This window comes from Gossypium raimondii, chromosome 6 (assembly GCF_025698545.1).
Source record: "Gossypium raimondii isolate GPD5lz chromosome 6, ASM2569854v1, whole genome shotgun sequence".
Classification (NCBI taxonomy): Eukaryota; Viridiplantae; Streptophyta; class Magnoliopsida; order Malvales; family Malvaceae; genus Gossypium; species Gossypium raimondii.
In genome coordinates this window covers 28,509,533-28,577,513 of record NC_068570.1, presented here as the reverse complement: position 1 = coordinate 28,577,513, position 67,981 = coordinate 28,509,533, and the positions used below count along the sequence as shown (strand labels likewise).

Genomic DNA, 67,981 nt, shown 5'->3' with positions numbered 1-67,981 from the left:
CTCATAACATATCATGTTTTTTATATATCACCATTTCAATGAGTTTCATGCATACATATCTTAATTTATATTGAACATTTACCATTTCATTTTCATAACACATAAGACATAAACATAGCATTAACCATAAATTAGCAAAAATCACAACATGATAAACTAACTTTCATGAATGTAGCATATAAGCATTCATAATTTTCATGAACATGGCTATACATACTTTAATCATCAACAATTTATACCTTTCCATACTTTCATGACATTGCTAATCGAAACACTTACCATTCCTTCCCTTTGTATGCCCGTTGAACCACTTAGAATAATATCGGATGCACGGAAATCTCACACATTGTGGGCTAACATATGGAAGAAACCATATTTCCTTTTCTTTTACATAGATGCTCTCTCTCGAGCCATAAATGGGTCTACTCACACAAGTTGTCGGTCGGAACGTACCTACACGGTGCTACTCACACAAGCTATCAAGTATCAGCAATACATGCCGAAACTCAGCACGGTAGGATGTTCAGGATCAACACCCAAAACATGGTAACTTTAATGACATGTCATTTGTATCCTATATATTTCTAAGGTTCAAATGGGGCTCGATAGTCGTCGTACGTCGTTGAATTTTTGTCGTTTCTTTACTTGATAAATTGTATAATTAACATATATATATTAACTCATTTTTAATACAATCATATAATAACATTCAATTTAATCAAAATTATACATAGTATAGTTCATACGAACTTACCTCACTACATTGCAGAAATGTTAAAGTACATGGGTATTTTTTATTTATTTACAAAATTGCCCCTAAAGTTTTATTTTTATTCAATTTAGTCATTGAGCCTAAAACATGCAATTTAACAATTTTTTCCCAAAATCGAGCCTAGCCAAATGCTTATGGCATCCAATACAACCCATTTATGCAAAAATTTCACAAAAATACTTGTATTTTTATTATTTTAACAATTTAGTCCTTAATCGATAAATTCATCAAAGATCACTTAACAAAATACTTTTAAATAACAACTAATATTTCAAGTTCACCATTTAACATAAAAAGTCACTAGATTCATCAATAAAAACATTCAAAATCTTTAATAGTTTCAAAATCAAAGGTACGGGATAGCTGGACCTAGTTGCAACGATCTCAAAAACATAAAAATCAGTAAAAACGGGTGCAAATTGGACTTACATGCTCAAAATGAAACATGGTCGAACCTCACTTCTCCATATCCATGGCTTTCGGTTGAAACAAATAAAACTTAAGGTTGAAGATGGCCACTTTTTGTATTATTATTACCATATTAACCATTTTACTTTATTAATAATAATAAATTAACTTATAAAACATATAAAATTAAAAGATTTTAAAGCTTAAAACCATCCCACCATCTTAGGTATGGGTAAATTACCCACTAAGGCCGTCCAACTATAATTCTTTAATCAATTTACACCTTTAAACTAATAGCGATTAAATTTTTTAACTTTTACGATTTAGCCCTTTTTACTTAATTAACTATCGAAACATTAAAATTTCTTAACGAAAATTTAATACCACCTTAATAACACTCCGTGAATATTTATAAAAATAATTACGGCTTAATTTATAGAAACGAGGTCCCGATACCTTATTTTCTAAAACCACTTGACCTTAAGGTCTTACCACTCGAACTTAATAAATCGCTTAAATAACATAAATGATCAAATCAAAAACCTTTTCAAAGTCACATTTGACTTGTAAATATTAAATAATAATATTTATGAACTTACTCATCAGGTTTAGTGGCCCCGAAACCACTTTTTTCGACACCACTAAAAAACGGGTTGTTACATGTAAGTTCATAAATCTTATATTCCTTATTAGAGTCACCACATCATAGTTTAATAGTTCTATTTCACGGTTTGGTTACTTAGCATAGAAGTTTTTAGAAAGCATATTATGCATGCATGAGTTAGTTTAGGAACTCACCTGATGATCTCAAAGGCAGTTTAAACTTCTGATCTATCCTTTCATTGTGAAATCAATAGTTTGGGCTCCAGATCCATCATTCAACCAGATGTTACAACCTTATCTGCCTTGTAGTGAAGAAAATCACTAGAAATATCTAGGATTCTAAATCTGCTCAGAGAAATGTTTATATCTCTCTTTAGCCTTAAATCCTTTTTGTTTTTTAGAGGAAAAAGGGAAAGAAGATAACATTTTTCTTAACCCAATCGGAGTGTCCTTTTAAACCCAAGTCTTTATAGGAACTTGGCAAACATCACATCAAGACTGAGTGGCCTTATCAAAATCTGTCACCTTTAAGGACTTACTCAGTTACTCCTTTAGCATTTAACCCTCTTAGTTCACATTCGGTTAATTTCGAACCGACTTTCCTCACAAGTTAGCTGGCATGGGACCATAATGACTATAAGGTGTTGTAACACCCCTAACCCGTGTCCTAGGCCGTGTGGCCCCAAAATGAACATTAAAACACAAGTTTACCATTTCAACCTTGCTTGGGACCTAAGCAAACCATTTACCAACCAAAACATAGATTCAAAGTGACTTTAATTAAGCCTAAAACATGCCAAAACAACCTATTATGTGCCAAACCAATGTACCCTCATTGGTACCACAAGTATATACAATTTAATGTCAAAACATAACATCAATTTAACCTATCAATTCAATGAAGCTATTTTCTATTAATACCATATCAAACATACCATATCTTACCATATAATAACCTATTCATTACTTACTCTTTTAGCCATTCCAACAATTATCATTTAGCCATGTTAACACATATTAATAAGGCACCAAAAGTACCAAAAAGGAGATCAACCAAAACAATTTATACAACTAAGTTCATAATTAACTATTTACAAATCCAAAACATTAGTAACATCATTCAAACCTACTACATTCCATATAATTTGAAATAAACATTCCAAAAACTACTGAATTTAGCTGGATAGTGTGACTTGAGAGCTGATCCAATTGTCTAACCTTTCGAGTATCTAAAAGAACAAAGTTTAACACGAATAAGCTCAATAAAGCTTAGTAAGTTCGACGTATTAAGATGATAAATCTTACTGAAGTAAATACAACAAATCAAACATTAACAATTCAACCACAAAGGTTCCCTATCATTAACAATCTCATCCAACGAATGACATTCTATCAATTCAATTCTCAATTGTATAGTAAATCTATCAAAATCATTAAACAAATTACCTTACCGAGATTTTCAACTCAAAGAACATTTTACGGATAGAAGTACATTGTCAGTCCACCCAAAACATACCAAAAAATCACACGAGCCAATCCTCCAGCACACCAATGCTCAGAAGAGCTAATCCAACCAACACACTAGTGCTCATAAGAGCTAGTCCAACCAACACACCAAACAGATAGTATAACACGAGAGTTACAACAAATGCTGAACCTTAGTTTACTCAGGTAACATGAATGTACGTCACTCCACAACCATCTACATTCCAATCCCCCTCAACACACCAAATCATGACAGTACTCTATCTTGCGTTCAAGCAAATCCGAACATCAATTTCAAATACATTACTCAAATAATCATTCAATATCAACAAATATATTTACCTATTATGTCATGATATACAATTTAACAATTCATATAGATATTAAATTTTTGAACTGTACGAACTTACCTGGATTGAATTGTAGTAGTTGCAGAAGTTCAGGGACTAATCCGTGATTTTTTCTTTTCCACGAGTATCTACGGGATCTTGATCTGAAATGTAAAATTCTTAATTTATTAGCATATATTTCATTTCCAAAATATTTTACAATTAATGCCCTTTTATTTTCTCCAAAATAACACAATTTCACTAAACTTTTACCATTTTTGCAATTTAGTCCTTTAACTCGAATATCATCAGATTAACCAATTTTCTCAAGTCAATATTTTATCCAAATATACTAGGCCCTCAAATAGCCCCTAATAAATATCAAATTCACTACCCTACCCTAATATTTTGACATTTTCATAATTTAATCCTAAAATCAAAATCTAACAAAAATCACTTTACAAATTCATCAAATAGCATAATCAATGCTCAAAATATATGGTATTCATAAAAAATTCAATATTCATAAATGAAAACTTCTAAACTTTTTAACAGAATCAAAACAGAGGTATAGGCCAGTTGGACCTAATTGCAACGATCTCAAAAACATAAAAATTACAAGAAATCACTTAGAAATCACTTACATGCATGAAGATAAAAGAACCAAAATGTGAAGCTCTCCCCCAAATGTTGAATTCGGCCAATATGAAGAAAATGATTAGGAATTGTTTTCTTTTTCAATTTGTTTTTAACTAATTTCAAGTTATTTACCATTTTTCCATTAATTACTTAATATTTTTATCTTTTTCCTTATCAATGTCGTCCCACCTCATTAATTAAGGCGTAATTACCTTATATCTCCTTCTTCAATTAATAAATAAGGCATTTAATCACCTAAATGCATTAATTAACAACTTTTGCATCTTTTTCAATTTAGTCTTTTTCCCTTAATAAACTAACTAAACGTTAATATTTTTGCACCAAATTTTAATACGACTTTAGTGACTCTATAAATATTTTAAAAATAATATTTACTAGTCGACATGGCAAAAATTTGTGGTCCTGAAACCACTATTCTGTCACAACTTAAAATCAGGTTGTTATAGGTGTACTACGCCATTGACATGAACTCACATCCTAAAGGTCATTTTACATAACCATAGATCTCATTTCACCACTCATAGTAATCGGACTTGAAACCTTACTTTATTCTCATATTGAAGTTATTTTCTATTTATTTTCATGTCGGAGTCTGTTCGTTCTATACGTCGAAAAGGGCTCTTGGGTGAACACTACTTCGCCAATAGTACTTTTTTATTCTATGCACCATATATATATTCTTACCAGTACTCCTTGATTCGTCATACTTGTCCTTCTTCAGAGTTAGCCATAAACATTGTTCTTTCAGAGTATCCTATATGTTGTACATACTAGAGTTCACCATGGGTTCATTTCCTTTCATTCAGAACTTGCCAGTCCAGGGCATCATTGGCGCACTCAAAAGGTCCTTACACTTAATCGAGTCATAATGTTGAGCACTTGAAACTTACCCTTAAGCTTTACTTTTATGAACAATACTTAAATAGTTAGGACTTCACCGAGAGAGATGTTACAAACCCAATCACAAAATCCATAGTAATTCTTGCTCATTTTTATTTTCGATATTACTATTGGTTGTAATAACCCCGATGAAACTTAATGCTTGGCTTTTACTTGTTGGCAAGTTAGGAATTCGTAGACATAAGCAATTGTATCTCTTTTCATTCTTTTCCACTAGTAGAACGGCTTCAAATCATGATACATCTAATTACTTCCTGGATGTACAATAAAAGAACCACTGCAAGCTTCATAAAGAATGCCTTGCTTCAACTCTTCTTTGTTAGGTACACATAATTTGACACAATTTCATCCTTTAGTCACTATATCTCCATAATTATCTTATTCAACTAATTATTATTTTATCCTTTATCTATTCTATAATACCATGTATGAATTATAATTTTATTTTGGTAAAATTTCATCTCTAGTCCTTCATTATTTTCCATGAATTCTTTTCTAACTTTCAATTTTCCTACCTTGCCCCAACACTTTTATTCTTCTACAATTAAGTTAATGTCCTAAACTAAGTTTTCTCATCTAAAGAGCATTTCTTGATTCCTTATCACCTCTAAATAGTTTTTCTAAATTAACACTAAAAAATTCTAACCCGACATAGCACTGTCCCCAGTTCCAAGGAATAATGCGGATGTTACAATTATTAAACCTTTAAAACTTGTGCATGCTAATGTATGTATCCCTCATGTATCAATTATGAAGAAACCTTATCTCCAACTCTCATGCTCATGTCGATCCACATATTGTTGTCCATTTCGGCAGTTCTCGATTATAAGATCTGGCAAAAGTATTGGGGATGGAAATGTGGTATTTCTCATTCTATATGTCAACGACATTCTACTCATTGGAAATGATATAGGGACATTGTCATCGGTTAAACTATGGTTAACTCAATAGTTTAGCATAAATGACTTGGGATAAGGTAGTTTTGTTCTAGCTAATTGAATCTTAAGGGATCGAAAGAACAAAGTGGTAACTTTATCACAAGCTTTATGCATAGACAAGATATTGGAATGTTAATTCAAAAAGGGGAACTCAACCCTCTATATCGATCTTTCATCTTTCTTTAAAGGATTGTCCTAAGATAACAAAAGAAAAAGAATGCATGATAAAGGTTCCTATAACACCCTATACCTGACTCGATCGTCGGGTTTGGGTACTGAATGTTACAATTATCCTGGGTTACTTAATTTCATTCTTCTAATTTATTTAATTATTCGCCAAGCTTAATGCTAAGTTCACATACAAATTTAACCCAATTAATTAACTAAAAAAATATTTCTATAAATACTTATCATATGAAATCTCTAATTATACGAATGATTAACTAGTAGAAAAATTTTCTTTACAACATGCCCATCTACACTCATCTACGAATGACACGAAAATGAATGTGATTTCTCACTATGGAAATGATCGAGAATTAACTTTAATTTTTGAATTATTATTTAAGTAAATAATTGAAGTTTAAAATGGAATTAAATTAATTAGTCATTATGAATCCATTGGATTAGAAAATCAAATATATTTTCTTATAGATTCTTTTACAATAAAGTTGTCATGACTTTAACGAAATTCCAATTTGGTTGATAAAATTATTTAATTGACAAAATTAGTTTAATTTAATAAATAATATTTATTTTGGAAAATAGAAGAACATGTAATGAGTTGAATTAAATTATAAAGCATTGGGTTAAAAGCCAGGAAGCACATATAATTGGACCCAATACAAGAGAGATCCAAAACCCCTGATAATACATACGAGGGGTGACAACCCTAGTTTATTTAGCGACGGTTTGTCGCCCCGCTCTCCTAGTTGAACTAGGGGATTAGTTTTTCCATCAAATAAATATTATTTGTATTATACTAATTCAAGCAGGATTCTTCTATCTCCTCTATAAGTAGATGACACTGATAGGGCTAAACATATACAAAAGTTATACGCAACTTTGGAATATTGTTACTTTGTAAAAAATATTGAGAATTTATTTTTTAAGTATAAATTCTATTTTTGGGGAATAACAATTCTACCAATTTCTATAAAAAGAGATTTACTTTCCTATTGAAAGTAAGAAAATTGTTTTTGGTTCTGTATTTAATTTGTGATTATTCGAGCCCACACTTAAAATGATTCGTGGTATGAGAATAGCGGAGGCCATTTAGTTGAAAGCCGAGAACGTCAATGATCTATCTTGCACAAAACACATGTACTTTTTGGAAAAAAATGTTATAAATATCACAAACTAACTCGATTTTCAAACCTTTAATTTTTTACTGTGACAAAAATCATTTATTAGATTAGATTTTTTCCACACTAATATGTCGTCTATCAAGTCCAATTAGACATATGCTTTGTCTTGAGCATTGGAGTGGATGGCCAAAACATAGAGACATAGATATGACTGACTAAACTGACAGTACATTGAACATGACCCAAGTTGAGTACATTCTAGTTTTGTTTATGGATTTATTCATTTGTGATGTTCATAGTGTGACATAACTTAATCCTAAGTAGATGATAGACTATATGTGTATAACTCGTATTCTTTGATGTAAGTACAAGCCTAAGCTCAAATAGATAACTAACTGAAAGCTAGTAAGTTGGTATTTGACTTCTGCAGTATGTAGCATCATTCACGATAGTGAAATTCATAATTCAACTAAAGGATAAATGATATTCTCTCATTTGTATTACATGAAAAATGAAAAGTTTTATCTTTGTGATAAATGACTTGATTACTATTTAATAATAATTGACTTTTCAAAAAGAAAAATATAATAGTTACCGTGAGATCAAATAGGATAATATTGAGAGAGCGAATTTATCCCACAAAGATTAAAAGTATCTTATAATAGTAACAAACTTATGACAAGGCCACTTCGAAGAGCACTTATTAAGTGGCTTTCGTAATGGTATATAATTAGGAAGAGCTCTATTAGGATACTTTAGTGAAATGACTTAATGACGAAATAAGCTTATAATTAATAGGTGAAAAGTCAAAACCTAAATATAAATTATTTGAGCCCTAATTATATATGTCCAATTGATCCCTCCGCTAGCTCGTTGAAACTAGAAATGAATTTCATATATAATCAAATGGATAGAAATGAATGAAAATAATAAAGTAAGAGAAAAGGGTTGTATTCACAAATAAATGTCTTTTCTTGTTAGGTATAGAAATGACTTGACAATTAATTTAAAGTTTTTCAAATTATTTTTAATTAATTATAACTAAATAATTGAAGTTCAAAATAGAATTAAATTAATTAGTCACTTTGTGAATCCGTTGAATAATAAAATTAAATATATTTCATCGTAGATTCTTTTACAAATAAAGTTGTTATAACTTTAACAAATTTAGAATTGGGTTGAAAGAATTATTTAACTGAAAATTTAATTTAGTTAATTTAATTAATTAATATTTATTTTTAAAATAGAAAATAAATATTCAGTTAGATTAAAATACAAAGTGTTGGGTTAAAAATTTAAGAAGAGCATACAATTGAATACAATATATGAGACTAATTCTCCTCGTAAAAAATGAGAAGGGTGACTACCCTAGTAATATTTACTAGGGTGTACTACCCACCCTCTAGTTAGAGTAGGAATATTTTTTATTTAAATAACATTATTTTACCAAGCTTGTTCAACCAGAATCCTTGTATCTCGCCCTATAAATAGATGTCACCGATTGACCTAAAAACATAAGTTTCATACACTGCTATTCTATCAAAAAATAGTGAAACTTTAATATCTAAGAATAAATTATATTCTAAGAATTATTTTATTTATTAGTTTCTAGTGAGAAAAATTACTTTCTATTAAAAATAGTTACATCGTTTCTTTTTCCGTGTTTGGTTTGTGTTGCTCGAGCCCACATTCAACGTTGTTCAGGGTACGAGGATAGCGGAGAATGTCGTTTTGAAAATCAAAATCGACTCGAATCCGTCTTGGTGCACAAAGCATGTGTACTTTTCGATAAATATTTATTGCTATAAATACCAAAAAGTGATTTGATTTTGAAAATTTTTGAACTTTCACTATAGCTGTTAAAATTAAAAATAAATCAATTTAATTTAATTTAATTAGTTCATTTGTTTCGTATAATCTAAAAATTGTTAAATTATCATAAAGGATAGAATAAAAAAGTTGAATAAAAATGATGATAAAATTCTCATAATAATAATATTACCATGGAGACCTAAAAGGTGATATCTTGGCATGATTAAGATTATTGATTCAAGGTAATCTTCCAAATCCAAATAAGAAAATGTAATGTAATTACAAAAATTTACATCACCACCGAAAATGTAAAATTTTCGAAAAATGTAAAATTTTGTAAGAATACTAAGGTAAGGTTTGTTTATTGGGGTTTGATTCTTTCTCCTATTAGAAGTCTCAATTTTTCAAATCGGTGAGTATGTCAATTGAAACAAGTATTTTAATATAAGAGAGAGATGACAATGAAGCGAAGTGAGATGAGTATAGATGTTTCTAAATTCACTACCGCTCCACAATTAGCAGTTCTACTCCACCTTTTTCAAATCAATAAGAATGTCAATTGAGATAAGTGTCGTGATGTAAGAGATAGGGATGACAAAGAAGCGAAGCAGGGCGAGAACAAATATTGCTCAATTCACTACCGCTCCACAATTAGCACACTCTGCTCCACCACCTATCCGCTCTACTATGAATGTATAATCTTGAAAAGTTCTATCATTTCCTTGAATGTTGGATGCATTCATTTTCGCCCTACCCTGCTCCGCTTCAATTTTATTATTGCTACTTATCTTTATATTTTTAATTTTTTTTTAAAATTAAGTATATATTTAAACATAATTCTTCAAAAAATATTTAAACATATAATATATGATTTTGTTCCTATATTACGCTCTTATATTTTTATCTTTTTTAATGGTTTATATATATATAAGGATAAAATAGTATTTTTATATAGTGGAGCGGGTCGGAACAAACAATTACCATAACTGCTTCCTTCTCACTTTTCAAAAGATAAAAATCACCTCGCCCATCATCCACTTTTCAAATAAAAAATATCCACTCCATCTAAAGTAAAATGGTTTGAAATTCATCAAGTGATTTGAGTTTTACCATCCCTAGTAAGAGAGGAAGGGAAGAAAAAAAATTTACAGTGAAGGCCGACAGAGTTTTTAAATACTCGATTAAACAAGGTTAGGCAAAAGGGAAACAAGGCAAAGAAGGTCACTAAGCTTGACAAGGTGTACAGCAATTAAGGCTAAAACAATGAACCCCAGGAAAGAACCCTAAAACTAATATCATGCTGAAAATTGAAAACTGCTATGTTTAATTGGCAAAGAAAAGTGCTGGAAATTGAAAATAAGAATTCTACACTTTAATCTGAATATTACTGTTGAATATATACCCTTACCATCCAAAACATAAATTACTACATCAGATCACATACTATACCTTAATAAATTAGAAAAAAAAATCAACATAGGCTTAATTCTAAGGATGCAATCCATCAGAGTCTCTTATCTAGGAATTTCCAAGAATAGCTAACTAGTTACACAGTTTTCCCACAACTAGACCCAGACCAGGGCAATGGATTTCAACTATTAAAATTCTTATGAAATAACTTGCAAACAGAAAAAAAACAGTATGAACCAGAGAGGCAAAATTTTCAGGACTTCCAAAACAATCAAAGTTTAGACTAACCGTTGTTAAATTGCCAGTAATTTTACAAGAAAAATTCCACTGTTTATTGGTTTCAGATCTCACATGAACATTCTCCTGCAATGCTCTGCTCATGCTCAGCTGGGAATTTGTAATAAGCTTTAACTTTCATATTTAGAGATGCTTGGGAAAAGAAACTAAATTACAAGACACATACATGTCATTCCAACTGAAAGCTCTCGTTTTGAACAACTTTTTTGTTGACATCTTAATTTGCAAGTCAATGTTGCTTCGATCAAAACCCTCCCTTATGCAGTTGCTTGAAATTTTCATCCAGTTGAGACAATCATGAAAAGCTGTAACTAAGAATCATAAAAAGATTCTCTGGATAGTCCGAGCAGAAGCACGGGAAATCAGCCTTCTAGCCAGATCAGCTGGTAAGCGAAGAAGTTGCTGTTGCAATTCAGGCGGCAGCTGCCACATGCATTTAGAGTAATAGCTAAATAGGGTGCAGATTTCCATGCATACAAAAGATGCTCAAGCATATGAATGTAGTTCTACAGTTCAAGGCAGTGTGGATCTACTTAAAGAATCTTTATCATTATAATAAAGCTAATTCTATTAAAATTGTAAGCACCAATCTGGACGAGGTATTGGAAGAATAAACTAAATCACAACAGCAGAAAATAGAAATACATGATATCAAACAGCTTGTAAAAGTTAAAAGCAGGAGAGAAACGGCCAGGAACCAAAGCCAAGGAAAACCCCAGCTGCACAAAAATTTGGGCTGAAAGCATACAGCTGAATGGAACAGAGGCAAATGGTTTCAAGCAAACGTTGAGGTTATAAAAAAGAAAAAATGAATTAATTGGTGTAAGGATCCTATAAAACATGTCTCCTCTTAATGATTACCTCGGGAATAATAGAAAGCATGGCCAGAATTTCTGAAACTAATGCAGGTTGATACGAAAGCAGTGATGATTCCTCCAGGTATGCGCTTTGATTATTGTTGGGGTTGCCAACTCCATTAACTTCCTAAAGCATAAGAATTTGAAGTCAGTCTATCCTCCAAGACAGTAATAAATTTAAAGTACAAGCCTCACTAGATTATAGGCAGCATAAGAAATGCAATGACCATTTCACGTTTTATGAGATATCAAATGCGTTCTTCACAATGTTAGCTGATCAACATTCCAGGTAGTATATAGGATCAGATTGCTTGATAATAGTACATCTATAAATTGTATGAACCTAATTAGATTTATGAACAAAGCTCTAAAATTATTACAGAAGTACAGATCTACTTACATTCCTGACAGATCAAAGTTTCACTTCTAGATATTCAATTTCATAACCAATTATAACAGAATATTATTTATGAAAGTCATCTATTTTTAATAAGCTTAACTCAATATAACAAGCCTCGGTAGAACAATGACTGATGTTTGACACATTTGAGTAATCCTTTTCTAGTCTATGAGGTGGTCCAAGTTAGGAGAAAATTCAGTTCTACAACTATGGCTATTGCAGAAAGTAGAACTAGGGTTTAAGATTCTATGAGCTTTGATTTAACACTGATCTCCTAGCAGTAGTTACATAGAGGTGAAAACTTTTGCTGTTGTGGAGGATTTACATGTCAACAGAAAGAGAGGAACGCCAACATTAAGAAAGTATTGAAACTATACAAGAATATTATACATCATTGCACTGAGCTTAATTATAGGGTTTTGAATAGTGTACAAAAGTGGAATATGATTTACCATCCAAGATTATATTTACTTATCTGAGTGCGGCATTTTTAATGTGGTCAACCTTGCAAACATATTCATTTGTTAGAAGTGTTTTAAATATAATCTGAGAGTTCCATCAAAATTCCATGTTCACAGTAATATTTAATTGTCTACCCGTATAGGTCCATCACCTTCTAACGATTTAGAAAATCCACAAGGCCTCAACATCTTCGTCTAAACAAGTGGACTTGTATCAAAGATAAGTAAACTTGCCTTTTTCCCCTTCATTTGTTAACTGTTCAGTACATTCTAAATGATATGCCAAATACTTAAACTCTCACCTCAAAGGATTTTTTATTGCTTTCAAGACCTGCCAACAAAAACATGAGGCGGTGAAATGTTCTCAAGTTGATTATGTCTTCCTTGGACATAAAAGAGACTGAGGATCCAGTAAAGGGTATTCTTGTTGTAGCCACAGACGTCAACGAATCAAGTGTTGCTAATCCAAGTGCATCCAAACCCTGTACCAATTTTCAGAAAGCAATTTGATACCAAATACAAGCACTATTAGTTGATGTAGAAAATTCCAAATTCTTAGGCAAGATTCTTAGGGATTTTTAGTCCAATAAATCTGGATTTGATAGTAATATCTGATCTAGAATCATGTAGTTGTGATAGGTCCTTGATCTATGGAGATTTCTTGAGATTTATGTAGATTCTTAAGGTTTGAATTTCCCCATGTAAATCTAGTTCTGAATAGAGTGAAAATGATTTCATACATTATTTTTCTGTTCTTTAACCATTTTGTTCATGGTATCAAAGCCAATTTGTAAGAGATCCTAACAGTTAAAACAGCCATGGCTAGAGAGTGGGTTTCAACATCTTCAGATGTCAATACCAATGGTACTTTGGAAAATGTTTTGAATAGTTTAGAAGGAACTACTGAGACATCACAATATCTACTGTGTAAATTGTTTCAATGCACACAATTATCAAGCGTGTCTTCCACTTGTTCCATAGCACAAAATGGTAATTATCTTCAAACCATAGCATTAATGGTAAGTTTAGTATAAGTATTATTTTTTACGCATGTTTTAGTATATGAGTTAGTAATAAACTAATTCAATTGATAATATTTGGCCACTTTCATGACTTATTTTTCGCTTATTTTGAAGAGATCTTATTTTTGCAAGAGTTTTTACTCATATTTCTAATTTCAAGTTTAAAATTGTACTAATTATTCTTTGCTTTATGTCTAACTATTGTAATACATATGTAATAAATAAGTTTTTCCTCATATTATTACACTAGTAGCGAAACGAGGCATCAATGTGTCTGTTAACTTTAGTCACTCAAATGATCACATGACAGAATGTTCTAAATTATTTTCTTCTTATAGTCCATGTGCAGGAAATCAATGTGTCTATTAACTTTAGTCACCCAACTGCTGGAAAAGGACTTGTAGCCGTCTCAAAATCTCTTATACTTAAAAACGTACTTCATGTTCCAAATCTCTCCTACAATTTGTTATCTATTAGTAAGCTAACTCATTATCTAGGTAATTGTGCTGTATACTTTCCTAATCACTGTGAATTTCAGAAAATGGATTCGGGGAAGACGATTGGCAATGCTAGGGAAAGTGATGGGCTCTATTTATTTTGAAGATGGAAGTTCTACATGTCGACAAGCTTAAGTAACCAGTTCATGGTCAGTTTTCAGTAATGATATGATTTATGGCATTATAGGTTAGGCCACCGTAACTTTCAAATTTTGAAGTACATGGGTTTATTTATCAACCAGTTTATGGTCCATTTTCAATTTTCATATCTATTGATGATCAGACACGTTTCTATTGGGCTTATTTATTAAAAAAAAAATTAGGGAAAAAAGTATATAACATGGTTCGGACTCAAATTCAAGAAAAAATGCAAAATTTTCAAAGCGACAATGGGAGAGAGTACTTTAACCTACTTCGGGAGCCTGCTAGTTGGAAAAAGGAATCATTTATTAAAGCTCTTGTACTGATACACCACAACATAGTAAAGTGGCAAAGAGGAAAATAAGCATCTCTTAGAAGTGCTTGGGTCTTTAAATGTTATAACTAAAGAGCCTATATACTTATGAGAGGAAGGCATTCTTACTGCTACTTACCTAATAAATAGAATGCCATCAAGAGTTAGACCAACGAGCTTTAAAATGTATTTTCTTGGTTAGGCACCAACAAAAATGGGTATTGATGCTTTGGTCCTCAAACAATTTTCTTTTCAATAACCATGGATGCCACATTCTTTTAGTCCTTGTTGACTATTGATAGCCTTAATAGGCTGTGTTTTAGGGATTTATTTTGCTGGTTATTAGAGATCTTACTTATTGTATAGATTTTTATTTCCTCATTTAGACCTACATAATTTATATATATACCTTTGTATTCTTGAGATGAAATACAAGTAATCATTCACAAGACCCTCAAAACTACTCATTTCCATCACTTTTTTCATGGTATCAGAGCTAGAAATCCAAATTTGAGAACCTATTTTTTCATTTTTTCTTTCTTTTTTTTAGAACACTAGAAACCCAAATGTGATACTTTCCACCCTAGTCTTCTCTTCTCTCATCGCAACCTTAAGAAGCTTTAGGACCTCACTGCCGACAAAACCCCAAGTTCTGGTGACCCACCTCCCTGTACGCGTCTCGCACTACCCTACTCCTCTATGATTGTCAAGCCAACCTATCTAAAACCACAAATTCATCCGAATAGACTTCCATCGGGACATTTTCTTTAGATGAAATTCAACATCTAAAGTGTCTTTTGCCCCAACTTAGCTCTTCCGCTAATGCAACATCTAATTTTGTGAAATTAGGTAATGCCTTTTAATGCCCACATCCATATTAAGTCATGGATTATTAATTTTGGAGTGAGTAGACACGACAGGATCTTCTAAAAATCTTTTTAACCACTCTCCATGTCAAACAAAAGATAGTATCCGGAGGGAAGAATCTATTCAGGGAGAGATTATTGGACATCTAGATAGGCCAAATTTGAGGACTTATGGAGGAATAAGGTAGAAGCTATCATGCACCCTACTAAATCCAAGCATCTACCTATCAGTGAGTCATCTATAATCCCTAATTCCACTAATGATTTAGAGTTACCTATAGCTCAAAGAAAAGGTGTTAGGTCTTGAACCAAACATCTTATATCTAACTTTATTTCATTGTCTCCTTCCTATAAAGCATTAGCCTTGTCCTGTATGTTTATTCCACAAGATTAGCGAAAAGCTTTCAACGATCTAAGCTGAAAAGATGCCATGACTGAAGAGAGGAAGGCTCTAGAAAACAATGAGACTTGAGAACTAGTTACCCCTCCGTAGAGAAAGAAACTGGTTGGATGCAAATGGGTGTTCACAATAAAATATAAGGCAGATGGTTCAGTTGAGAGGTTCGAAGCCATATTGGTAGCTAAGGGTTTCACTCGGACATATGGAGTAAACTATCAAATAAACATTTGCCCATGTTGCCAAGATAGCGTTTTGTTTGAAGACAATGCTTTACGCCTCATGGCATAGCACTTTTGTGCATAGCGAGGGCTTTAGTGTTTGGTGCGATGTTTAGATTCTACTTTTAGTTCAATAAGTGTATGATGTTTGGTTGGAATCCTAAGGATCCGAGTCCTATTTTGCTAGAGTGTACCAAGTGTTATAAATTACCAAAAATTGAAATTTATAATTACAATGTTAGCTAAAAAGAACACGAACGAAATGACATTTTTAATAAGTAGAAGTGATAGAATAATTAAAGAAGATCCTAAGAGAGACTATTGATCCCAATAGTAAATGAATTAATGAAACAAGAATTTAATTAAAGTCTCGTGTAATTAACAAGTGAAATAAACTTAAATGATATATTCATAAGTCCCATAATAAGAAAAGCTTTTCAATGTTATATTAAATGAATTGTGCGAGGTTTGAAGGACTTAGATAACTTAGTTTTGCTCTCCTTGTATTAAAAGAGTTTGAAATGACATGTATATAGACCAAGTGGATTTCATGTTATATTTGTCAACTTCCTGATGTGTATAAATGTTTTTAACACTTATAGGATAAGTTGTGGTGTTAATTTGATTTGATCATGTTTTTAAGATGAAGTTAAGTTCAAATGAGTATTTTTATTGTTTTGAAATGAATTAAAACAATTTGGTGTGATTTAATGGTGTTTTGGTATAATTTAAAATGTTTTTGAGCTACTTTGCTACAATCACGACATCATCCCTCGCAATGTCACGACATTGATCATACAGACGTTGCAACATCGTCCCTCGCAATGTTGTGACATTGATCATACATAGAGTGGCGCCGCGACGCCAAGTAATACAATGTCGCGGCATTATGCGATGTCACAAATCATACACCACATTGTCTCCCACTACACTATTTTGGCCCGTTTGGACTTTTGGTGGCTTGTTTTAGGTCTTGGACACCTCTGATCACTCCCAAACTTTTTGTTAATGGTTTTAAAATATTTCTAAAACCCTCAAATGATCCTAATCGTTATTTTATGATTTAATAAAATGTTTTAAGGTTTGAAATTTTAAGGGATTCAAAATTTCCATTATGTTTGTATTCCGGTAACACCTCTCATTTGTACCGTACGCCAGGACGAGTGAAAGCTGTTACACTAATAATAGGGGAAAAGAGAAAGAATAGTCAACCACCAAAAAGATAATCTTCTACCCAAATATAACTCCAATGAAAGAACTCAAACCAGCACTAGTGGACCCAATAATAGCAAGAGGCAGGAAATAACCCAAGGAAGTTAACGATGATGATCGAAAAAACCACCTCCAAGGGGTGTGCTTCACACATCAACGTGTGGATGAAGGCATAAATGCTTCTAGCGACGTGTGAGACTCATGCAAAGAGATGCTATCAGACTTCAGGGTTTTGCTGAAAATGATGCTGTGGATCTCCTATGAATGACGATGAGAAGTAAAAATGGGGCTAAGGGGGTACATACCAAGTTTATAATTCTAGGGTTTAAGAGAATCTAAGAATTTCAAAATTGGTCCTTTAAATATGGAATTATAACTCTAATACCATGAAGAAATTAAAGTATTTTCAAAGGAAATTTCAAAATCAGAAAGTAATTTAGAGATAAAACTGATTTTCTCTTATGAATTCAGATGAAAGAATACATAGGTATTTATACAAGCAATATAGGCATCTAAGGAAATTAGTAAGTTGTGCATAATCCAAGAAAACCCTAATAATCTGTAATTTAATCCCTAATAATCAGTAATTCCTAAGATCATGCCACTTAGTCAAGCATAGGCTGTTAGAAATTATTGCCTAAGCTGTCAACACTGACAGCAGTAAGATGTCAACACATGTTTTTCAAGAAAAACAAGCAAAGAATTGTGGAGGCATTTACTGATGCAAATTGGGCAGTTTCAGTTGAAGATAGGAAGTCCACATCAAGTTATTGTGGGGGATTGGGTTACTTACAGCTCGTTTGGTTGGGATGAATAGCATCTCAACTCCAGGTCTATACTTAAGGGAATAGTTATTCAGTCATTTGGTTCACTGAATTACCTATTCGGTTGAATATGCATTACAGTCTGATTACGAATGCTCCCGTAATAGCTATTCTTTAACTATACCAAAGATGGCAATTCTGCACAACAATGAATAGATGCAAATTTTCTTTTCCAATTTTTCCCTACATTATTTCAAGCTAAAACAAGAGAAAACCTAATTGAGCTTTTAATTGGTATTCTTCAACCTCATCTGCAAATGGATTACCAGATATAAAACAAAAAAAAAAAAAAGGAAAGAGACTTTATGGGTTTCTTTTTAAAGTTAGAAATAAGAGGTTTTTGGTTAAAAATAAAGGGCGTTGAGCTTGAAATTTTGAAATAGAAGACAGCGATAAATAAAAAAATTTGACGGGGCAGGTAGAGAGGTGGACCACGAAAATTCATTGAAAGTCAACCATTTTTTCTATAGATCTAGGCTTATTGGTAAGCTTTCAGAAAAAAAATCAAGCCAAAATTCAGAAAGCTGATGTTATAAGAAATCTGTCATGAACTTCCGATGACTGTCGACAGTGATGTAAATGGATTTGATAATAGCTTCAACTAAATAAGAGAATTAACTGCTCTTGAAAGTGTTTTTTCTCTAAACTCGTCCATGAGTTAGGGTTTCTTGAAGTTGTTGGGTCTTCCATTTGTGATCTCAGTCTACATTTTTGTATTGCTATTTGAGGGGTTTGTCCCTTTTTCCTGTTCTGATTTTGTTTTCAGCGCCAATTTGGTGTGATCTCAGTCTCAGGGTAAAATTGTTATTTGTGATCTATTCTATATCTATTCCTCTCCGCCAAACGTATGAATACTATTACAATACTCATTCCATTCCATTCCATCCAACCAAACCACTGTTATGCCTATTCAATTCCAGTGAACCAAACGTGCCGTTAGAGAAGCAAGAAGCAAGAAGCAACCAGTTGTAGCTTGCAGTAGCACAGAGCTGAATTTACAGCCCTTGCATAAGGAACTAGTGAGCTGATTTGGTTAAAAAGTTAATGGAAGAACTTAAAGTTCCTGATATGGGATCTATGAAGCTATGTTATGACAATAAGGCAGCCAAAGTATTGCACATAATCCAGTTCATCATGACCGAACAAAGTATGTTGACATAGATCAACATTTTATCAAAGAAAAATAGAGGATGGGTAATTTCCTTGATCTTTGTGCCGGGCAACCAACAGACAACAGATGTCCTTAAGGGGCTACCTAAGCCAAGTTTTGAAGTGCTACCAGACAAGTCAGGAATGATGAGCATCTTTCACCAGCTTGAGGGGGAGTATTGATAGTTCATCAATTTATTAATTGCTAGATTTCTAGGATTTAGCAAAGGGATATTATTTTATTTCTATTTTTCTTAATTACTCAGTATCATTTCCCAGTTTCTTGCTACCTAAGTTTTAGTAATTTACAAATTCTAAATAGCCTAGATTAGAATCCTCAATGAAAAATAACAATGAATTTCTTTCTATTCTTATTTACAAAAATTCCTTCTATTCTCTATTTTCATTTGCATAAATTCCTTCTATTTCTGTTTTTAGTTTTAGAACAGATATATCAACAGAACTTTCAACAGAATTTCCTAAAAATTAGGCAGATCACCTTTAACATAACCTTTAACATAATAGACATCTAATTTTTTACTACTACTATTAGTAATTTTTGGGTGCATGTAAGAGATCTATGCCCCAAACCATACCTTAGCGAACTCTTCAATAAGTATTTCCCTCACAAAGCTGCCCTGCCAAAAAAGAAAGGAAAAATATCAACTTCAATTGGGCCATTAAAAGTATACATATAATATAGAGATGCAATTTTCCGGATACCTTTTCTGTTAATGTAAAATAAAGGATTTCCTTAAAAACCACCCTGGAATTTGCTTCTTCTCTTTGTATCTTAACCAAGGCCTTCTCAGTTCGAGCACGAAGGGACTGCCATATGAATCATTTTAGGACTTGAATAAACTGAGGAAGGTGCGGGGATATTCATAGAAGGAAAAGAAATAGGAAAGGGAAAGATTAGAAATTATTATAGAAGAAAATGTCCATGAGTATAAGCTGCACGAAATGACCTAATTGTTTGAAAGAAGCTCCTAATCAATACACATCTGATCTAAATTTTTAGACTGGTGAGAAGAAATAGTTTGAAGATGACCTAATTGTTTGAAGGATGCAGATACAAACAAATATACTACTAACTTTTTGACTGGTGAGCAGAAATAGTTCCTTCAATACTTGGGACTGTTTAAAACTCAGAACTCCAGTGGCGGTTGTTTTGCAGGAATAAGACAAAAAGGCAAAACTGGACCAAAGATAATAGGAAATTTATCAAGTGTTTTGTTTCTCACATATACAACAGGATGCCATATGTTGTAATCTGTGTGGTAAAAGGAGAGAGAAGAAACAAAGGGGGGGTATGGTGAGTAAGCAAAAAGATTGGAAAATCTCACCTCAGTCAATAGGGATTCAAGACGATCAATTCTGAAAGCACCATCCTAACAGATTACAAACCTAATTAGAATGTTGGTAAGCTATGTCCATGATGTAAAGTACAACATAGTAAACAATAACATTTCAATAAAGAAGAACCAGTATACATGTACCTTATAAAGAAGAGCCTGCAAAGAAGACTTCAGTTGAGGTGAACTGTCAGTCAATACTTTTTTTGCAATCCATGGATATGTACTACCCAAAACTTTGTAATTTGGGTCAGAACTTATTGCAATTCCCTCCAATACAGCTAGACTAGAGAAGGATAAGTAAACCAATTAATAGGCATAAACATGGCTACATATAAGATTCTAAATTTCTGAACAAACAGCATGAAGTTGTATGGAAGACGCATCAAATCTCTAAGGAAAACCATTACCTACGAATAACCAGAGAAAAATATGAAGGTATTTGAAATTTGAACTTGTACCTGCCAAAAATTGAAAATGAAATCATGAATATTGGGAACATCTCTGAGAACAATTTAAGTGCCACCTCTAGAAGATCATATAACACAATACTAGTCAATAAACTTGTTGAGATGACTAATCTGCTCACCCACAACAATAGTTCCTTCTTACTCCTACCAAATAAAGCTATTTTTCTTTTCCCAATAGAAAAAAGCCATTCTTTCCGCTCGATCATCCAAAGATTCCATCTCCACCAAAAAGCAGTTTGTCAATGTAAATAATTGGGTTAATGCATATTTTGCACCTGAAATGGACCATTGGTCTAGGTTTGTAAAGTTTTGTTTGACGAAGACTTTTATTTAGCAACCATTACCTAATCAAAGCGTGTCATGTTGAATTCACATCACCCTAAATTAATCCACATCATCCTATTGTCTTATGAGAAAGATTGTATGAAATTGTGATTCCATGTCATCTATATCCCTTTCCAATTGGGAAATGACAAATCAGATTTTTCCTCCTGATTTTCAATTTTTTTTTCTCCTGACAAAATTCAAATCCAACTAAAAATGCTAAAAATCAGGAGGAAAAATCTGATTTGTCATTCTCATATTGGAAAAGAATATATATGACGTGAGATCACAGTTTCATACAATCGCTTCTCACTTTCTTATTAATAATGTCAAAACATTGCCAACTTTAGTTTAAAAGTTTCAAAAATAAAAATAAAAACTATAAATATTAAAAAAATCAATTTTATAAAAGCATATAAATACAATAAAAATTCAAAAAGAATATATAATTTTGCAAATCTCAAAAAATATAAATAAATTATTAAAAATAAAACCTCAAATATATAAATTATGAAAAAGTAATGAAATTAAAGAAATTATAGATAAATTATAAATTAATATAGATCATATAAAAATTATATAAGTTTCTGTCAGCTACAAATTCTCACTTTCTTTTATAAACCAAAAACTTGGCAAATACAACTGAATGGATTTGAAGATGAAATACAATTTGCACTGCGTCTTCAAACTTTCACTCCATTTTTCCCTTTGAACTTCTTGTTGTCTCAAACTGACGTTGTCGAAGTTTCATCCCCCACCACCAATTCTTGTAAGGAATCTTTTTATGTTATGCTTACAACTCCGGAACAAAGCTAAAACCCACGAATTTGACTCACCAGCCATACAGATTCAAGTCATTTTTAACGGTGCTGAATAAGGCAAGGAAAGCTTAAATTGCGGGGTCTAGGGCACAGCTTTTGTTTGGGCAAGGATTAAGAGGGCTGGAATGGATCAAAGGGAACGAAAAGAAGCTTCCATCAAAAATTGAGATAGAGATGAAAGGAGATTACGTCTTTTTGGGAGGGTTTTAAAGGATGAGAAAGTAAAAAAATTAAAGTGTTTTATTTATTAAATGTATTTAATTTACTGAAAACTGAAAGAAATTAAAAATTATTCATATGTATATTACACGTCTGCAAAGAGATATATAACAAAAAGCTAACATGGTTTAAATTTTTTTAATCAACATGTTTCCTAAGTGGTTGAAGATGCTAAATTAGCAAACAATTAATAGTGCTAACTTCTAGGGGCAAAGCGTGTAATGGTAGAACTACCAACTTAGTCCAGAAAACCTTTATGCACCAACCTAGACCAAGTGGCAAAGTTTAGGCATCAATAAGGGCAAGCAAGCGATTAAATCAATTGATTTGATCATGTTTTGTTAAACATAACCGAATTAACCAAAGACCCTCCTACTATAATCAAACTGACCAACCTTCACAGTCTTAACCGATTTAACCAAACTGACTTAACATCTCCAAAAGCATGGTTTAACAGATTCAACAAAATCATGATCTCGTTTGGTTAGCAACAAAGCAATGATAATCATACCCTCTCCATAAGACATTACAAGGGTAAGATCACTCTTCTTATAATATATATTGACAACATTGTAATGACAGTAAATGAAAAAGAAGAGATGACTCAGCTAAAAGGGTGGTTGGCTCAGGAATTTGAAATAAAAGAGGGAGGGAGGCTACAATATTTCCTAGGGACTGAAGTTGCCAAATAAAGAAAAAATGAATCTTCATCTCACAGAGAAAACATATCCTAGATTTCTAGAAAAAAACTGGTATGATGGGTTGCAAGCCTGCAGAATGACCTATGGAGAGTAATCATAAGTTGCAAACAAGGATTGGAGAGTCAATGGAGAAGAAGATATATCAAAGATTGGTTGGAAGACTGATTTATCTCTTACACACTAGACCAGACAAAGTACATGCAATCAATATAATAAGCTAGTTCATGCATGATTCATATTCAGACAGACAAGTACATGATTCATGTTCCAGCAAAAGGTCTTCTTTTCTCTAAACATGGTCATCTCCAAATAGAAGCATACACAGTTGCAGATTGGGTTGGAACTCTAAATGATAGGAGGTCTACATCTGGGTATTGCACATTTGTGGGATGCAACCTAGTCACTTGGAGAAGCAAGAAGCAAACTGCAGATGCTCAACCAAGTGCTAAGGCAGAATACAAAGCTACAGTTCAAGGAGTTTGTGAGCTCTTGTAGTTACGAAAAGTGTTGGAGGATTTGAACTCTCCACGAAAAGAAAAATTATCCTTATACAGAGAAAACAAAGTTGCTGTAAGCATAGCTCAAAATCCAGTTTAACATTATCTAACAAAACACATAGAGATCAATCATCACGTTATCAAAGAAAAATTGACTACAAGTGCGTGTCTTAAACTTAATTCATGTGACATCTGACGAGAAGTTAGCTAACGTGTTTAAAGAAGGATTGAGCAACAAGACCTATCACAATTTAGTTTGTGAGTTGGGCATGTGTGATGTCTATGCACCAACTTGAGGGGAGTGTCGACAGGTGATCAAATCAAGCTGACCAAATCAAGATTAAGTTATATTACTGATATTTAGGGATTGATTACTCATTTATAGCTATAATATTTCCTTAGATAGGCCTACATATGTTGTATAAATACCCATGTATTTTCTCATTCTCAATAAACACAAATTCTTCATTTCTTTCTTCTGATTTCGTTTCTGATTTTCAACAACTAATTATCTGCTGATGCAGGTAGTAATAAGGAAAATCTATTGGAGAGATAACTGGTTCAATGTTTTGTTTTTTTCATGCAAGTCTATGCTTTCCAAAAGACAGGGCACGTGCCAGACAGACAAGTGGAACTTTCCTTGAGCCTTCAAATCTTTATTACACAACAAATACCAGCACAGTTTTTAGTGGCTAGAATTCTTTAAGAAAGTTTAATGATACGACACCTCCCTTAAAAACTTACCCTAGGAGGAAAAATATAAATTACCACATGAGCATCACATGAATATGGAAGAAGTCAGCTATTATAGGGTCTCACAAAAATCAAGGGGAATCTTCAACAACTTGCAAAGTCTACATGACTTCCTCATATCAATGGAAATCTGCAACTACTTGCAGATTCAAACTTCCTAATATCAAGGGGAATCTGCAACTACTTGCAGATTCTGCACAGCCACTTTCTTTTGATATGTTATTCTGTTGAGTTTGAGGAAATGTCTTAAGGCTTTACTAGTATAAATAAGCTGTTTAACCGGTTCAATTTCAGCACAAGTCATTTTGTTCATTGTATTGGAGATTTGTCCACTCCACACAAACAATGTTTGGGCGTTTAAGATTTTTGCACTCATGTTTGCAAATAAAATACTTTTCCTTTTATTCTTTTTCTGCAGCTCCTATCACTTAACAAGCTGTATTATACCTACAGATGTGCTTTCAATTCTTATACTGGCAAAAGTAAATGCTTCCTGAATTAATGAATCAAAATTTCATCTCAACTGTACATCAGTTTTAACTCAGAACTAACCATCTTAAATTTTCCTGGTAGCATGGCATTGTTCACAAGTTAGCTCTCTTCACCATTGGAGCATCTCTTTTGTGGGTTCCCTCACTTTCCTGTCTATTTAATTTTACGTACTTCAAGAAATGTCCCTAGTTTCTATTTTCAGTGCTTTCAATATATTATTATTTGTTTCAAGTAATCAATCTTTGTTCATACGTGACTTGCACATGCTAGAGAGAAGATCTACACACTTATAAACATACAAATTACCAACATAACAAGGACAAACATTGGAGAATAGCACATGAACATAATTTCAATGCATATGATAAAAATCAAACAGAACTCCTTACATGGTAGTTCCCAAATTTCCTAAAAGGTCTCCAAAGCTTATATTTCGGACTCCTTTGGCAACTGCATCCTGGAAGACACCTAAAGACAGATGATCAAGGAGAGGCGATAATTACTAATTAGTTCAGAGAGGCAATCAATTTCTAAAAGTACAGATCTTTGGAGCGCAGTCTCATCTAGAAATAGAAAGGAAACCTGTTAAAGCTTTTGTAACAGCCTCCTTTTCCGCAGTTGGTGGAAGAAGCCTGTAATTTAACCAAAACAAATAAGATTCCCGGTAAGTACTGTTAGTTAATAATTAATCCAGGCTTCGACATGTTGAATCAATATAATAATTTTCTTTTCAGATATAATTGGAAAACGTGAAAATTGCAGTACCCGAGAGTGACAAAATCCTTAGACAGTGCATCAAAATCACGGTTTACAAGATGGAGACAAGCTTCAATAAATCCTTCTCTGAACTCTTGTTTAAATTCACCCATCATACCAAAATCTGGTCATTAAAGATATTAAAGGTTAATTCTGGACCTTTAGCAATTATTGATAGATGATAATGGTTCAGGTGTTATTTATATGGGGTAGAAGAGTATAGCTAATAGGCAAATCCCCCATCCCCACACGCAAAGAGAGAGAGAGAAGTAGAAAAGAAGAAAACTAATATATTGGATATTTAAATGTAGCAAGGTGATTGCTAACATCAATTAAAAAATCATTCCCATATTATTAGCAAATTTGTTAAAATATATGAAATAAACAAATTTTAAATAACTAATTTAATGGACAGCCATCCCAACAAACTATCAACCTTCAAAAGTTACCCATCTCTATTTCTACATAGAGAGTGAAAAGCATTTATAAAACGACAACATGGTCAATATATAATGAAATCATCTTTAAAATTAGGAAAATTTTAAAAGATAACAAAAAAAAATGTTAATCTATATGTCAAGCAAAAATAATAAAAACTAAAAACAGAAGCCTTAAACCGACTATAATTAACCAAAAATTTATCCATATTCAAGATGAATACCAATATATGCCAGTTTCCCATCAAATGTACGAAAAAGGTTTCCTGGGTGAGGATCAGCATGATAGAACCCATTCTCTAAAAGTTGATTGAATGAGCAGTAAACTCCTACCTAAGAAGCATCACGGAAAAGATATTCAAAAGTCATTAAGCCACAACACAAACAACAGAATTATTGACATTAATTGCTAAATAATAAAACAATAGCAAATAGCTTTAAAAATGACCTCAACTAGGTATAGGTCCTTTACTTCAGACAACTTTTGCCCCTAAAATAAAAATAAAAGACAATCAGCACAACATCAAGTAAATACACAAGAAGTATTATCGCACTTTTAAGAGATATAATGATCACTTTTTAATGAGGTAGAGCATGTTATTCTATGAATCCAGAAAAAAGTATGCCTGAAGTATGATGTAGTTACTCATAGGTGGACAAAGAAAAGAATGGGAGTCAGACACAATGAAACTTGTCTTATTCAAGGAACACTAATTTTGCCATTCCAAATAGAAAGAATAAGAGACAAGGAGGGAGATTTAGGCTCATTTCAATAAAGTATAAGCAGAATGAATATGCATTTATTAATTGATTGATGTGGAAGAAATATCTCAAACAAGATGCAAGGCTTAATAGAATCCTGCTCTAGATTCTCCATAAAAGGTGACCAAAAACAATATAGAACACTTAAAATGGGTGGCATGTCCATGTCCTTTTTCATGTTGAGGAGGAAGAAATAGGCAAAAAAGTTGTTTACTAACATTGCAAATAACTTTTGTTTATCATATACCAAACATAAGATACTACTATTCATGCAACAAAAGAATAATTCAAAGCCTTCTTTTCATTTTTCAGTAATAAATTTGTGATTCTCACTTCTTTAGTTTAAAAACAGACTATACAGACAATACCTCCACCCATTCCATAACAAGGACTCTGCGAGTTGTGTGCTCCATGTTTATGTTTGGAACAAAAACATCTTTTAAACCACCATATAGACGTCTGCTTAAGAAAAACACAATAGTGGTTAGCAGCTTAGAGCATTAAGTTACCTTTAAAAAAATAAAAAAGGAAAAATTAGTTAAATAAAGTAACGACGAAGAAATAGATTGAAGATTAACATTCTTGACGAGATAAAAGACATACAGTAAGAACTCCCAATTGAAAGATACAGTGAAACCAAATGACAAGTCATGAAAAATATATAATAATGAGTCTTTTAAAACTAACGTATCGGTATTGTTTGTTTAAGGACATTATGAACATCACCCACTGCCTATCAGCTTCAAAAGAACCACAAGTACATGAAGCTCACTACAGTAGATGACAGGTGTGCCTAGTGGAAAGAAAGTACTTACATAACGAAGCATACCCATATGAAAAAGAAACACCTGAGTCGACCAAAATGATCGTTTTCCAATAAAAGTTTACCAAGGTGAGAGCAGTAAGAAGTCACTAGATTGCATGCTTAAGTATTGAAGACATTGTTGAACAAGCAAACATGAACAAATGTTGCAGATTGCTGAGAAAGGGAGGGAGGGAGAGAGAGATGACATCAAAGAAGAAAAAAAATGGCAAGTGAAGAATTGAGTGGAAGAAAATTTTTCTTCTCCTTTTTCTTTCTATTTTCTATATATCCAGCAGTGTGTTACACCATAATACTTGTAAGAAAAGATTATACAAAAGACTAGAAACTAAAACCTAAACTTAAGGGGTTTATCTCCTAAATTAAAGGGATCCTAATCTCAAGTGATATTAATTACCTACGGTTAAAGATTATAAAAGATCTCTTCTAATCTCTACCCTTCCCCTCAAGTTGGAGCATAGATATCTGTCATGCTTAACTTGCTAATTAAAGACTCAAAAGAAGGCTTCGATAATCCTTTGGTAAGGATACCCACAACTTCTTGTGAAGTTGGAATAAAAAGGTAAGCAAATCATCCCAGCTTCAATCTTTTCTTGGATAAAGTGTTAGTCAATCTCAACATGCTTTGTTCTGTCATGTTGAACTGGAATATGGGCAATACTAATCACAGCCTTGTTATCACAATAGAACTTTATAGGCATGGCTGTAGATTTCTTCAATTCTTCCAATATCTTCTTTAGCCACATTATTTCACAAATCCCACGAGCCATAGATCAATAAATAGCTTCAACACTACTACGAGCTACGAAATTTTGTTTTTTGCTTCTCCAAGTCACTAAAATTCCCCAAAAAAATGTACAGTAGCCTGAGGTGGACCTTCTATCTGAAATCAAACCTACCCAGTCTGCGTCTGTGTAAAATTTGATGCCTCACTGCTCATTTTTCCCAAAAAATAACCCTTTTCCAAGAGAACTTTTTAGATATCTCAATATACGATAAACTACCTCAAGGCGCTCTTCATGTGGTGAGTGCATTAATTGAATCACTAAACTTACAGTGAATGCAATGTCTGGCCAAGTATGAGATACGTAAATGAGTTTTCCTACTAATTATTGATATTCCAAACTTTAGATTACCATCGATTGGTGTTATGCTAGTTTGCATTGACTCATTCTAGTTTCTTTAAGCATGTCATCCACATATTTTTTCTATGAAACCGTCAAACCTCTTTTTGAATGAGCTATCTTCATACCCAAAAAAATATCTCAAGTTTCCTAAGTCCTTAATCTTAAATTCAGATGCTAATTTTTTGCTTCAACAGTTTCAATTATGCTTCATCATCTCGTGTGAGGATGATATCATCAACATATACAATCAGAACAGCAATCTTCCCCTCACTCGAGTGCTTTATAAACATAGTATGATCAGCTTGCCCTTGAGAATACCCCTATTTTTTAATGAGCAGGGTAAATCTCTTGAACCATGCTCTAAGTGACTATTTTAAACCATACAAAGACCTCCTTAATTTGCACACCTTTGCTCAAAATTCTTTTTCAAACCCTGACGATGAATCCATATAAACTTCCTCATTTAGAACCCCATTAAGGAATGCATTTTTCACGTCTAGTTGCTGAAGAGGCCAGTTAAGATTCACTGCAATTGAAAGAACTCTGACAGTATTCAACTTGGCTACTGGTGCAAAAGTCTCTTGGTAGTCAATCCCAAAGGTTTGTGTCAAACCTTTAGCGACCAACCTCACTTTGTATCTTTCAATCGACCCATCTAATTTGAACTTGATTATGAATACCCATTTGCATCCAACCATCTTCTTCCCCTTTGATAACTCTACAATTTTCCATGTGTTATAATTTACACGAGCTTTCATCTCTTCTCGAATAGCCTCTTTCCATTCCAGAACCTTTGGAGCATCTTGTATATCCCGTATGTTTGAGTGTACCCTTTAGCCACCAGTCAGACTTCGTATCTATCTAAAGATCCATCCAGTTTGAATTTGGTTATGAACACCCATTTACAGCCCACAGTTTTTTCCCCTACAGGTAATTCCACTATTTCCCATGTACCTGTTTTTTCAAGAGCGCGCATCTCCTCTAAAATAACCTCCTTCCACTCAGGAACTTGTAGAGCATCTTTTACATTTTTGGGTATTTTCACAGTATTGAGACACGAAACAAAGGTTGAGAATGTCAAAGACAAAGCTTTATAGGACACAAAGTTAGACATGTGATATTTGACAACATTTCTAACACCTTTTTTTTTAGCAATTGGAATATCTAAATCAGAAAATTCATTGGTTGGATTATGAGCTTTACCTGGACTTTTGACAAGAACTTGCGGGTCGGATTCTTGGTGATGAATCTGGTGGATTCCACTCTCTTAATTTCGATTTCTTCTTGAATAAATAATTAACTCCCTTGTTTGTTCTTTATTCTCATGATCAGACTCTACACCTTCATACTCCTTTTCATTAACAACATTAACATCATTAATTTCTGTGTTAATCATAAATTCACCTTCCCCATTATTAGAATCCCTATGTTGTATATTCCTAGTATTTTCTTAATCAATTATAGAATCTTCCTTATTATAATTCCCTCCCTGAAGATTAGAATCAAAGTAAGATTGTGTTTTAACAAATGTGACATCCATGGTAACAATAATCTTTCTATCAATTGGATCGTAACATTTGTAACCCTTTTAACTAGAAGCATAGCCACCAAAGACGCATTTTTTTGCTCTAGGATCTAGTTTACCTTAGTTGTGAAGATGAACAAAAACACTACACCCAAAAACTCAGAGGGATAAATCTGTGATCAATTTAGAGTTAGGAAAGTTATCTTTAAAGAAATTGAAAGGAGTTCTATAGTTTAGAGTTTTACTAGGCATTCTATTAATAAGATATGTAATTGTTAACAAGGCTTCGCCCCAAAGATAATGTGGTACCTGACTAGTGAACATCAAAGCTCTAATTAATTTCAAAATATGTCGGTTTTTTTTTCTGCAACCCCATTTTGTTGTGGTGTATTTGTATAAAAGCTTTGGTGGACTATACCATGTTTGGTTAAGAAAATATCTAATTGGTCACTAAAAAATTCCCCACTATTGTCACTCCGAAGTACTTTTATTCTCACACCAAATTGTGTTTTCACCATAGTATAAAAAAACTGAAACACATTTTTAACTTCAGACTTATCTTTTAATAAAAACACTCAACAAATGCGAGTATGATCATCAATTAATGTGACAAACCAACATTTTCCTGAAAAAGTTGAGACTCTTGAAAGTCCTCAAACATCACTATGAATTAACGAAGAAGGTTTGGAAGCTTTATATTTTTGAGGTGGGAAGAATGACCGATGATGTTTAGCCAATTCATAGTGATATGAAGGACTTTTATTTTTAAATAGATCAGGTAACAAATATCTTAAATAGTAAAAATTAGGATGTCCAAGCCTATAATGCCAAATCATAACCTTATCAAAACTAGAAGCAGAATTTAAACAGAAAGTAGTTGTTGGTTGACTTAGATGATCGTCGTCAAGAAAGTAAATTCCACCAGATTCTGTAGCATTGCCAATCATCCTCCCTAAGACTATGTCTTGAAATTTACACATAGAGGAGTCAAATATAACATGACAATTCGAGGACTAGGATAATTTACTGACCGATATGAGATTACAAACTAGATTTGACACATGTAAAACATCATGTAAAACCAAGGAAGGCAAAACTTTAACACTGTCTTTCCCGGCTACTGCTGAGAACGACCCATCTGCTACTTTGATTTTTTTGTTTCCTGCACAAGGTGTGTAAGTTGAAAAAAGAAAATGACTACTAGTCATGTGATCACTAGCTCCGGAATCAACGATCCACGTGTTTGTTTTAGAAAGCTTGGCACTGAAAAAAAAAAGAAAAAAAATTCGTACCTAATTGGGCAAAGGAGGAAGAAGGATTATTGGATAAGTTAGGAAGATAAGAATTCATCCGAAATTGTGGTGATTGAAAAAGCTTGTATAGATGCTCTAGTTGTTTCTTAGTGAATGGAGACCCTTCTAGAGAACTTTGGCCCTCATAATTTTCATTAGTTGTTTTAACGGTAAAACTTTCTTCCTCTGTTTGATTGCTAGATCTCTTATCTCCAATGAAGGCTGTTTTAACCATGATGCTACTAGAGATAACCTAGCTCAGATGCCATGAAAGTTTTCAAGAGAGCATTTAATAAAACTGTCCTATCTTTTATTAACTAAACAACTGAATTTAAATAGAGAAAAGAGTCATAACCTAATTGGAAAATAATTCTATTATTCTAATCAACTACTAAAACATAAGGAAAATAATTCCCTTATTCTAATAAACTACTAAAAGATAAAATAAAATATTACTAGAATATCTCAAATGATTTATTTTAAGATTTATCTACCTAACAATATATCCCAAAATATATGAGTTTCACATATTTCAACACATATAAAATGAAGGGGAGAGTTTAATGGTTCCTATTCCGGGAACTATTGAGAATGAACCATCAGCAATATGGATCTTTGCGGTTCCTGCATAAGGTGTGTAAGTTGAAAAAAATTGGGAGCAACTTGTCATGTGATCAGTTGCACCAAAATTGATGATCCAAGAGCAATCAGGCTTATATTCGCTGAGGAAAACCGAAGCAACGTTACCTAATTGAGCAAAAGAGCCGGAGGAAGTTGGTTGGTTTGGAGATTCACAACTTGAAATTGCGGAGATTGGAGAAGTCTATACAGGTGTTCTAACCGCTCCTTCATAAAGGGAGGTGTCTCCTTAGTAGATTGTTGCTCCTGTTCTGCACCTGCTGCTCGGAAGGCTCGGCAGTCAATGCCTAGAGTAGATCCGTCTTCAGCATTTTCCAGCAGGTTTCACATGTATGCCATGGTTGTTTACAATGGTCACACAATGGCCTTTTTTTCCTATCATTTCAAAGTCATTTCTCATTGTAGCCAATGCAGAATTTTCAATGGCAGATTTGCGATCAGGGTCAGGTTTTAACATGACTTTTCTCCTAAATTCTTCTCTTCTAATTTCAGAGAAGGCTTCTCTAATAGAAGGAAACAGCTTTTTTCCAATGATTCTAGCTCACTTCATCAAAATCTCGATTTAACCCAGCTAAGAAAAGATAGACTCTATCATTTTCTTCTTTCATGAATCTTACACTATCTGAAGAACAATGTTATTCACCATTATAATAATGGTCTAACTCTTGCCATAGTGACACCATTTCATTGAAATATTCTGTAACTTCTCTGTCTCATCTAGCCCTCCATAACTTGGTTTTTAATTCATATATTTGAGAAAAATTGTCAACATCTGAATAGGTTTTTCTCACAGCTTCCCATACATCTTTTGTAGTAGGAAGAAAAAGATAAGGTTTACCAATTGAAGGTTCCGTAGAGTTCAATAAGCCAGCAATGATCATACAATTCTCGAACCGCCATATGCCTAGCCGTTTGTCATCTTCTTCTGGTTTCTTCATATCCCCTGTCAGACACCCAAGCTTCCCCCTTCCATCAATGGCCAACTTCACAAATTGAGCCCACTCCAAGTAGTTTTTCTTCCGTTTAGCTTATGAAGGGTCAGCTGCAATGAATCATGAAACGAATCTCTGCCAAGACTCACGGTGCTCTCTGTTGTTGCTGTTGGTCTGCTACTTCCAAAAATGACTGATTCAACCATAAACAGTGGGGAATTTTATTCCAGCTCTAATGCCATGAAGAATTGAGTGGAAGAAAAAATATATTTTTTTATTTTCTATATATCCAGCAGTATGTTGCACCATAGTACTTGTAGGAAAAGATTATACAAAAGAATAGAAACTAAATATTAAACTTAAGGGGGTTTGTCTCCTAAATTAAAGGGATCCTAATCTCAAGGGATATTGATTACCTAAGGTCAAAGATTACATAAGATTTCTTCTAATCTCTACAAAAAGCATCAGATCAAGGAATTAAGCTCCAGAAATAAAGGTAAATGATGTATCATTGATCATGCATATGAACCATCTTTTTTTAGATTTGGATCGTCCAGCTGGAATAAAGTAATGATTTATGTAGATCATGTACCACGAGGAGGGAGGCAGGGAGGGAGGGAGAGATGGCATCAAAGAAGAAAAAAATTGGAAAGCATCATATCAAGGAATTAAGCTCCAGAAATAAAGCTAAATGCTGTATCATTGATCATGCATATGAACCACCATCTTACAGATTTGGATCATCCAGCTGAAATAAAGATTTATGTACCACGAGGACAGAGGGCATAAGCAAAAACATGCATTTTTTATCAATAGGCAAGGTTTTGGGCTAAAGATTTTTCCCTGTCCTGTTAAGTTCTTGCAGTCCTTGTAGTCAATTAAGTTTTAGTCCCCAAATAAATATAGGAAAAGGGAAGAGAGGGCAGTTGACTAAACAAAAATGACTTCTGATCTGCATTTACTGATGTAAAGGTTAATAAAGCGGATGAACCATAACCATGTGACTAATGTAATTATATAATATATATAATTATATAGATCATTACAGCCAACAAAGTTCAATGGATATAATATGACCCGCCCAACTAAGAATGCAGAAAACTACCATAATGAGAGCTCAATCGTCATACATTTAGCCAGTGAAAATTTCCAGGTCATGAGATGAGGCACACCTGTTACAACGCTCTTACCTAAACTTGAGTCCATTATCAGCCTCTTTCCTATAGTCCATCTCCTGCATACAATGTGATTCACCTGTATTCAATATGAAGTTCTAAGAATCTTCTGGAAGAAGCAAAATAACATTTCAGATAGTTTGGGATAAAGACTTAGACAAATTTTATAACAATTTAAAATTTGTCTACCACAAAAGATATTTTACTATACGTTCTATAGATAAAAGGGCAATCTATTATAATGAACATGATAAAGGAAGATAAAAGAATGCTCACGAAGAAAAAGTGGTAAGAAAGATTTTGAGTTAGCTACTTAAGATCAATTTTGAGAAGATTTCATGGGTTGAGATACAAACATTCCACTGTACAGTTATAAAGAGGAGAATTTATCATCACAATTAACTGTTTTCACCAAAGACTCCCATTTCATGCACTCGCATAATATGTTTATATCAGGTTCTACTATCATTAAGTCTCTGAAGAATGACAATAAGTAAGACATATTTTCACAATCCAAGATGCACTGATTAAAGAACTGTAGAACTCTTTTAGCTTCTCTTTATCAATTCATCCAAGTTAAAACCAATTCAAAATAGATGGAAAGGCACACCACATGCATAAGCCCACAATATACCCTCAAATTAAAATTGTCGGATGATAAGACAACTTAACAACCCTCCTCAAATGAACAACTAACAGAAATGGACACACACACACACACACACAAAAAGAAAAAAAAAAAAGATTGATGAACAATTTTGGCGCCAATAAGATAACATGTCAGGGCCTCCAACCTAAAACAAATGGTAACAGTGTAAAAGGAGAAAAGACCTAATTTGAATCCAAAAACCTGATGTAAGATAAATCAATTTTTTCTAGTATATTTCTCATAGCTTTTTGATAAGTTAAAAGGAAAAATTCAAGTTCATCAACAAGGAAAATCATGTTATAACATGGAATATTCAAAGATGAAAATTAGACAAATTAAACATCTATTCATCCACTTACTTGTAAACTGAGAAACTCAAATAATTCTAGAGTGATCAAGTCCTTGATAATTTTTCCTAAAATCTACTATTCTTTGTATGTGTTCCTCTCGGATGGATTAATAAATTGAGAGCAAATTCAAAAAGCATAGTTGAAAATCACTTGATCTTACCCTTTGAAACAGCTTTGATTTCAATCATTTGAGCAAGCTCAGGCCTTAAAGCATTAACACCTAGGCTAAACTTAAATATCTAATGGTCTATAATGTTTTAACAGGTCCCTATTCAAAGCAAGATGCCCTTGCATTAGAAGACATCAATAGACATCGTTTGCAACTACATAAAAGAAGTTTAGAAGCTGTTTCCGCATTTTAATAGATAGAGTTAAAGCACGTAAGGGGAGAAGGAAATGAGTACATACCCGAAAAAGACTCGAAGCCCACTCATCAATGACTGCCTAAATATGGGGCATATTTCTTGGTTAATACCAGTCAATGAATAATAAGCAGAAATATATAGTTAAACTAGATGGGCTGGATCCAGAAACATATTTGCAGGGAAATAAACTCTACTCAATTGAAGAGCAATGCAAACCCAAAATTACCTGGAGATCAGTATTAAATTTACCAGCTTTCTTAACCACCCCAGCTAGAAAGCGCAGGATTAATATGTCCAAGGAAATTGCAGCTTGAACACCAGGCCTCTGAACTTTGACAGCAACAACCTGTCCACTACGGCGAAGCCTAGCTTGATATACCTACTTGAGAGAGAGTACTGAATGTTGGGTTTAGTTTTCTAAGAAAATTCCAAAAACACTCAGAAAGAAAGCACTCATGGATAGGTAAGCTGAGAATATAAGTAGATACAACCTGTCCAAGGGATGCAGCAGCAACTGGCTCCGGCGAAATCTCAGAGAAAAGCTCATCTATTCGTAAACCAAGTTCTTTTTCTATAGTATCAAGTGCAACTTCAGTAGAAAATGGAGTTATTCGATCTTGCAACAATGAGAGTTCATCTAAATATGATGGTGGTATCAGATCCTACATAAAAGCATCTTGAAAGGTTCTTATATTGGAAATGAATACAGCACATTATGTATCATATGATGCAAAGCAGTATGAGCATTAAGAAAGCCCTATATGAAGCATGCAGTTGACTTCAGGATGTTGCTGGAAAGGCTTAAAACAGATCGTAAGTGATTACTGACCCATCAACATCAAATCCTACACGTAGAGCTACAGGAATGTGCGATCTAATTTTCAAGCACAATGTCTAAGCCAGATACCAGCAATACTGATTCTGAAACTTGATGTTTCTGTAGAATGATCTTTGTTTGGAATGGCCAAGGCCACAAACTTTAGGAATGCCTTATCCATTACCCTATCCTAGACATACCTAAAATGATAGTGACACAAATAAAAAGAAGATCAAGGAAAACCAGAGTTAGAGAGTACAGAAAGGCAGTAAAACATATTGCAACAAGAAAATAAGTCAATAAATCAGCCTCCATGTTAAAATACCAACCCATCAATTTACATTACATGTACTGCTAGTTGTTTTATAGGAGGCCAAACTTAAAGCTAAACTGCTGTTCGAGGAAAGTAAATGTGAACTTAATAGGTAAAACTACATTTGAAGAACCAAGGGTGCAGTTAATGACATATCCATCATCATGCTAAGTGATATTTAAAATGATTGAGGAGATGAAAAATACAGTTCCAAATAACCATTCATCAAAATTTTCTTTTTGTGATTTGCTTTCCAGTGACTTGTTCTCAGCAAATAACTTCTGGGATGAATTTAATCAAGTTTGAAAGATTGCAGAGACTATCTTCAAGAACAATGATATGTGGTTAGGATCCAATCAACTATCTTTCATATATATATATATATACTTACATGGAAACTTCTTGTTCGAAATCTATATTAGCACATTAAACTAAGCCTTTAACATAGTGCACAGAAGATTCCTTCGAAACGCGGATCCTGAACTAACCAAATAGAACTATTAGCTGTTCCTAAATTCTGAGACCATGCAACTTTGCCCCTAAAGGAACCAAACAGGAATGTAGAAATTTCATTAACCAAGGTAGTTTCAATAGAAATAAAAATCTAGTTTCAGCTGTCATTTTCTGTCTCCACTTTGTTTAAAAAAAGTGTATCTCCAACCCATAAAAAAGGAAGGAAAAAGAACTCGGACAGTACAAGAGATTAGTTCCTGTAATATTCATATGAACTTCAAAAGCCAAAAGGATGAATTTATCAATAATAAAAAAATGCAGCTTTTCATTATAGTAGAAAAGCCCTTTCCTATAATTTGAGTGCATATAACAAGAAGACCCATTGCAAAAACCAAGTTTAACAAACCAAAGCAGACAGAGGACCCAACATGCATCACAAGTTTAAAGGAAAATTAGAAAGCACGTAAATTTGTGAAGCACATGAAACTTATCCTAGATGCTACGAGAACTTACAGGTCGTGATGAAACAGCTTGAGCAATTTTAATGTATGCCTACAAAGAAGAAAGAAAGAAAACTAAATTTCTTTAAAAATGAAATCAAATCAAAGGTGATTCCAAGTTATTAGCAATCTAAATCCAAGCACAATAGTATATAATTGTTTGTGTGTTAGTAAAAAGAGGCTAAACATTAAGAGACAGTATAGCTTCTGGCCAAAAGAAAAGTCTATATGGCAGAAAACTCCATAGAAGAAATTCTCTTTAACAATTTTTTTCAGACAACTTTTCAAAGATACATTTAAGACAGACCCAGAAAGAATTTGAATTTGAGTAACAGTGCATCTTAATGGAAAAATGGGAAGTATAGCTGATCTGCAGAAAAATGAAATGACAGCATAAACCGCTCTAGTGGCTAAAACATGAATGATAAAGTAAACATCACATTAATATCTATATCATGATTTTCTAGAATTTTCAGGTGACATTTAAAGTGAACAAGCTTTTACTTCCTGCTGCCCCTGCCCCCTTTTTCCCTTTATCTCTATGATGATCGAATCATTTGTTCAGCTGCACTTTGCATTCTCTAAAACATTGTGAACCTTTTTCCACTATTTTCCACAAATATTTTAAACATTGACTGAATTTTCTGTACCATTTAACTTTTTTAAGTACCGATGAACTGGAATTTTGAGAAAAACAAAGCTACAAAAAAGCGCAATGTTCAGTAGAAAAAAATCATAACTTAACAGTAAAATTTAAATAGGGGACAGGTGAAAATGTAAAGATATCAGCCAAATGATGGTCGGTTTGATTATAAAGGGAATCAGTTAATAGATGAACTAACAGAAATTTAAATCTCCCCGAGCTTAACATGCAAGACAAACGCTTTATAACTGAATCTTATGCACAATACTGAAATAATATACCGGCCCAAGTTCCACCAGAATTTTTCGAAGCTCGGCAGCTCTAACCTGCAAATCAGCAACAGGAAAAATCAAAATTTCAAGAAAACTTCAAAATATGTAAGGCTTCCTTCGGCTGAAATTAAAATTTTGGAATAATAAAAAATTGAATTTTTAACTTTTGGGAGTAACAACACATAATTCTAATGGCGTAAAAATTTAGAAAACGGAGTCAAATAAATTCGACGTCAGCATCAATTTTCTCAGAAAGTGAGTCTACTTTAAACGTAAGGAGTAATTAAAGTTAAACCTTGAACATTTGATCGGATCGTTCCATAAGATTATCAATATATCGAACTCCGAACCATTTTCCAAAAGTAGTACCGACTTGAATAAGCCGACGCAACAAAATCAGGGGTTTTCTTCTATAAATAGCGGCGATTCGTGAAGGGCTGTAATCGAGTAAGGACTCAGCCTCAAAGGCACTGAGCTGGAAAAGGTAACCTGACTTCTTCGTGAAAGAATCAACTTCAAGTCCCGCAGCGGCGCGTATGATGGGGCGTGGTTTTGAACGGAAGCTAAGTTTTGGAGTGGCGGGAAAGGAGTGGATTGGAGAGGAAGGAAGAAGTAGTGGAACCATTTACTCCTTTTTCGGTGTAACTGTTTCTGTTTAAACTTTTTTTCGGTTCTTTTTCATGAAAATATGAAAGAGTTAGAGAAATAGAAATGGTATGCGATGGACAAAATAGGAAAAATAAAATGTGACAGAATAATAAATGCTGAAGTTATAAAATTATGTGAAAAAAGAAAGAGGAGCAAGCGTACAGGCACCGTCCTTTTTTTTGGTCCTTTAATATTTTATCCATTTCCAAGTGATGCGTACCTGCCTCCTGCCAGAAAATAAAAAATTTAATTTTTTCCATATCTTAACATCGGGTAGGATCTAATTAGTGTACTTTATTCCTAAATCACACCATATACATATAGAAAGTACAAATTTAGAATATAAATAAATATTTAAAATTAGTATATAATAATAAAATATACGAGTTGAAACTAATTAATAATAAGGTAAACTATTATAATAGCCACTTTTGTTTATTTTATGTTACATTTTAGTTATTTATGTTTAAAATATTATATTTTAGTCACTTACGTTATTGCATTATAACATTTTAGTCACTGAACTATTAATTCCAATTAATAGTATAACGATAAACTGACGTGGCATGTTAAACCATCAGTTCAAACAAAATTTTTAGGTTAATTTATACAATCGGTCCCATATTTTTTGGTTTTGAGTAATTTTTTTTATTATATTCTTTTAACTTTTTTTTTCCATTCCCTTCTGCTTTTCCCTCTATTTCCCTTCATTACCTATTTCTTTTAACATAGTTTTTCTATGTTTTTCATTTATTAAAACTAGAATCTATACTTTTATTTTTTTTGAACAATTTAATTTTTTTCGAGTGAGGTGAGATTGTGGACTAGTTTTAACAAATGAAAAACATAGAAAAACTACGTTAAAAGAAATGAGGAAGGGAGGAAAACAGAGGGAGAAGTAGAAGAGAATGAAAAAAAAAGGAAAGTTAAAAGAACATGAAAAAAATTAAATTGCTCAAAATGAAAAATATATATGAACCAATTGTAGAATTTAACCTAAAATTTTTATTTGAAATGATAATTTAACGTGTCACATTAGCTTACTGTTACACCGTTAACGGCTCAGTGACTAAAATGTTACAATGTGATAACGTAAGTGACTAAAACGTAACATTTCAAACAAAAGTAACTAAAATGTAACATGAGGCAAACAAAAGTAACTATTTTGGTAGTTTACCCTTAATAATAAATATGTGCGATGTTAAAATGAAAATAAATTAGATTAAAATTGTTCATTATGGTGTTGTCATCAATCTTGAGTGTCGAGTTAATTTGTTACACCAACTCAATGAAATACATTAACATAGATACACAATTGATATACGTAATAAAGTGTGCATGATAAAAATTAAAATTAAAATATCAAAATAAAGTTTTAGCTAAGTGGTAAATTAAATATTTTACTAATGCAATTGGTTCAATTCAAATCTCATCATATTCACACTTTTATTGGTTTTTAAAATAAAAGACTAAATTACACTTGAATAATATAACTTATTTTAACTATGAAAGAGTATTTTGTAATTTCTCTAATCGAGTGATGACTCAATTTGTTTGAGTGGCGAATTTAAAGTTTTTCAATGTAATTGGTATGGATTTAAATCCCACTATATGTATTTTTTAAATTAAAAGATTAAACTGCACTCGAATAATATAACTTACTTTAAATATGGAATGTCATTTTGTAATTTTTTAATCAAGTTAATGCTCGGTTGACTCGTAACACCAACTCAAGAAGATATTTTATTAATAGTATAAATATATATTAAATTTAAACAAACTAATGTGATTTTATTATTAAATAGTTATCTAATTTTTTTCAAATATCTACCTCATATGAATTACATTTATTAAATTAGACAAGTAGTTGAACATTGATATAGTTAAAACAAATAAATAAAAATAACAATTAAATAAGAAAAGAATTGTCAATTGAAAAGAGAAGAATTCTCAACCCCATATATTATATCTTATAGTATTAACCGGAGATTTATAGGCTTTTATGGGTATTAGAAGGAAAAAAAAAAACAGCTGAATCTTGGGATTTCCTTCAATAACTAGGGCAGGATTAAAGTTTATTGTGGATGATTTTAGGTGATTTTAATGAGATACTTCCTTTCAGGAAAAAAAAAAAAAGAGGTCGTATTCGAGATGATCTATAGATAGAGGACTTTCGAGCAACATTGGATTTATGTAATCTGATAAATATGGTTTATCAAGGAAGATGGTTCACTTAATAGCGGGGGAATTTTGTTGATAACAATATCAGGGAGAGGCTTAATCGAGGTGTTGCCAATTCCGCCTAGTGTGAGGTATTTTCTAGTTTCGTGCAGTCTTCACTAAAATGGTTACAACTTGAGCTATCGAACTCGAAATCAAGTGATTCAATGTATGCTTCAAAGCTAAAAGATAGATATTCAAATTCTATGAAGACATCTCAACCGAGAAATAACTGGATCCCATCCAAAAAGTCAACTCAAGTCGATTGATTTTACAAACTTGAAATTGGAAACTTCAATGAATGGTATTTAATAAATTTCACCCCATTCGTGTTTGTATCATTCCCCATTTCCTCAAAAAAATTCATCCTTGAATCTTGTCTTTGGTTGAATAAGAAATACTTTTTATCATATGTGGAATGGGTTAATTGAGCTCCTTTCAAAGGATCAACAAAATCCTCTAAAGAAATAAGTCCACTAATTATTCCTCATTCTTGCATGAGTATTTTCTTGCTTTTCACTTTCTCTTCCTACTTGAGAACTCTCCAATTTCACCTCATATGTATTCTCTATAACTCCCCAAAAGTTAAATTTTTGGTCTGTTAAATTTTTTCAAAGTAAATGATTTGGTTCAGTGGTTAAGTGCTTTGGATGTGTGTTGAGGTCATGTGTTCAAATATTACTTTTGAAATTTTTTTCCATTTTTGTTCATATCCCTATCTCTGTTCATTTGACTTAAATATTATCTTCACTCAACTTGTGACAGAATGAGCTTGCTGGTTTAGTGGTAAGGTGTCAGCTTACCCTTTAGACTTATGTTTGAAACCCCACGTGTGTCGATGAGGAATTTATTTTTACTATTTCTACTTGAGCCACCCAAGTGGTAGAGTTTGAGTGGATCTTGAAGTCTTTGGGAATCTGATAGGAGTGGGTAGTTGTGTTAGTGGGGGGAAGTCGTAAGTTGTTTAAAAAATATATAAGATAATAATAAATGTATTTTTGAAAAAAAAGTCCATAAAAATTCTCTCCCCACAGTCACGTCTGACGTATTTCCCCTTACCTATCCCTATCATTTGTTTTTCTTCTTCTTTCTTTTCTTCTTCTTATTTTGTTCTTTCTTATCTGCTTTCATTTTCATTTTGGTATCCATTCATTTGCACAGTCAATTATCGTGTTTCTTTTTGGTAAATTGATGTGGTTATGGTGTTATGAGTGTTTTGGTTTGATTTAGGGTGAAATATTATGTTTCAGGTTAGTTGTTTAAGTGTGTATTGATTGCTGGTTTTCTAATAGAAAAGGAGCGTGTGATATTCGACGAACCTCCAACGAATTAAGTGCATGGGCTACTGTTTTCTTGAGGGTAATAATTCAATTCGAAGTTTAGGGTTGATTTTAATAATTAAAACTTTGTTATTGGTAATTTTGATTTGTGTATCAGGTGTGAGAAATCATTTTAATTAATGGTTTGATTGACGTTTTTAGGTTTTGGAAGTCTCATGGGTGGATTTGCATAAAAAATAGTTAAGGTGTGTAATGAAAACCTAGAAAATCACGATCGACTGAAAGCTAAAAAAAACTAGATTGTCAATGCCACATGGCCGTGTGCGACACACAGCTGTAAGAGCCACACAGTCTAGGTCAATTTGGCCATGTGGGCCACACGGGTGTATGTGAGACCGTGTGCCAAGCCATGTAGGCTACATAGGCTAGCCAAGTAGGCCGTATGGACCCAAATTCTGAAATTTTTCCCTCGGGCCATGTTCATCGTACGAATCAAATGTAGCCCTTCCATAAGGTTCCTATGGTACAAATTGGTCTATTAATCATAATTTTTGATGCACTGTTAGTGTTAAATATGATTTAGGAACGCATGAGTAGTATGTTATATGTGATAGCATAATCTATTATATGCTAATATTATTTGAATTTGTCATATTTGATGGCTCAACCACATATATCAGTTTAATGCGAGTTACCGTATTTTGACCTGGCAGCTAGTCTGCATATATTCTGTAAAGTGACATACGATTGCTTAGCAGTGTGTAGGGTTGGGTGGGTATTTAATACCCTAATTTTTGTGCACAGTTGGTTAGAGATGGTGTGTAGCGAATGGGGGTAGAATTTGTATCTGTATCTATTATGCATCTGTTTGTGTATCTGCTATGCATCGATGTCTGTATTAGTTCTATAATTTGTTTAAGCATGAGTATCTGATTTATTATATGTAATGAGTTCCACACTAAACTCGTGTACTCACTCTCTATTTGTTTCATTCTCAGGTAATCCTCAGGCATAGGACGGGTCGGTGTAACGGGAGCTCAATTTTATGTATTTATTTTGCATTTCCTTATATTTTGTCCTGCTTAATCTATTTCCGTTCTCTTAGACTGTTTTGGACTCTTGGGACTGCTTTTAAAGTCGATTTGATTTTTATTACTCATTTAGAATTGTTAAAACGTTTTAGATGATACCAAATATTTCTGCAAATATAGTATTTCAAAATTGAATCGTGTTTTCCTAAACTTTAATTTTGTTACCCTCTTTTCTTTGAAATTTCCACGATATTTTTTCTAGAGAAAAAAAACTACACTTCTTCTCTTTCTCTTTCTTCCTTATGGGGTAGTTCCCCCTCTCTCAACACACATATTTGCTCTCTCTTTTTCTAGTGAATTTATTTGGTACACATATAGCTGGCTAAGAGTGACGAGGACTAAGTGTTACATCAACATCTTCCTAAAATTGCTATGGCATTTTTGTTGGCAATTTGTCCAACCTTTAGCCATGGCAATATTTCACTTCCTTCATTCCCTTCCTCCTTTTTTTCATTCTCTTTATCCTTCCTGCACCTATTTCATACAATAACCAATTCCTTTCTTCCCAACAAAAAAAGTAACATATAATGACATCCAAGGCACAATCCAAGGTTTATTATGCAATATTCTAATAATAACCTAGAAATGTAAATATATCCACTTAAGTAAAGACAATTCATCAAGTTTAGAGGCTTGAGATATAACTCTTTTCAAGAGTTATCAATTGCCGAGGTAACCACCGGACACGGAGGTTGAGTTTGGTATTAAGGTGTTGCCTTGAATAAATCTGGTGTCCATTGCTCCCTACTGCATGACACTGAAAGAGCTTATGAAATTGAAAGTATAACTTTAGGAACTTTTAAATCGAGAGTTCATCAGGCCTAGTGTGTCCCTATGGGGAGCGCCAATTATTTTCGTGAAGAAGAAATATGTTACTATGAGGATTTGTGTGGATTATCGCTAGTTGAATAAATTGGCAGTAAATAATAAACACCCACTTTTAAGGATTGATTACTTGTTCGATCAGTTTCATGTTTCAAAAATTTATCTTCGTTCTAGGTATCATCAGTTAAAGGTTAAAGAGGCTGATGTACATAAGACCACTTTTAGGACTCGTTATGGGCTCTACAAGTTCCTAGTCATGCCGTTAGGTTTAACAAATACTCCAGTTGCATTCATGGATCTCATGAATATGGTTTTCTAGCCGTACTTGGATCAATTCATTGTGGTTTTCATTGATGATATTCTTGTCTACTTTAAGTCTGAAGGTGATCATGATGAACATCTTAGAGTGATTTTGTAAATACTTTGTGAGAAAAAGCTTTACGCTAAGTTGAGCAAGTGTGAGTTTTAGTTAACGAAAGTCACTCTTTTAGGACATGTGGTTTTTGCTGAGGGTATCTGTGTAGACCTTAAAAAGATTGAGGTTGTACTCAAGTGGAAATAACCTAGGAATGTGTCTGAGATTCGAAGCTTTCTCGGTTTAGTGGGGTATTATAAGAAATTTGTTGAGAGGTTCTCAGTTATTGCAGCTCCTATGACTAAGTTGTTGCATAAAAATGCACATTTTTTGTGGGTAGATGAGCAACAATTGAGCTTTGAGAAGTTCAAATCTATTTTGACTCAAGCACATGTTCTGATATCGCCTGAACCCAGTAAAGAGTTTATTATGTACAATGATGTTTCTCACATCAGGTTAGGTTGTGTTCTAATACAATATGATAAGATAGTGGCTTACACATCTTAACAGCTTAAATCACACAAAGGCAACAATTGCACGCACGATCTTGAGTTGGCTACGATTGTCTTCGATTTGAAATTTTGGAGGTACTATCTGTACGGTGAGAGGTGTATCATCTACACTGATTACAAGAGCCTCAAGTTTCTACTTTCTTAGAAGGAGATGAATATTAGGCAACGTAGATGGATTGAGTTGCTTAAGGACTATAACTGCTCCATTGAGTATCATCCTGGTAAGGCCAATGTTGTGGTTGATGCTCTTAGTCGTAGAATGATGTCTAATTTGAGGGTGATGTTTGCTCGTTTAAGTCTATTTGATAATGGTAGTCTATTAGCCGAGTTGTAAGTTATGTTGACTTAGGTTGATCAGATTTGGGTTAACCAGTTAGTGGATGATTCTCTGATTCTTCAATTTCGACAGGTTGAATAGGGTAGGACTTCTGATTTTGGGTTGAATAGTGATGGGGTTCTGTGTTTTAGAGGTTGGGTTTATGCGCTTAATGATGCGGAGTTGAGGCAATCTATTTTGCGGGAAGCGCATAGTAGCCCTTACACTATAGATATTGGTGGAAATAAGATGTATCGAGATCTCCGTGAGTTATACTGGTGGCTCAGTTTGAAACGAGAAGTAATTGTGTTCATCTCTCAATGTTTGATATGCCAGCAAGTTAAGGTTGAGCACTAACTACCTTTAGGTTTGCTTCAACCTATTAATATTCCCTTTTGAAATGGGAGTGTGTGACTATGGACTTCGTTAGTGGGTTTCCCTTGACACTTACTAAGAAGGATTTTGTTTAGGTCATTGTGGATCGTTTGACCAAGTCTGCTCTTTTTATTTCGGTTAGGACAAACTATTCTCTATAGAAATTGACTAAGCTGTATATTTTCGAGTTCGTTAGACTTTATAGGTTGTCAGATTCGATTACCTCTGATAAAGACCCTTGGTTTAAGTCTCAGTTTTAGAAGAAACTACATGAGGCTTTGGGTACTCGGATAGATTTTAGTACTGCGTTTCATCCTTATATTGATGGACAATCTGAGAGAGTGATTTAGATTCTAGAGGATATGCTACGGAGTTGTGTTATCGAGTTCCATGGTAGTTGGGAGGAGTTTTTACCTTTGGTTGAATTCGCATATAATAATAGCTTCCAGTCTAGTATTCAGATAACACCTTACGAGGCTCTATACGGTCGTAAGTGTCGCACCCCTTTGTGTTGGACTGAGTTGGGTAAGAGACGAATTTTGGGTCCTGATCTAGTTTTTGGGATGGAGGATAAGGTTTGATTGATTCGGGATCATTTTAAGGCAGCTTTTGATAGGCATAAGTCTTATTCGGATCTGAAGATGATAGATATTGAGTTTTCTATGGCTGATTAAGTTTTTCTTAAGGTATCCTCATGAAAGATGATCATTCAATTTGGACGTAAGGGTAAGTTAAGCCCTAAGTTCATTGGGCCTTATCAGATTCTGAAATGTGTTGGGTCGGTCGCCTATTAGTTAGAGCTACTTCTCGAGTTAGATCATTTTCACAATGTGTTCCACGCCTCTATGTTGAGGCAGTATCAGTCTTACCCATCTCATATTGTATCTATTGAAGAGATTGAGGTAAGATCATATTTGACCTTCGAGGAGGAGCCGATTCATATTCTAGATCGAGAGGTTAAGGTCTTGAGGAGGAAGACCATTCCTTTGGTTAAGGTTTTGTGGCAGAATCATGGCACTGCGGAAGCCACTTGGGAATCTTAGGATTCGATTCGATAATAATATCCACATCTGTTTGAATTAGGTAAAATTTTGAGACCAAAATTTCTTTTTGGGGGGAGAGTTGTAACACCCCAAAAGTTGAATTTTTGATTTGTTAAATTCTATCAAAGTAATTGATTTGGTTCAGTGGTTAAGTGCTCTGGATATGTGTTTGAGGTCCTATGTTCAAATCTCACTTTTGAAAAAAATTGTCATTTTTGTTCCTGTCCCTATCTCTGTTCATTTGACTTAAATCTTATCTTCACTCAACTTGTGACAGAATGAGCCTGTTGGTTTATTGGTAAGGTGTTAGCTTACCCTTTGGTCTTCTATTCAGCTTACCCTTTGGTCTTCTATTTAAAACCCTGGATGTGCTGATGAGAAATTTATTTTCACTATTTCTGCTTGAGCTGCCCATGTGGTAGAGTCTGAGTGGATCTCAAAGTCTTTGAGAATTTGATAGGAATGGGTAGTTGCGTTAGTAGGAGGAAGTAGTTAGTTATTTTAAAAAAAATATAGGATAATAAATATATTTTTGAAAAATAGTCCTAAAAAATTCTCTCCCCATAGCCACGTCTAACATTTTCCCCTTACCCATGCCTATCCTTTTTTTTTCTTTCTTTTCTTCTTTTGTTCTTTCTTTTCTGCTTTTGTTTCCATTTCAGTTTCCATTCATCTGCACAGCCGACTATTGTGTTTCTTTCTGGTAAATTGATGTGGTTATCGTGTTATGAGTGTTTTGGTTTTTCCTCGTTTGATTTGGGGAAATATTATATTTCAGGTTAGTTGTTTAAGTGTGTATTGATTGTTGGTTTTCTGATAGGAGAGGAGCGTGTGATATTCTATGAACCTCCAGCGAATTAAGTGCGTGGGTTGCTATTTTCTTGAGGGTAAGAATTCAATTAGAAGTTTAGGGTCAATTTTTATCATTATGACTATGTTATTGGTAATTTTGATCGGTGTATTGGGTGTGAGAAATAGTCAAGGTTTTTGAAGTCTCGTGGGTGGATTCAAATAAAAAATAGTCAAGGTTTGTAATTAAAACTAGAAAACTGTGTACTGTTGAAAGTCAAAAAACTGGACTGTCGACACCACAAGGCCCTGTGTGACACATGACTGTGAGAGCCGCACAACCTGGGTCAAATTGGTCGTGTGGGCCACAGGGGCGTGTGTGACACCATTTGTCAGGCCTTGTGGGCTACATGGGCGTGTGGGTCCAAATTCTAAAATTTTTCCCTAGGGCCATGTTCACCGTATGAATTGAATGTATCCCTTTCACAGGGTCCGTATGGTACAAGTTGGTCTATTAATCATAATTTTTGAAGCATTGTTAGTGTTAAATATGATTTAGGAACACATGATTAATATGTTATATGTGATAGCATGATCTATTAGATGCTGATATTATTTGAATCCGATGTGTAAAGCATGTATGCCATACACGCATCTGTTATCTATTTAGTTCTGCATGGGCATTGGGGGTAGGATTATTAATTATAGAGGAAGTGTAACAGTTTAATTTATCTGTTGTATTTGGTGGCTCAACCACATATATCTAATTCAAGCGAGTTACTACATTTTGACATTGCAGCTAGTCTGCATATATTCTGTAAAGTGACATACAATCACTTAGTAGTGTGTAAGGATGGATGGGTATTTAATACACTAATTGGTGTGCAGGGTTGGTTGGAGATGGTGTGTATTGGATGGGGGTAGAATATGTATCTATACCTGTTATGCATATGTGTTTGTATCTGCTATGCATCGATGTCTGTATCAGTTTCTTAATTTTTTTAAGCATGTATATCTGATTTATTGTATGTAGTGAGTTCCACACTGAGCTCGTGTGCTCACTCTCTATTTGTTTAATTCTCAGGTAATCCTCATACATAAGATGGATCGGTGTGATGGGAGCTCATTTTTACGTATTTGTTTAGCATTTCCTTATATTTTGTATAGCTTATTCTATTTTCGTTCCGTTGGACTGTTTTGGACTCTTGGAACTACTTTTAAAACATGTTTAAATTTTTTCTCATTTAGAACCGTTAAAATGTTTTAGCTGATACCAAATCTTTTCGCAAGTGTTGGATTTCAAAATCGAATCGTGTTTTCCTAAAGTTTATTGAACTAAGAAATTCCGCTGCAAAACTAAGTGCTTTTACAAGTGATCATCGGCAAAACTAATAAATTTTTTAAAAGGAAGTTTTCCTCAGATAAATTGGAGTTTTATTCACTACATGGCCTTAATTATTCTTCTATTCAAACTGGTTTCTAGATTTTCACATGATCTTAGATAACACCACCATATCTGGTCATAACATCTAGGTCGGGTTTGGGGTGTTACGTTCTCACTCACTAAAAATAGACCATCACGTAGACTTTTATCACTCAATGTCTCTAATATCTTCGTCTTTTCAGATGATTTTTCCTCACTTCCCATATCCCTTTAACAAGTATTATGAGTATTCAATTTAGTACAATACATCTTAGTAGGAGAACATGACGCTTCTATCTCATCTAACTCCATAGATTCAAGGAAAAATTCTCACTATCATCTTTTTCTTGTTTACAATGTACATCATCACAAATCTCTTTTCCACTAAGTAAGAGTCAACAAAAGACACAAAGTCATACTTACTTTCTTCTTTGGTTGGGTATTGAATTTGGCATTAGAAACCCTCATGACCTTTTAAGCTACACCAACAACATTTCACAACAGGTGAGAGATCAATTGTTGTAATGACCCAAAATTCATAGGCATCGAAAAAGTACATTACTGGGCCTCCGTCTTAATGAAATGGGTTCGTAAATAATTATTAGAAATATTAATGAGTCTAGTAGTGTGTTTAATTAGGTTTTAATTAAGTGAATTTAGCTTAATTAAGAGAAAATAGGAAGAAAGACTAGAGTGACTAAGGGGTAAAATTTGAATTATAGATTAAAAGGAAATATAAAGGACCAAAATGACAAATATGCCATTAAGTAATAGTTGAGGCGGCAAAACAATGAGAAAAATCTAAAGATTTTAATGATTTAAGTTATTATTAATTAATATTAGAATATAATAATATAAATTATTATTCAATTGATATTATCTTATTAAATTAATGAAATATATATATATATATATATATAAATTAAAGCCAAATGTATGGTAATAAAATATACATGTGTAATAAAATAAGCATACAATTGTAATTCATGGATTTAAATTACTTATTATTTAAGTAAATAAATATTTATTATTTATTATTAAGTAAAAGATATTAATTAATTAAATAATAATATTATAAGATTTTATGTGATAAATAAATTAAAACATGACAAAAGTATGATGATGATATAGTACATGTGTAAATATAAGTAATATTACACTTGTAATAAATATATTGATTATTAAATAGATATTTACTAAGTTATTATATTATTATGAAACAACTAAAGCATAAAAACAAAAGGAAATAAAACAAAGAAGGAAACCAAAACATAATAGGCTATTCGAAAGTACCAGGGGAAAAAGAAGAAAAGAAAGAAAAAGGAAAAATTAGGGTTTGGAAGCTTTAAGCTTTAATTGGTAAGTCAATTAAGTTCTTTTTACTTAAATTTGATGTTTCAGAAGCTTTAGAACAAAGTTTTGTTGAAATTAAGTTGAGGTTTTGAAAGTTTTTTAGGTTTTTGAACATAGTTAATGTTGAACAAAATAATGAATTAGGGGTTTAATTGAATGAATTTTAAGTTAGAATTGATTAAAGAATTAAATTGTAAACTAGGCTATAAGTTTTGTGTTGTAGGGGTTCAATTGAAAGAAGTTTTAAATTAGGGTTTTATTATGAACATTAGATAGTTAAGTAGAATATGGAAGGAAATTGAATAGAAATAAAGTATGAATTGAGTTAGAAATGTAAATGAGTTAATTAGGATTAAATTAGAATTAGGGTATAAATTGGATAAAAATTCAATTATTATTATTAATTAGTGTTGTAATTAATGGTATAATTATTTTAATTTTCGTAGCTAGCAAAGAACCTGGGGCATTGGTACCGAAAGGAAAGGAAAAAGTTGTCGAGGAGTAATCGAACAAATCTGGGTTTGTATTACTATAATTCAAACTACTAATTATTAAATGTTATATTTAAATTTATGTGTATGGTAAGTAAAATTTTAAGGTAGGTATCAATATTGAAAAGAATGAAATTGAGATGAAGTATGATTATGTATGTATACTTGATTGTATATTGTTGGAAAGTGGAAAATTATATCGAATTGAATTGTACATTGAAAGTGAAATTGAAATTGAGAAAGTGATTTGAATACCCTATTAACTAATCGGGCTTAGTAGAATATAATTGGCATGCCATAGGATTGGAAGAGTACGGGATTTATCGGCTTTGCCAATCAGGCACTATATGTGTCGTATTAGGCACCACGTGTCTCGTTTCAGTCACTTTATGTGTTTGTATACGGCTTCTGATATGTTGATCAGGTACTGAGTACCGTTTTAGGCGTAATGTGTCGTACTGGTGTGTTTGGTTGGAATCCGTGTATCCGCCAAGGTCCGGGTTTGTTAATAGGGTGAATAATCGATGTAACACCGCAAACCCAGCCTAGACGTTACGGTCGGATCTGGCTTGTCACATTGGAGTGTCTTCCGAAAGATTGGTCTCGTTGGTAAAAATTTGTTTCTAAGTTTAAAAAAATTAACTCCTTTATTATTAATTAAAAAAAACGTTTGTCTTGTTATCAGATATTGTTTTAATAAGTTATTCTAAATTGCTGAAGCTTTTTAAATTCTATTTTTTAAAAACCCGTGTATTTGAAAACAGTAATTATTTTAAAACTCGTCTTCTCCTAACTAAATGTAACACCCCAAACCCGGCCTAGATGTTCTGGTCGTATCTGGTCTGTCACATTGAAGTGTCTTTCAAAATTTAGACTTGTTGATAAAACTCGTTTCTTAAGTTTGGAAACCTCTTTAGTAATGTTTAACAGAACACTTAACCAAATTTTTTCCTTATTCACTGCTATTATTATATTAAGTTGATTTAAAACGCGGAAGCATTTGAAAACTCTAACGTTTAAAGTTCGTGTCTTTGAAAACCGTAATTATTTTGAAAATTCGTTTTCACCTAACTAGCAGTATAAAATATGTAAGCAAATCCCAATTAAAGTTAAAAACCAAATTAAAGGCCTTATTACAAAACAAAACCCAACTTATAATTTAAAGTAAAATAAAAGCAAATGTAACAGTAACAGTAGTGTGGCCACCTCTGAGTCCTTCGCAGCACTAAATCGTCTATGGCTGAAGATTACCTGCATAGTTAAGAGGAGAGGGTGAGTTTACGATACTCAGTGTGTAATCCCCTATCAATCAAACAGTAAACAACAAACAGAAGCAGTCTGGGCCTTGGCCCTATTCAGTGACAGTACAGTGAGGGCCTTAACCCAATTCAGTAGCAGTGTGGGCCTTAACCCCATACAGTATCATTTCAGTACAGAAAATGCAACCCATCCCAATCCAGCCAACACACCCCTCCGTACCACCAACACACCAATATCGCGAGAAAGCGCCAATAATAAAATCGCAAAGAAAGTCGCCAAGAATAAAGATACATGGCAAAGCCACCAGTAGGTCTACAGTCATCTTGGACGACCCATGCAACCTTATCAGTACAGTACACTTCCTGCAAATATAACGGCCCAACCCCATGCAATATGTCGTGACATAATATCAGACGTGTATGCAAAATGTCATGCTCAATCGTAGTCATACATGTCATAAGGCCATAACAGTCATTTCATCTCCTAGGGGTATAAAGATCATTTTACCCTTAGGGGGTATTATGGTAATTTTACCCTTCGAGGGTGTTTCGATAATTTTACCCTTCGAGGGTATTTCGATAATTTTACCCTTCGAGGGTATTTCGATAATTTACTCATAAATCGCAGGTTGGGCTTGCCACTCGAGCGATTGCACGCCCGTGTGGTCTCAACACCGTATTTCTGCTTTTTGGGTTTTGCCGTTCTACAGGTACAGTGGGGTAGTTGCACACTTATTGCGATTTGCAGATTCCCTTTGTTTCGAACACTCTTATTCTGAAAAGCAATGATCATCGCACCCTTGGTTCCCAGGCAATGTGCCAATCAACCTCGACCACCACCAGTTAGGAATGGAAGCAATGCAGGTTGGGCAAACCGACGAAAACCTTGAAAACCTCACCGATCTCCCATCGAGAACAAGGAACAAATGAGATGATATATATCTCTCCACAAAAACAACCTCCCCAAATCCCAATATTCTCTCATCAAATCTCTCAAAATATCCCTCCTCAATTCTTTCTATGACCAGTTCAAACTCCATTTAGCAATATTTCAATCCAACTCTACCACCCACATGAATTAGGCAGCAAAATAAATACTCCCTTTTTGATGCACCACCACTCAAACCTTAGACCCCATGTACACTCCACACGCCCCTTACCACTAGACCAACAACTCCTTCGTATCATAATTTAACCACAATAATTTAAGAACCTACTATCTAGATCCAAGGATTTTATTCACTTAAAATAAAAATTTTGCATAAGCCAAGGCTTGAACCCCTGACTTCTCAAACACTTCCAAACACTCCTAAATCACTAAACCACTGAAGCAGACAGTCATTTATGTCACTTCCTTGCACAACTAAATATTTATCTGCAGTCTCCTAACTTTCCCTTGTTCAAAACCTATTTCTTCTAGGCCCAAAATTCGGGGTGTTACACTAGCAGTTTACAATTGGTATGCAAATGCCCAATTAAAAATTTAAACAAAAATTAAAGGCCTTATTACTAAAACAAAAACCAACATTTAAATTAAATTAAAATAAAAGCAAGTGTAAACAGCAGCAGATGTGTGGCCACCTCCAAGTCCCTCGCAGCAATGAATCGCCTAAGGTTGAGGATTACCTACACAGTTAAAGGAGAGGGCGAGTTTAAGAAACTCAGTGTGCAATCCCTTACCAAACAGTCAGCCTATGACATGCAGTAATAGTCTGGGCCTGAGCCCTATGCAATGATAGTACAGTGTGGGCCTTAGCCTAATACAGTAACAGTGTGGGTCTTAGCCCAATACAGTAACAGTCTTGTAATGTAACCCATCCTAATCCAGCCAACACACCACTCCGTACCACCATCACACCATGTGGGGATAAAATCGACCCACCCAGCCAACACACCAATATCACAGCAAAGCTACCAGTAATAGTATATGTGGCAAAGCCACCAGTACAGTATACTTTCCCCATATCAATATCTCAACCCCATGCAGTATGTCATTTCAAAATTCATACATGAATGCAGAGTATCATATTCAATCATAATCATACATGTTATAGAGCAAATCGGTTGTACATACATAAAGCCATACAGACATTTCGACTCCTAGGGGTATAGCAGTCATTTTACCCTATGAGGTATTTCGGTTATTTTATACTTTGGGGGTATTTCAGTTATTTCACCCTTTGGGGTATTTCGGTTATTTTACCCCTTGGGGTATTTCGATCATTTTACCCTTTTGGGGTATTTCAGTCATTTTGTCTTTTGGGGGTATTTTGGTCATTTTATTGACCCCATGAAAAGTCCGCAGTCACCTCGAGCAACTCAGGTAACCTAAATGGGCAAAATAGTGTAAGTGGGCCCACATGTTCGTGCGGCCCGCTCAGCCTAAAATCCACCACGGCTATGAGAACTTTATAGCCTAGTCCAATATTCGCCACAGTTCGTGGATTTCGTTCGTGCGGGTCCCACGAGCCCATTGGGCCCACACGGTCTATTTTATCCCAACGTGGCCCATTACGGCCTAAGTCTATGAAAACGCTCATGGAGGCCTCTACAATCCAACACCATGCTTCGTAGGCTCGATTTACCACACAAGCGTTCGCACGCTCATATGGCCTTAAACGTCGTCTTTTTCGGCTTTTCGGCTTTTGCCAATTTGCAGTTGAGGGGGGTGTGATCACACACCTGTTTACGAGAAGAGTGCAAGTCTCCATGCACACCGACCTAATCAAGACACAAATCAGTCCTATAAAGTAAGACACCCTCTTAATGACACTTAAACCACACACCATCCTTACCTTGCTTGATAGAGGGTGACTTAACTCCTTAAAGACCCTCAACCAAAAATGGTCACCCACTTATCGATTACCTGCACCACAACACAGATCTTCATAAACTAAATTAGGCCATAATAGTGGCCAAGAAGGGTATTCAGCTTAAAGAAAAAGAATGGAAAGGAACTGATTAAAACAAAAAGTGAGGAGTATCATAACTTTACCGATAATCTGTAATACTTGCAGCACTGGAACAGCAAAAGTAGCGAAAAGAAGATCTGCGCAGGGAGTGATCGAATAGAAAGATGACAATCGATTAAACCTGAAGGGAGATAGTTCTCATTCAAAAGGAAAAGAAAATAATAAAAGGTAAAAATCAAAATAGAAAGAAAGAGAAGAATATTCAATCAAAGAAAAAGAGGAGGAGAGGAAAGAGATTCGGCCAAGAGAGAGATGGAAAAGGAAAAGAGAAAAAAGGATTCAGCAGCAAAATAAGAGGGGAGAGGGGAGGAATATTTGGCAAGCAGAGAGAAAAGGGAAAGAGAAAGATAAATTGAAAAGTGAACAAACCTGAGAAAAAACTTGCCAAAATTCGTCACCAAAAACCAATAGCTGCAAAATGAAACTGACCAAAACCAAGACAAACAGAAAAACAATACAAAACACCGATTACCCAAAATGCCTAAGACCAAATTCGACACAACCTAACCCCAGCCGAATTTCCCAAGCTGAAAACTCCCCAAACGACACAACTCTCCTCTCAACCCATTACTAAATTTTCTCCTCAAATCACTCCCCTTATCCCTCCTTGAATCTCTCCACCCACTACTCCTCAACTCCCCCAAAAACTCCATTCAAAATCCGTTCAAACTCCCCACAACTGTGTTTCAGTCCAACACCACTACCTATATAGCTCAGACAGCAAAATAATTACTCACTTGCACAACCCAATACTTGAACCTCTGACCTTAAGAATACTTCACACACCTCCTACCACTGGATCAATAAGCTCTTTGTGTCATAAAACAAGTACTAGTATTTATAAGGCTTATATACCAGGGTCCAGATTAATTTAAGGGAAAAACTAAAAATTCTGCAAAAGCCAAGACTTGAACCTAGGTTTCTCAAACACTCCCATACACACCCAAATCACTTAGCCATTGAAGAAAATAAGCAATTTGTATCAAATCATGCAAAAATTAAAGACTTAGATTTTTGGGGCGTTACAATCGAAATGTGAGAGTTGAATAAATTTGATTGATCGTACGACTGAAAGTATAAGAAAGAAATTGTTAGTCGAATTGTGAGATTTGAAATAATGAACCTAAGGTTCATGAATTGATCAAATTCAAGTCATTAGTATATGATATTGTTCATGAATTATTATATATGAAATATGAAACTGGATGTATATTAGTTCTTATGAGTTATAAATTTTACATGTTTAATGTTATATGATTAGGGTTTTAGGGTTTAAGAAATCCAGTTTCATAAATTATAACTCATATTAGAAATATGAAACTGATTGATCGTATGACTGAAAGTATAAGAAAGAAATTTTACTAGTGTGATTAGGGTTAGATAATTATAAAAGGGTTATATTGAGTTTTTTTTTAAATTTTCGGAGCACTAAAACAAGTCCCGATCCACTTCTAATATATATTCTGGGCCTTGAAGGTCCATGAAAGGGACTAAATCATTAAATTATAATGTGTATGTTATTTATTTGTGAATTTAATCGTAAATTATCCAATATGTTCTGTAATACCTCGTAATCCTGTTCCAGCGATGGTATGAGGTTAAAGGGTGTTACAGTTGTACTCCTCTTTTCATTTGACCATCTTTTCTTAAAGTCACATACTAATTTATGCCCAACTTTCCCATCAAAAGTAGCCTCTGGATCATTCTTTCCATAAAATTGAGGACTAGAGAACTTTGGTTTAGCCAAAGAAGGCAACCACTGTCATTATTAACCAAAGTCTCATCATTAGCACGAGGGACACGCCTGGCATTATTTCCACAAGCATGAGGTTGTTCAACCTCAACACTGTCATCATCGCCCCAATTATGAGTTAAACATTCAATTTGGGTACTTAAATTAGCCAAAATTTTACTGATTGTGTCTAGAATAGTGTCCCATTATTGGTCTCGAGCATCTCGAATCTCTTGATCCCTTTGAAACTTTCCAATCATAGTATCACAAATCGTTGTGAAAGCTTGAAAAGAACACAACACTCAAGAAAAGTAAAATTAAGCAAACCTCACTATTTTTCATACAAAAATAAAATTAAACTCTCAACGAGATAAGAATTAATCTTGTTAGTTTTTTTAAAAGTGTTTATATCAACCAATCAAAATATATGGAATCAATTTAACAAAGCAAGTCTAATGGCGCTAGGAGTCCAAAATCGACTAGACACTAAAGAATTATGTTACACAGAAGAAGGAATGCGCAACGTGCTTTAAACTACTAACACAAGGAACAATAAAAAGAAAAAAAAAGAAAACCTAAGGTTAAGAGTCAATGAAAATCGCTGAAAACCCATAAATTGCAGAGCAAATTGACAAACTTCATTCGAAGTGTTCCCAATTTCCAAAAATCATGAAATTTCAATTGGATCTCCTCAAATAATGTAGATTTGATCTAAAATGTTTTAGCTCAAAATTTGACCCACATAATATTTTTTTTATTTTGTTTCTTTCTTTTTTTTTTCTTATATTTTTCAATCACTTTTTTGTGGGAAATATTTTTTTAATATTCTAAGAGAGTCCCAAGAAGTAGTATGTAAAATTTTAAATTGTTTGGAAAACATTTACCCACTGAAAAATATTTCCCCTCCAAGAAAGAAGGCTGAAAACGCTCAAGAAATTGATACCAAATGATATGAATGCGTGCGGAATAAGATCGCAAGTTTGTCCAAATCATGGATTTGGCCAGGGATCTAGAAAATGAAAGAAAACTTGGAGTTTGACACAACCTGAAACACAAACAAATCTAAGTAAAATCTAAGAAGTAAAAAGGGCATCAATTAAAACAAGTAAAAAGAGATAGAAAAAAAAATGAATTCGAATTAAAGATTAGAAACAATTAAACCAGAACAAAGCATAATAGGAAAGAAACAAAACAAGATAGATAAAAAAGATGGAAAGTGGCGTGTAGAAGTCATAAAGAGCTTTGGAAACTAGATGAATCCACATCCCCCTTCAAAAGACTCTAATTCCCCCCAAAAAGAAAACTCGACAAGAAAAAGCTTGAAAATGATCCCCACAATCTGAGAAGATTGTTAAAACTCTTCTAAAAGAAAACTCAAGAGAAATTCTTGAAGAGAAAAACTCAAAGAGAATTTTATTAACTCAAATTGTTGAATGAATTATTAATTATGTACAATTAAGAGACCTTGATATATGCTATCTATGTACATCTAAATAAAACCCTCCAGTATATTGAAACTCTAATTAATCTAAACAATAAGTAGTTTTAAACTAAACTTTCTTGTTGATATAAAACTCCTAAACAAAATACTTTAAAACTATTCAAAATTCGGAATAAATAAATAATGAAATAATAAGACCTAATAAATAAAACATTGTGCTCATATATAATAAAAATTAAGCCTAAAAATCGAACCTAATATGATTTAAACTAGGATTAAAAGCTCGAAACTTGTAATTTTTATAATAATCTCGTTTAGAAATTCTACTCCCGCAATCTTCACTAAAATGGTCATAACTTAAGGTCCCAAACTAAAAAATGAGTGATTCAAAGTTCATTTCGAACCTAAGAGATAGATCTTCGAACACTATGAAGACATCTAAACCCAGAAATGCCTGGATCCTATCCAAATTTTCCAAAACTCAATTGATTTTTCAAACTTGAAAATTAGTAACTTCAATGAATGATATTTAATAAATTTTACCCTATTCATGCATGTCTTAATACCTTTTCTAATCACTACCCATTATTGGTGAATACAAATCCTAGGATGATATTTTTGCAGGGTACAAATAGACAAATGATGTTTCATTTTGAAGCTTGTTGGCTTTTAGAAGAGATAAGTAAGGTAGAAGTTAATAGACTATAGGATAGTAGCAAGGGAGAGGCTAAAAAATGGTTAATGTGATGACTAGATGAACTAAATGACATGGCTCTAGACGATGATGTGTTGGTTGAGACTTTGAATACTAAATTGATGCTTAATTTGGAAATAGAAAGGAGGAATTGAATAGAGTGTTCGAGCTAATTGACCTAGAGAGATAGGATTTTTGGCTTAAAATATATAACAGTTCGTTGACTTTAGACAATGAAGAGATGACTTGAGTAGTAGTTGATTATTTCTAGAATTTGTTTTCGAGTGTAGAGAGCTGTGGCAAGGAATATGTCTATTTCGGGGTAGCTTGGTGTGTTTCCGAGGAGATGAATAATGCATTGATGTCTAATTTTCGGGGGGAAGGAGTTACCAAAGCTCTAAAGGATATGGTTCCTACTAAAGCTTCGAGAAAAGACGGTTGATAACTCTTGATAAGAGTTATATTTCATGCCTTTAGACCTAGCTAATTGTCTGTACTTAAGTAAATTTAGTTGCATTTTAGGGCATTCCATTCATAATTTTCATTGCATAAGAAGCTTGGATAGTTCTTAAATATTATTATTTGTTACTTTTAATTGCTTGTGGTAGGGCTGTGTTTGGTGGTTTGACAAGAGCAAGTTGAGGAACGAGAAATAAAAGAGTGAAAGTTTTTTGGGGGAAAAGGTTGGACATTTTGTCAGTACGAATGCTGTGGCAATTCTAGAAAGACCGAGTCGACACTCAACGCATACTAGTTTTAGCCCAACTGTACTTGTACTAGAAAAATCTGTCTAAAAAAAGAAGAGAAGATAATCCTGGGATGTTAGTTTTTTATCCTAGAAAAAAATTAAAAAAGAGAAAAAGATAATCTTGGGTTGTTAGATTTACCCTAGTAAAAAATATTATAAAAAGTCAAAGGAGGAAACTCTAAAGGGCGAACAAGAAAAAACGCGAACAAGTGTAGAGATCCATAGGTGAAACTAGAGGGTAGTGGTTGTGTAGAGACGGAAAGAGGAAGACGAACGCAATCCCTTTTAGCCACCACATGACACTGTGCCACTAGAGTGTGAACTAGACATACGAATGTCTTCCTATCGTTCTTCTACTATTTCTTAACTATTTCTTCGTGAATTGATTTGATGAAAATGATGCTGAGTGATATTTTGGTTTTGAATTTTATTCGCCAACCTATGAGCTAAATCTCATAGGGTTAGGATTACACGATGAATCCTTTATTTTTTTAAATGGTTGAAGCATAAAACTGAATTAATTTAATATTTCATTCAAATTTTTATTTCTAAATTGTATGCGTGCAATCCCTAGACATAAACGACTGTGCAACATGTCTATAAACTAATTTAATTCTGAAAAGGTTGGATTAGTTGGACCAAAATTAAATGATATGAGCAAGTACTCGATAGATAGTTGTAGTAGACTTTAGACATAGAGTAGCATTCATATATAAGGAGCAGTGCAGGGTACCGTATTAATAGTAAAGGTAGATTGAAGGTAATTGAAGGTTTTTGCTCTCAAAAGAAGCATACCACTTTAGAACTCTTCTGAGCAGTAGATTGATTAAGATTTTGCCAAGGCATTTTTGATAGTAAAGGTAGATTCTTAGTAATTCCAACCTTCCATATCAACATCGTATATCCTTTATCCCTTGTTGTAGAATCTTTGCTATAGTATTATTAGTTATTTATTTGTTCATTTATTTGTTATTCACATAGTTATTCTCATAATTGCCATTGCATTTTTACTTTTGTATTGCTATAGCATTAATCACATTGTATTATAATGAATTGACCACTTTTGTGCCTCAATCTGATCCTCATGGGAGTGATACTCACTCATCAATTTATTACTTGATTCGATGTGTATACTTGCACAAATCACATATCATTTCACACGCGACAAGTTTTTTACGCCGTTGCCGGTGATAAGTAATTTGGTGAAATTTGGTTTTGTTATTTTTCTTAGTTTCATTAGTTTTATTTAAGTTAATTGTATTTAATTTTTATAGGTTTGCCATTAGCAAGGAAGGCGAAAAGAACTGAGAAAAATGGCTAGAGACGAAAATGATCTTGGTCTCAATGATAATCTGAATGGCTAGGATGCTAATCCTCCTATTTGTAGTATGATAGATGACATAGACAAACCCATTCGATAGCATTTTGTTCCAATTTTGGATGACCTGAATCTAGGGATAGTCAGACCACAAATTCAAGCTGAAACTGGTAATGTTTCAAATGTTACAAATAGTAGGACAATTTAGTGGATTACCTATTGAAGATCCAAGACCGCACTTAGGACTTTTCCTAGAAGTTTGTGACTCGTTCAGGCAACAGAGTGTTCCCGAAGACACCTTGTGACTTAAATTGTTTCCATAGTCTTTAAGAGATCGTGAGAGAGCATGGCTGAATGCTTTGTCGTCAGGAATAGTGGCATCATAGAATGATCTTTGCCAGAGATTTTTGCTACGGTATAATCCACTAAATATGGATGCCAAGCTTAGAAATGACATCACTTCTTTTTGGCAATTAGAGGATGAAACATTATATGAAGCTTGGGAATGATTTAAAGATTTAATTAAAAAATGTCTGATGCATGGATTTCAGCACTTGGCTCATATGGAATATTCTATAATGGGTTGAATGTACATATGAGAATGGTAGTTGATGCATCTACAAATGGTACATTGTTCGATAAATCTTACAATGAAGCATATGAGATTTTGGAAAAGATTGCCAACAATGACTATCAGTAACCTACCACAAGAGTTAAGATGTACAAGAGAGCTTTTGGTACCATGGTGCTCGACGCAATTACTTCGTTGACAGCTCAGGTATCTTCTTTAGCTAATAAGATCAAAACAATGGAGAAGCCGACTGCAACTGAGGAGATGAACTCAACCGAACAGTAATGCATTTATTGTGGCGACGATCATGTGTTTGATGAATGCCCATCAAACCCAGCATCAGTATACTACATAGTTAATTTTAACCGAAATAATAATCCCTATTCCAACACTTACAATCTCGGGAGGAAACAACATCCGAATTTTAGTTAGAATAATCAAGGTATGGGGAGTTTACACAATGGTTCAAGACAAAATATCCACAACACACCGCCCGGTTGGAATCTTTTTTGAAGGAGTATATGGCCAAAAATGAAGTTGTGATTCAGAGTCAGACTGCATCTCTCCGAGCTCTTGAAAATCAAGTAGGGAAAATAGTGAATGCTCTAAATTCAAGGCCGTGAGGAGCATTGCCAAGTGATACTGAAAATTAGAGAACCCAGGGGAAGGAGCATTGCAAGGCCATCACTCTTACTGGTGAAACTCATTTGGATGAAGTTGTTCAAGATGCCACGATAGAGGAAGACAAATCTAGCTGCAATCAGGAAAAAATCTCAGAACCTACTAAAGAACAAAAATCACCTAAAATGGGTACACAAAAAATGTTATGGCAAAATTAGATCGTGTTGCCAACAAAAATGCCACAGCAAAACAATATTAGCAACCTAAAGGACAACCACCTCCACGTTTTTCTCAGTGATTCCAAAATTCTAAATAGGATGTTCAGTTCAAAATATTTTTACAGGTCTTGAAGCAACTCCAGATCAATATACTGCTAGTAGAAGATTTGGAGAAAATGCCAAATTATGTGAAATTTATGAAGGATATACCGTCAAAGAAGCGTAGATTTGGAGAATTTGACACTGTTGTTCTCACTGAAGGGTGCACAATAATGTTGATGAATAAATTACCTCTAAAGTTGAAGGACCCATAGAGTTTCACTATCCCATGTTTAATTGGAAATCATGATGTTGGTAAGGTGCTATGTGATTTAGGAGCAAGTATAAATCTAATGCCTTTGTCTAGTTTCAAGAAGCTAGGAATTAGGAAGGCAAGACCCACAACAGTCATGCTGCAGCTAGCTAATCGATTTTACGTACATTCAGAAGGTGAAATTGAAGACGTGGTGGTAAGGGTAGATAAGTTTATTTTTCCTGCGAATTTCCTTATTTTAGAATTTGAACCTGACCGAGATGTGCCAATTATTCTTGGAAGACCTTTCCTTTCTACAGACACAACTTTAATTGATATGCAGAAAGGTGAACTGACTATGAGGATGAATGATCACCAGATCACGTTCAATGTATTTAATGCCCTGAAATGTGTTGATGAGAATGAAGAATGCCGTGGAATTATCTTGATAGAAAAAACTGTGGAGGAAGAGTTCGCGAGATTTTGCCACAACAATTCTAATAGTGATGAAGATTCATTTGAGCGGAGACCTTTGTGCACTTTTCTGGAGCAAAATAAACCTTTCAAATTTGATGAACAATGCTTGGTAGCTCATGTATATCCACATGTAGTTGTTGATGTTAAGGACATGAAAACGGGGGTCACATTTAAAGTTAATGGACAATGCTTGAAGCACTACTGGGGTGTTCATTTAGAGCGAGAAAAACAATCCATTTATCTTGGAGATGTTTAAATTCAACATCTTGAAAATTCTTTTTATTTTTATTTTATTTTGTTGATTTAAATTTCTTTTAGTTATTTCATTTCCTTTGTTTAATAAACTGCAGAAGGGGAAGGGAATGCACCCAAAGCATCAGAGGAAGAACTAAAAAAAATTAGAGTCTTTCAGCATTGAGACTGACCGTGATGACAAAGAGGAAGCAAATCCCTCAATTGCACCACTAGTGGACAACATTGCGCTTGTTCCACCTCCTTCTACTGAACCGATAATTGAACAGATCATGTGATCGATCGGATTATTGATGAACTCACCAGATTTGATAATGAAGAGGAGAATGTACCACTCAATTTATTGAAAAGGCTGATGAATTATAAGATGAGTGCACGAAAGACCACTCATCGCAATCAATGTACCATTATTTAATTCCAAGCTCGAGAAGTTTTTCTTCCTTTATTACATCTCATTATGTGCATATATATGTTCTTGCATTCATGATTCATAACATTACATGCATTGAGGACAATGCATGCCTTAGGTTTAGGGGTGTATTATGCATCTAGACTGCATTAGATATTTTGTTGAGCATCTTGTTTTAGTATTTTTTGTTTATTTATCGTTCATTTTGTCATGGCACACATGACTGCCATGAATTGTTTAGACTGTGATGAGTGTGATTTGTCTGTGATGTTCGATGAGGAGCTTAACTCTTTAATAAACTTAGAAAGTTGTGACAATGGATTAGGTGATTTTAGCTTAGGATAGTTTTCTTAAAACTGATCCTTAAAATTAGGATGTCGTAATCCCAATTACAATTGATCCATAGTAAGTTTCTTTTGATAAACTTAGAGACTCTTGAAGCTATATTCAGTAACAAGGCAATACCAAATAATGAATAAAGTGACAATGTCTAAGAAAATTCTTTTAAAAAAGTACCATCAAATACTTCAATGCTTAGAATTGCTGAGTAAGTCAGCACCACTTTGTTTGCTCTATCGTGCTATTGACTAGAAATGTGAGTTTGAGTAAGAGTGTGTAATAAAGAAAATTAAGGGCACTCCACTGTAGTAACGGGCTTAGCTAATGAGGTAGTTGTTTGCTCTATTCATCTTTTTATTCAAAAGCCTTAGCTTCATGAGTGATTATTCAAATCGTGACATGATTGAGTATTCGACAATTTAGTGTATGCTCCATTGTAATTGTCGAGTCAAAGAATCATGTGACGAGCTGAATCCCTAGTAAAAATAAATAAATAAATAGGCATAATAAATGGATATGTACATATTTGAGTATGTATAAGGTTAGATGAAAAAAAAGGCAAAACTGAGTTAGTTAAAAGATGAACTAAGTAAATTAGGATTTACTTGCTATAGTGAAAGTTGGATTTTCTTTATTTTAAGGCAATATTTTCTGCATTGCCTTTGCTAAACATGCTTATGAAATTTGATCAACTTTTTAGACATAGAAGATTGCTAAGAACTAAAGTACAAAATGCTCTCTTAATGGTCTAACAATACAAAGGTGATTATGTTGCTATGACAATTCATACGTTCATGCATTCATGCATATCTTGCTTGAGGACAAGCAATAACTTAGGTTTGGGGGTTGTCATAACTCTTAAAAAGAGTTATATTTCATGCCTTTAGACATAGCTAATTGCATGTACTTAAATAAATTTAGTTGCATTTTAGGACATTCCATTCATAATTTTCATTGCATAAGAAGTTTGGATGGTGTTTAAATATTATTATTTGTTACTTTTAATTGCTTGTGGTATGGGTGTGTTTGGTGGTTTGGTAGGGGTAAGATGGGGAGCGAGAAATAAAGGAATGAAGGTTTTTCAAGGAAAAAGGTTAGACATTTCTTTAGCACTAATGTCGTGGCAATTCCAGGAAAACCAAGTCGACGCTCAACGCATACCAGTTTCAGCTTAACTGTACTTGTACCAGAAAAATCTTCCTAAAAAAAGGAGAAAATAATCATGGGATGATATTTTTTATCCTAGAAAAAAAATTTAAAAAGAGGAGAAGATAACCTTGGGTTGTTGAGAAAAAGAATTTAAAAAGAGGAAAAAATATCTTCGGTTGTTAGATTTACCCTAGGAAAAGAAACTTATAAAAAGCCAAAGGAGGAAAACTTAAAGGGCGAACAGGGAAAAACGATGAACAAGTGTGGAGATCCATAGGCAAAACTAAAGGGTAGCAATTGAGTAGAGATGGAAAGAGGAAGGCGAACGCAGTCCCTTTCAACCATAATAGGACACTGTGTCGCTAGAGTGTGAACTGGACACGCGAAAGCTATTTTCCCATCATTCTTCTGTTATTTCTTCACTATTTCTCCATGAATTGATTTGATGAAAATGATGTTGAGTGATATTTTGGTTTTGAATTTTATTCACCAACCGATGAGCTAAATCTCATACGGTTGAGATTACATGATAAAACCTTTACTTTCTTTAATGGTTGAAGAATAAATCTGATTTAATTTACTATTTCATTGAATTGTTTTTATTTCTAAATTTTATACGTGCAATACCTAGACATGGATGGCTGTAAACTAATTCTACTTTGAAAAGGTTGGATTAGTTGGACCGAAATTGAATGATATGAGCAAGTACTCGATAGATACTTGTAGTAGACTTTAGACATAGAGCAGTATTCATACAGAAGGAATAGTGCAAGGTACCGTATTAAACGGAAGCGTGTACCACTGCCTCAGAGATTGTTTCAATCCATAAAGCGACTTTGTCTGTTTGCAAACCCAACTTTGTTTATCAGCAACCTTGAATCCATCTGGCTGAGTCATATAGATTTCCCCTTCCAAATCACCGTGTAAAAATGTGGTCTTCACATCGAGCTGAACTAGTTCAAGATCATATTGCGCAACCAAGGCTAGCAAAATCTGAGTACACGAATGCTTCACAACTGGAGAAAAACACTTCATTGTAGTCTATTCCTTCTTTTTGAGCATAACCCTTTGCTACCAATCTAGCCTTGTATCGAACTTCATTTTTACCAAGAAATCCTTTCTTCTTTGCATATACCCATTTGCATCCAATTGCCTTCTTTCCTTTAGGTAGTGTCACCAACTCCCAAGTCCTATTTTTATGAAGAGACATCATTTCTTCATTCATAGCTTGCTTCCACTTTACAGCGTCAAGGTTACTTTTTGCTTCTGTGTAAGTAGAAGGAACATCATCATCTACAATTGGAAGTGCATAGGCCACCATATCATCAAAGCGAGCAGGCATACGAATCTCTCTTCTTGGCCTCCTATATGCAATTGAATCATGTTGCTATAGAAGTTCTTGGACCGAAACTTCTTCATCATTTGTTCCTTCAATATTAGCTGGATCATCATTAACCTTTTCAAGCTCGACCTGCTGCAAAGTGCCACTGGTTTTGTTATCCTTTTGTGAATCCTTGTTCTTCATCATGGTTGATTCATCAAAAGTCACATCTCTACTGAATACAATCTTCCTTGTATCAGGACACCAGAGACGATATCCTTTTACTCCACCAATTATACCCATAAATAATGCTTTCTTTGCTCTTGGGTCTAACTTAGATTCTTTTACATGATAATATGCAGTGGAACCAAAAACATGTAAAGAATCATAATCAGTAGCAGGTTTACCAGCCCATCTCTTCATAAGAGTTTTTCCATTTATTGCAGCTGATGGAAACCGGTTAATTAGATGGCACGCATATGTAACTGCCTCAGCCCAAAATTCCTTGCCCAATCTAGCATTGGACAACATACATCGAACTTTCTCCAAGATACCGATTCATACGCTCGCCACCCCATTTCATTGTGGTGTATCTCGAACAGTAAAGTGTCGTACAATGCCTTCATCTTGACATACTTGTAGAAATGGATCAGTCTTGTACTCAGTACCATTGTCTGATCGAAGTCGTTTGACCTTTCGATCAG

At 33.7% G+C, this 67,981-nt stretch overlaps 1 protein-coding gene and 1 non-coding gene across 7 annotated transcripts; both read right to left on the bottom strand.

Annotated features, from left to right (window-relative positions):
• Positions 1 to 10,874: 10,874 nt before the first annotated feature.
• Positions 10,875 to 39,491, bottom strand: LOC105772914 (uncharacterized aarF domain-containing protein kinase At1g71810, chloroplastic). Of its 6 annotated transcripts, none has more exons than XM_012594409.2 (21): positions 39,039 to 39,491; positions 38,753 to 38,797; positions 37,842 to 37,880; positions 36,237 to 36,407; positions 35,972 to 36,124; positions 35,789 to 35,824; positions 34,397 to 34,440; positions 27,237 to 27,327; positions 26,555 to 26,596; positions 26,331 to 26,439; positions 25,679 to 25,793; positions 25,496 to 25,545; positions 25,303 to 25,381; positions 21,047 to 21,097; positions 20,781 to 20,922; positions 20,628 to 20,672; positions 20,005 to 20,109; positions 19,878 to 19,919; positions 12,942 to 13,121; positions 11,783 to 11,901; positions 10,875 to 11,344 (listed from the first exon to the last, which is right to left on the bottom strand). In XM_012594409.2, exons 1-20 carry the CDS (start codon positions 39,366 to 39,368, stop codon positions 11,821 to 11,823), a joined length of 1,950 nt encoding a protein of 649 aa, XP_012449863.1. In that variant the 5' UTR covers positions 39,369 to 39,491; the 3' UTR covers positions 10,875 to 11,344; positions 11,783 to 11,820. The 6 variants fall into 6 exon arrangements, with proteins under 6 accessions (XP_012449863.1, XP_012449857.1, XP_012449864.1 ...); XM_012594403.2 differs by having other exon boundaries at positions 11,783 to 11,905; positions 39,039 to 39,488; XM_012594410.2 differs by lacking the exon at positions 12,942 to 13,121 and having other exon boundaries at positions 11,783 to 11,905.
• Positions 39,492 to 62,068: 22,577 nt separating this feature from the next.
• LOC128042223 (small nucleolar RNA R71) lies at positions 62,069 to 62,175 on the bottom strand. Its single transcript, XR_008197427.1, has one exon. It is a non-coding gene; the product is annotated as a small nucleolar RNA R71 (small nucleolar RNA).
• Positions 62,176 to 67,981: the final 5,806 nt, after the last annotated feature.

Excerpts from the sequence above, each read along its gene's own strand:
- LOC105772914 (XM_012594403.2), bottom strand. The coding sequence starts at position 39,368 with ATGGTTCCACTACTTCTTCCTTCCTCTCCAATCCACTCCTTTCCCGCC. Across the intron at positions 20,923-21,046 it reads TTTTCTCTGGTTATTCGTAG|TCTAGCTGTATTGGAGGGAA; the intron begins GTAATGGTTTTC and ends ATCCTTCTCTAG. Across the intron at positions 13,122-19,877 it reads TTATTGAAGAGTTCGCTAAG|GGTTTGGATGCACTTGGATT; the intron begins GTATGGTTTGGG and ends AAATTGGTACAG.